Source organism: Epinephelus fuscoguttatus, linkage group LG22, assembly GCF_011397635.1.
Source record: "Epinephelus fuscoguttatus linkage group LG22, E.fuscoguttatus.final_Chr_v1".
In the NCBI taxonomy this organism is placed as follows: Eukaryota; Metazoa; Chordata; class Actinopteri; order Perciformes; family Serranidae; genus Epinephelus; species Epinephelus fuscoguttatus.
The window spans coordinates 3,100,957-3,173,045 of record NC_064773.1 but is presented as its reverse complement, the minus strand read 5'-3'; the positions used below and the strand labels follow the sequence as shown (position 1 = coordinate 3,173,045).

The following is a 72,089-nucleotide window of genomic DNA, read 5'->3' as shown; positions in this document are numbered from 1 at the left end:
GTAGAGTAGAGTGGTAGAGCCTCGGGGGTTTATACAATAGAGTAGAGGAGAGTAGAGTAGAGTAGATTAGAGAGTAGAGTAGAGTGGTAGAGCCTCGGGGGTTTATACAGTAGAGTAGAGAGTAGAGTAGAGTAGAGTAGAGTAGAGTAGAGTGGTAGAGCCTCAGGGGTTTGTACAGTAGAGTAGAGAGTAGAGTAGAGTAGAGTGGCAGAGCCTCGGGGGTTTATACAAGTAGAGTAGAGTAGAGTAGAGTGGTGGAGCCTCGGGGGTTTATACAGTAGAGTAGAGAGTAGAGTAGAGTAGAGTAGAGTGGCAGAGCCTTGGGGGTTTATACAATAGAGTAGAGTACAGTAGAGTAGAGTGGTAGAGCCTCGGGGGTTTATACAATAGAGTAGAGTAGAGTAGAGTAGAGTGGTGGAGGCCCAGGGGTCAGAGGCGAAAGGCTTCCCAGCATCCTCGCTGATTGGCGAAGAGATGACGGCCATCTTGGATTGTAGCGGGGAAGAAAGATTGATGCGGTAAGATCCTTCTTTTATTCGTATAATTTATTTTCTCAGCAAAGGCGCACCAAAACCCCATTAAATCAAAAACACCGCTCCTGTGGGAGTTATCACGGAATCAGGCCGTGGAGAGAGGCGGAAAACGCGGCTGTAAACCCGGCAGTCCGGTTTAGTTGCTTTTTGTTGTTGTTTTGGGGGAACTAACGGACGGAGACACAGTAGGCCCAAACCTGAACAAAAACACACTTGCCCACTAATGTCCCCTTTAACGGTGGCCTGTTTGCACAACCGTATGTAGACCGACGTTCCCGGTTTACCATAAAGTGGTGTAAGTGTTTACAACTGTGAAGGTACTGGCGTTTATAGCCGAGTAGCTCGCTTAGCCGTTAGCGTTAGCTCCCACGCTAGCGTCCCCATGTATTTCTATAGACTTAGCTGTTAGCTTACATGCACTGCTCGGCTAGCACGTAGCTCCTGACACACTTTACAGCTAACAAGGTAACGCCAGCTAATAGGTGTTATTTATTTGGAAACCACAAACATAACTAACACCAGAATAAGCCGGTTTATGTGTGCAGTGTATAAACTAGCGGCTTGTGTTAATGGTGGAATTAATGTTATTAACACAGACAGTATTAGCTCACACGGCTAACAGTAGCTAGCCTTTTGCGACACTGCTGCGCGTTTAACGTTGCTTTGAAACAAGAACAGTGAAGCTTGCAAACTACTCGGCTAGTAGCACAGGGTTCAGCTTGGTTTCTAACCTGAAACACATAATAACGCACACTTTACTGAATATTATAAGCGTGCAGGAGCTAAAGGAGCCGTTGTTCACTGGGTATCGATGCTACACCGTTGGCTACTGCTAACCTGCTGTAGTAAACAAAAGTAATCCTGAGAGATCAGTGTTAAAACACGGCTCTGGGTCTATGTGCTTACACCACCAGCAGGTAACTAAGTCCTTTATATTGTGATTTGAGGTGAGATCCCTCTGCAGGTGTTTATAATGTGCAAATTGACTCAGTCTTTCACACATTGCAGGGTGGAAATGAACACTCTTTACCTACAGATCATTTATGAATGACAAAGACTTGAGACGTCTTCATCAGTAACATATTTCCTGTTGGTTATTCATCATTAATTAGTCTGGAAATTGCTTTGTCGTTTAGCAGTTTGATCTAAAAATCCCCAGAAAATAGTGAAAGTCGTGTTTCCAGAGCCTAAGTTGAACTTCTTACATTAGATGTTTTATCCAAGTAACAGTCCAACCCCTCTGTAAGGCTTTTAATATGATAGAAGACTAAGAAAGACAGAAAACACGCACATGTAACTAGATAAATTGGGTCAATTTTGGCATCTGCAGGAGGTATGTGGTGCTACTTTCACACAAACGCAGGTTGTATCTGCCTCTTTGTTTATTTGCTCTCAAATGTCTCATGTTTCTGGTGAATTTGTTTTCAGTGTTGTTCAAATAAGACCTGAATCTGCAGCTCTAGCTCCACTTGAAACTTACAATTATATTCTCTCGTTGTGCAAACATAATTGTAAAGTTTTAGTGCAAAGGGGTTAGGAGTAATCACTGCTGACACGGGCTCCTGAAAGCCTTGGTGTGCACCCCTCCAAAATTAATAACACACTTTCTGCACTGAAAAAAGGTGAATTATCTGAGCACCAAAAGATATCCAACCACATTTGGGACGTGCATCCAACATGAAACTAAAGCGAGAATACATCTACAAAAAAAAAATCCTTGCTTAGCTTGACTGTGGGACGGCAACACTTAATTTCTGTGAGACAATCTGAGCATAATATCTGCCCTTTTTTGTAGACTCAGACATGCATGTTTCAGGTTTAAAAAATAAGTACAGCATGTGAAGATGTTAAAAGACTAAAGCATTTATTGGGTGATGTGCATGCAGAGTTCAGCAGTTGCTCCAATAACAGCTGAAGTTTTATTAACAGCATCTTAAAAGGATTTCATGTCATGAATCTGAGCTTTGGTGACACACTGCAGGTGTGACAGGAAGGAGATGCGTCATATCACTGCAGACTGTGGTCTGTCAGTCCATCTGACCATTTCCCGTGTCTGGTTTCTCAGGTGACACGAGGTATGTTTGGTGCTAACCGGAAGAAGTTTATGGAGGGAGGGGTAGAGAGCGACTACGCGGATGACTCCAGCCTCTACTACACCCAACAGTCCATGTTCCCTCCACACCGCCCTGACAAAGACGTAAGTTGTCTGTTGAATTCTTCTTCTTCTTCAAAGCTTCTTTAGGACTGCAACTATTCTGTTTTTTCATTTTAGTTTCACACTAAAGTACCAAGATATTTGTGCAGGGGAAAGTTGTTGCAAAGCGAGTCTGCGACTTTACTCTGTGATGTGATGCACAGCAATAATACAGGTTGAAATATAGGTGTCTGGTTGTTCTGCAGGGTGGGCATCCTCTGACAGTGATCAGAGCCTTAGAGAGTAAAAAATACTATTAAATCATTGGATCTTGTGTCAACCCTTGAGCAGCCATCTGTCTTTTTTTTTTAATTTCCACTTAGTTTCTATCATATTTCTCTTTATTCTTCCGACTCTTGTCACTTTGAACCCCATTGTTTCAAAGCTCTTTCACTTCTACTTGTTTATAGACACATTTAAGATGTTTGACTTCCTTTATTACATTGATAAAACAGTTTTTATGAAAATAAGTGTATGTTTCTCAAAGTAAGGGAGGGAAATAATGTTTTTCAATACTCAAGTATTGTATCAACACTAATATTGAATATTTTAAAACCATTTTCACCCCACTGTGCTGCCTCTTTTCATGCCAGCAAGGAACTTCTCCAGACTGTCATACATTCATGTAGATGGGCTCTTTAAGGTTTATTTATTCTGTTTATAGTTAATAATCAATGATGTTGTCAGGAGAGTTAAAGAATGTGTTTGTGTTTGCTCTGTCTTCAGATGCTGGCATCTTCCTCTGCTTCCTCAACGGGTCAACTGTCACAGCTAGGAGCCAGTTTATATGGCCCACAGAGTAAGAAGAACCCTAACACACACACACACACACACACACACCAGTTATTTCTTTTCCCATTGATAAGCATTGTAAAGCTCAATTTATAGTTGACATGAGGTTTTAAATCGAGCAAGATTTCTCTGCCCAAGCAGCGCTCACACATCACTCCAAGTTAGTCTGCACTCAGTTCAAAAGAAAGACTGAACGAGTAAGATATGTATACAAAAAGAAGTGACCACTAACATTTTCACTAGCGTCCATGTTGCTTTCTCGTGACTACTGACCTGTTTTCTGGCCCGTCCATGACGTTGCATGTAATGTGCTGGGAAAAAAAACAGAAAGGCATACTCGTTGTGTGTGTATATAGTTCAGGTCACTGACAATGGGAAAGCAATCTATAGCCTATTTATAGTGTGTTTGCTCGTGTTTAAAAAAAACAGTGTACACATTTTGGTGGTAAAAAGGGTTATTATTTACTTTGTGATTCAGAGCAATAGTGCAAAGTGTATTTCATTAATTCTTTCACTGCGATAAAAAGTTGCTGTGTGCAGAAAGTTTGCCGCTGAGATTTCTTTGCTAGATGTGTATTTTTGACATGTGGTAGTTAACTGAGTCCGTCAACTTGCTTCTTGTTGTCTTTACTCTCAGCAGTCACAGTTCTTTTTGTCTCCATGGGATGAGAGATATAGATATCATCAGGGTGTAATGGTACACAGTGGTCTCATTTCAGTTGACACAGTTAGGAGTCATGCTTCAAGAAAAAATAACTGCGTGATGATACGTTTTGTTTCCATTTATTTTGAACAGACAGTGGTGTTAGTGTCAAAGACAGACAGAATCAGAAAGTTTCTTATGAATAAACATGTTTTCTCTCTGGTTGCAGGTGCTTTGGGGTTTCCCATGCGTGGTATGAACAGCAGCGCAACGCCTCAGTTAAGTCGAAGTGGGTTGAACCAGTCTGCCAGCCAGCTCCCCAGTCATGCCAGTACACCAAACACTGGCACGATGCACACGCCACCCTCGCCGAGCAGGTACAACACACACACACACACACACACACACTCACACACACGAGTACACTCACTGGCTGAAAGTGAATCCTGGTATGTGTCTGTGGCTGTGTAAAACATAATGACTTGTTTATTTTAGACGTCTGAATTGATTTAATCCAAAAGCTGTAAAATGTGCGGACATTTTAGACAGAAGAAAACATCACAGTCTGATCTGCGTCTCGTCATCTTTAAGGTGCGGGCACACCAAACCGACATCAAAGAACTAGTGGTAACGAAAGCCAACTGTTGCATCGTCTACGTCGCCTCACGTCGCCCTGTGTCACTTGCATTTGAACACACTACACGAACTACATCCGACGGCCAAGTAGCACATACGTTCTGCGCCTGCGTGAGAGAGAGCGGAGTGAGAGAGTGGTACATCCTGTCAGCCGAGGGGTTTCCTATCTGTGCAGCCGAGCACCGCAGCACCTCCACGGACTATTACATCCAGACGGTCCCGGTGTTTCCTCCGCAGGCTCCACTTCACTCAGCTGCCCGATAAACCCGCTGCTTCTTCCCACTTTAACCTGAATAACAAACCAGGGCTCGGTGCTCCGGTTGGATCCAAACGGAGAGCCGGGGCTAGCTCAGGGACTAGCGGAGGCTAACTGGCTGTGCTTCCCTCTGGTCATGCTGCGGCTAATGCTCCGCTAGCCGCTCCCAGCTAGCTCCGGTTTGTTATTCAGGTTAAAGTGGGAAGAAGCAGCGGGTCTGTGGGGCAGCTGAGTGAAGTGGAGCCTGAGGAGGAAGCACTGGTTAGCCCCGGTTTCACTACAGGCAGATTCACTCGCTACAGGGGCGAGGAAATAAAACCTGAACAGCCAATCGGAGACAATGTGGGACACACCGCAAAAAGTAGGGCGACAGACGCTCACTGACGGCCCGACTTTGGTCGACGGCCAACCGTCGGCTTGGTGTGTCAGGGCCTTTACTTCTCCGACTGATTCTGAGAGTTCACATGTGAAGACACAAATTTAACTGAAACTAATTCACAGGTTATTTACAGTCTAAACAAAGTTTGATGTTAGGAAATAAACAATAAATGTCTTGACCTAATCTGTACTTTACACATCATGTGTCGAAGATTATTAATCATACCTAAATGGGTAAACTTAAAACTCACATTTTTAGCCTCCATTTTTCCTAATATCTGTTATTACTTTATCGATTATGGTTACTGCTGGTCGATCTTAGAGGATGACAGTTATTGAGATGAAGGTGAAAGCAGTTATGATAATGTCTTTTGTTGCTGCTCCTCTTTTTAAATGTATTTTAATATTTTATCAGTTGTTTACATTGTCTGCTTATTTCTTTTCGAATTGGTAAAGCACTTTGAGCTGCATTTTGTGTATGAAAAGTGTTATGTTAAGATTGTGTATCATTATTATTTTATTATTTAAAGTTTATATACATTTTTGACACTTCTGTGTCCACCATAATCTTTTGTATCCGAATGTTTTAGCTCTTCACTACATGAATTCTCACAGACTTCCATTAGAAGCTCATTTCATCTTTTTCCATAATCCCTGTGTTACTGGGAAATTACTTTGTAAGGAGAACAGTGTATTTTTTACAGTTCATATGACAATCAGCAGGACAGAGGATAAAGTGAATGTCACTATGAAAACTTTCCGGACTTATTTATGATAGCCATTGGCCCTGGTTATTAACTGGTTTAACAACAGAGTCAAACCGTGTCAGTGTGGGTTTGCTGGGAGCATTTAACGGCTGGGTGTTGGATATCAGCTACTGGTGCTGTGTTAGCTCAAGCTGACGAGGCAGAGGGTTAACTGACTTAGCTGACCGTTGTTGTGAGGAGAGCGGCGCTGCGTCCAACCTCCATTAACAGAAACACTGAATCTTATAACTATAAATCTCAAATCCTTAATTTGTTGGAGCTAGCATGCTGTTTTTGCACCTCTGTTTCACAGCTTTGTCAGGTGTTGTCTCGAATTCAGAGCCTGTTATTATTTATGTCCTGCGTTCTGTGGTGAATAACCGCCACCAACTGGAATGGAATGAGGAACAGGAAATATGTATGCGTAGAACGCCAGACAAGAACAGACCTTAAAGTTTAAGTTTATTTCCTTTATTAATCCCCCTGAGGGGAAATTCAATGTTTTCACTCTTGCTTGTCAATTACACACAGGTCTGAAAGACACACACATGCACAAACAGGACCTATACATGCACAAAGTGGAGAGATCTCAGAGTGAGCGGCGCCCCGAGCGGTTGGGGGGTTCGGTGCCTTGCTCGAGGGCACCTTGGCAGTGCCCAGGAGGTGAACTGGCACCTCTCCAGCCACCAGTCCACGCTCCATATTTTGGTCCGGATGGGGACTCGAACAGACGACCCTCCGGTTCCCAACCCAAGTCCCTATGGACTGAGCTACTGCCGCCCAAACTGTAGTATGAATGGAACAGAGTGCCCGTCCATGAAACCAGATCAAAACCGCAGCTGTCAGTAGATTCAAAACAATATGTCAGAGCTTTTAGTATTTTAAACCTCTGTGTTATAAACTGAGTTTGGGCGGCTGATAAACTGTCAGACCTATGGTTAAATATCTCAAACTGGACTTCCTGGATCATATTTCATTATCTCACCAGTAAACCGTCTTCTCAGTCCGAACGTTCAGTCAGACACGTACCACGTAACCTCCATGGCCCACTTTCAGTTCCAGCTGCTCATGTTCCTCTTTCTCTCTGCAAACTTGGAACCACAAAACCACCTCCGCCACCTTTAACCTTATGTTGTTTTTCCTGTGTTTGTGTGTCGTTCTCTCTGCAGGGGGATTCTGCCAATGAGCAGCCGAAGCGTGCTGAACCACAGCCAGCAGGTGGGGGGTCCGACGGGGCAGACGGGTGGGATGGGAGGGGTTGGAGTGGAGAGGGGAGGTGGTGGCGGTGTAGGAGGAGGGAGGAGCAGCAGTATGGGGAGTCCCAGCCGGTCGTCACCCAGCATCATCGGCATGCCCAAACAGCAGCAAGCACGGCAGCCTTTCACCATTAACAGGTAACTTTCTGCATGATGCACAGGTTCAGATGTAAATCTGAACAGTTTTACACCATTTTGTCATTCACCATTTAGATTTATATATTTAGTTTTTTGTAAAGGAGCAGAACAAGCTCTTACTCCCACTCACTGTAGGGCGGCAGCTAGCATTTATTTGTATTACTGATTAATCTGATGATGTTTTCATTCTTATTTAATTCGTCATTTAATCTACAAAATAGTGAAAAATTTGCATCATAGTTTACTAGAATCCAAACTGACATCTTTAAGTTTCTTGTTTGGTCAGACCAACAGTCCAAAACTTAAAGATATTCAGTTTCTTGACATAGAAGAGTGAAGAGGCCAATGTGTAGTCAAGTTTGAGAAGCTGACGGCACTAAATTTTTGGCACTTTTGCCTAAAAAAAGGGCGGTAAAAGCAAAAAAGATTCAAAGATCAGGGGCATTGTTCTCCTACCTGCAGTAGATTGTAATATTAGTTCTGATTTTTTTGTGTGTGGTTGCAGACTGTTGGGGGATGAGTTATAGTATACAGACAGGTGACAAATTGAAGGAACAAACAACATAAACTGTCTTAATAAAGTGTTAGGCCACCATGTGCTGCCAGAACGGCTTTGGTGCTCCTACAAGTCTGTGGAGCTCTACTGGAGAGATGAACTTCATTCTTCCAAAAGATATTCCCTCGTTTGGTGTTTAGATGATGGTGGTGGAGAGCGCTGTCGTAAGGTGGATTTATACTTGTGCATCAGCTCTGTGCAGTGCCTAGGCCGTTAATGAGCATACTTGTGCAGTGGTGTGTCTCTGTCACTCTGCAGTTACACCCCCAAAACACTAGTCAGCTGCAGAGGTTTCTGTGACGTGTTGCAAAGTTTAGTTGACTCAAAACACACATTAAACACACATTAAACACACATTAAACATGGCTTAATAGAGACAATTTCAAACACAATCAGCTTCACTATAACTCGCAGCATTCACAGACAAACACTTGTCTTTATCTGGACACATTTTCCCCACAAATACAACATGCTAACGTTATTAGCACAAGCCTATGGCATTTCACATCGTATAAATTAGCCTAGCGACTAGCAGACTCTTCCTCTTCTCATATGAAGCCAGGAACAACAGCAACATTTAACAAAGGTAACGTTACAAAATTCGGCTCCATTACAGCTCACAAGGTTCACTGACAAAACAACTGTCTTATACTAAACACGTTTTCCAAACAAATACAACATGCTAACATTATTAGCACAAGCCTATGGCATTTTACATTGAATAAATTAGCCTAGCAACTAGCAGAAATTTCCTCTGCTCATATGAAACCAGGATAAATCACACACAAGACTTAAAATGCTATTTTAGTGGAGGCTTTATTGTCTTCACAATTTATTGTTTCTTATCTGTGAAATTAAAGTAAATCAAAGTTTTGTTTCCACTGAGGGAAATGGTTTCAGCTCACAGAGACAGACAGGAGGTCTGCGTCACTGCAACGTGTAGTTACATTTCTGGGGAGGTGCATGTCAGGCGATGGCGTAGGCTCTACGTTGACGCAGAAGTATAAATCCTGCTTGATACGTTGGTCCAAAATCTCCCATTGTTGTTCAGTTGGGATGAGATCTGGTGCCAAATCATTTTATACATGTCACAGAGCATGAGTGGATGTTAACTGCTTAGTAGTACCATACAGTGAACCTGTGTGGAAGCATCTGCCTTCATTATGTTTATTATTTTTTGTGTAAATACACATTAACAAGCATCTTATGGAACATACTGAACTGTAATTACTAAACCACTTCCTGAGAGTGTCCTTGCTGGTTAGAGTCAGAATCAGACAAGGATTTTTTGACAAATAGATTTTCACTTACAAGGACTTAACTTTAGTTTTCGGTGCATACATGAAACATACAATAAACATATTAAGAGGAATGAAAATAACCACTCAAGAACCTAAATATAGAACAAAAATGTACATTTGAAAATGCAAAGATGCTTTTAAAAAGTACGATAACATATCATGAATAATATAGCTGTTTCAGAATAGGCTGTACAGTTTTGTGCAGGACGTGCAAAGTTCACAGTAACCATAGTTACCTGTGCCAAACTTAGCTCTACTGGCATCTGCAAGCATGGTAAACCTCTGGAGGGTTCTGGTTTTTCATCACGTCTGTGGGAGTAACGTCACTTCAGCTGGAAGTAGATGAAGAAGATAATGTTTAAATTGCTAAATGCTAACATCAGCATGTTAATAAGCAGATGTTTAGCAGATATAATGTTTTCATGTGTACCCACTTTCACTGCACGCCATCCGAATAGTTTCTGAGATATTTCAGTCTGGATCAAAGTGGTGGATTGACCGGCCGACATCTCTGGAGACATGCAGCTAGCATGGCTAACAAAAAGCCTTGACCATGTTGTACCATAACAAAGCTCAGTAATCATGTAATATGACTCAGGCCAATGTGTTTCTCTGTTTGTGTGTCAGTATGTCAGGGTTTGGTGTGAACAGGAATCCAGGCTACAACATGAACAACTCCCTATCCAACAACATATTCAATGGCACAGGTACTTAGTTTCTTTGTAGAGGTTTAAGACTTTTGTAAAAACAGTTGTTGATTTTTTAAACACTGTCAAGATGCTCAAATATATTTGTGAGTTAACTTTTATTTTTCTGTGTTTGTTTCCAGACGGCAGTGAGAATGTGACGGGGTTAGACCTGTCAGACTTCCCAGCGTTAGCAGACAGGAGTCGGAGGGACGGAGGCTCGAATCCAACCCCGCTGCTCAACCCGCTGGCCGGTCGGGCTCCTTACGGTGAGAGACACCTGTGTATGTATGTTTTTATAACATAACATAAAAGACAAGAAATGCTCTGCAATTCATTTACACACAGCGATTCCAGTCAGGTAAATGTTTAATTGTTTTAGTTTATTTACGAAGCCAGTGCTCAGTTTCTAAAACGAGTTTTTGGCTCTACAGTCATTGTGGCTGATAGATGTCAGAGTTACACACCAACCAGACTAGTCACAAGATGCGTACATATATTCTTGTTTTCTTATGACCGTACATACGCAGAGTACACAACCAGAGCTGAGGCAGTTTGTTAATCCATTAGTCGATTAACAGACAATTAGTATGCCACAATGGCTAACTACTCTCCCCTTCATATTTACAGTTGGCATGGTAACAAAGCCGTCCAGTGAGCAGTCGCAGGACTTCTCCATCCATAATGAAGATTTCCCAGCTCTCCCTGGGCCCAACTACCAAACAAAAGACCCCACCAGTACCAACGAAGACAGCAAAACGGTAAGATCCCTGTGTCTTATCCTTAACTTAATCATTCTGTCCATTTCCTTATTTTATCTTTTCTGCTATTGTTCACTTTTTTCTGTCCTGATTTCTTGTTGTTGTTGTTGATCTCTGCTGTCCAGTGTTCCTGTGTTTTAAATGCCGACTTCCTGTTTTCATCACGGTGTCCTTTCCTTACTTATGCAGTGCTCTCACGTCCTGACTCCTCCCTTTTTTTCGGACTGTTTTTCCCCTCCATTTTTGTCCAATCAGAATCTGAACTCATCAGGAAAGCCCACCACTAACTCAGATGGTCCAAAGTTCCCCGGCGACAAGAGCTCTGCACCTAGCAACAACAACCAGCAGAAGAAAGGGATCCAGGTGCTTCCTGACGGTGAGACACACGCAGTAGATCACGATGCATCCGCACAGAAATAATAACTCTGGCGAATATGAAGACCAGTTTCAGTCTAAATCACCCTCATGTGTCGTCTTTGTGTTCCAGGGCGTGTGACCAACATCCCAATCGGCATGGTAACGGACCAGTTTGGGATGATCGGCTTGCTGACGTTCATCCGGGCAGCAGAGACGGACCCCGGCATGGTCCATCTGGCACTGGGCTCTGACCTCACCACGCTCGGCCTCAACCTCAACTCACCTGAGTATGACAAACACATACGCACGCACGCACATGTACACAGTTTAGAGTCGTGAGGATAACAGGCCAACACAGACCTAGGATCAGCTGACCAACAGCATCTTCGAATTTAATTCAGACCTGCAAATACTAAGTGGCAGTCCTTGCAGAATTAAAGGAATATTGAGAACTAGTTACCCGTGTGCAGAGGCTTTTTTTTATTTTGTCGATGTTTTGGAAAGTTCTCATCGGTCATATAAAGTTGTGCATTTGTAATAAATAGACTTAAACATTCAGAAACATTAGACTGTGGCCCAGGCTGCAGCATAATTCAGTTTGATCAATATTGTCTCCTCTGGTTTAAACTTTGCTTCTCTGATTGTGTTACTCTTTTCTTCGTGTCTCAGGAATCTCTATCCTAAGTTTGCGTCTCCGTGGGCGTCGGCTCCGTGTCGACCGCAGGACATAGGTGAGTTTACGCTCCAGACACCAAATGTGTGATTTATTTTGGGTGTATTCTGAAAATTTATGGAGGGATTATTCAACTTAAATTTATCTGGTGGAAGCAAACACAACTCTAATGAGATTATCATGTTACTCTATATCTGCTGGATGTCAGAGGTTTAGCCAAAAGTGCTCTATAAGGCACTGATATGCAGCTTTATATACGGGCACTCAGAGGATCGTATTGAACTAGTCATTTCCTTGATAAATTGTGGTGTAGAAGAAGAGTATGTTCAGGTGTTAAAGTGCTTTCAGCTCATTTTGCCTCGCCTTCCTGCAGACTTCCACGTCCCCTCAGAGTATTTAACCAACATCCACATAAGGGATAAGGTATGAACTTTTGTTTAAGTGATGCTATATTTTAATGTCTGGGCATCTTAGTTAATAAATGTCCTTTATTTCTTCCATTAAATAGGCCTTAGATGTCTCAATTTAATTAAAATCGTTATAACATGTTGATCTGTTTCCTTCCTTTCTTTTCATGTCTCCAGTTAGCAGCTATCAAGTTGTCTCGGTATGGTGAAGATCTGCTGTTTTATCTCTACTATATGAATGGAGGAGACTTACTACAACTCCTGGCTGCAGTAGAACTGTAAGAACACTCACTCACACATTGTGGCAAACTGCTCGACAAATTAGATTAAATGGGTAAAATTAAAGAGGATTTCTGTTTCTTATAACTTCACTTTGCATCTATTATTTTAGGAACATATTTTTCCTTCCATTTTAATTAAAAGAAGACATTAAAAGAGGAACTACACTACAGTTTTGTGCACATAATCACAGATTCTTGTTAGTAGGTGATGTTAATGTACAGGTGAATTTTCCCAAGCAAACACATACTGTGTGTAAAACAGCTTTACCTTGTGAAAATTAGTTTGTATGTGTGTGCTTGGATTTAAATGTTTGGCTCAGTCATATTTTCTACCTGCGACAAAATGGACAAGACTCGGAGCTCTAATACGTATTTTTTAATTGAATTATGGTCAACAGGTCTCACATTTGCTTTTGGTGGTCATCTCATGACACATTTTGCATTTTAAGATAAGAGTCTTTCCCAAAGCTTGTCCTTTAAATTCTAGTCTGAGTCACTGGATGTGGACTGTGTGGCTGTAAACCTGTTATTGGCCATGATTTATTATTTTCATTTCCTCTGGTGGGCTTAAATTAATTACAGCAGTAGAGCAGTCAGAAGTAAGAGCCAACTGTTATGTAATGTGTGTGTGTGTGTGTGTGTGTGTGTGTGTGTGTGTCCAGGTTTAACAGGGACTGGAGGTACCATAAAGAGGAGCGAGTTTGGATCACTCGGGCTCCGGGTATGGAGCCCACGCTGAAGACCAACGCCTACGAGAGAGGGACCTACTACTTCTTTGACTGCCTCAACTGGAGAAAAGTGGCCAAGGTAAAAACCTGTTTGATACCTGTCCCTGAAATACAGCTTTACTAACATGATGATACCGAAATTCTTTTATATATAAGTAGAGATGCAGCTAACAATTATTTTAATAACTGATTAATTTTTTCCATTCTTTGTTTAATTTTTTGGCTTGAAAAAACTAAAAAAAAAAAAAAAAAAATTCTACCCACAGTCCAAAACTCAAAGATAGTCCATTTACTTTCATTTTACGACAATAAAAGCAGCAACTTCTCACATTTCTGAAGCTGGAACTATCAGATGTTTTCCATGTCTGCTTTAAAGAAGTGACATTAAACAATTAACTGATTATCAAAGCTGACTAATTAAGACTATGGCCAATTTGTGATGCTTTGTATTTATATATAAAGCTGTTTTATGATTAAGTTAACTATTTACAAGCTCATATGAAGGATTTTTTTTCTGTCCAGGCTTGAAATATTAACAGAAAAATAAATTAATTTGAACTTTTGATGCAATATAAATCATTCTCATCAAAACAGTCCTGGTCAATTAAACATACATTAAGGACTTTGATTAATCACATTGAATACTGGAGTTAGTGTTACACTCATGTTTGATATTTCATGGTCACAATTATGGTTATTTTCATGTATGTTAATAATCTATCTAAAGTTAAATCAAAACAAAAAGATTCCTAAACCTGAACACTTTATTAACAAAATCCCAGACTGTATATTTATCTTTATTTACAGTCTCTTAAAACATTATTCAAATGTCACATTTTGAGTTGATCAAAGAGAGCACAGAAATCAGCGACACAGTGATCATCTATAGACATTTGAATAAGCTCCTGTATAAATCTAAAAGTTAAACATTTTAAAAAAATATGCTCTTTGTCTTTCATTCTGAAAAAGGTTTTACGTTTCCTTTCACTCAGTGAGACTGAGAACAAAACAAAATCTCGTCTGCTGTTGCGCTGGTAAAAAAGAATATTTGGTATATTTGGATGGTAACGCACCATCAGGTTATCGCTGACATGAGTAGATACAGCATCTGCTGTCACAGAAGTGATGTAAGATGACAGAAACATTTGAAATAATATCCTACATATTCGTGAATCAGGTACATTCAATGAACCCAAGAATACAAGGTTATTTTCTGCTGGTGGCTCTAGAGGACCCCTGTGTTGCACCTCAGACACTTTCGCCTCAAAGCACGACTCTTCAGAGAGCTGGGGATCACAGCACGCAGTCTTACCCCCAAATTCCACCAGATAAGAGTGCATTGCGTCTGTGCTCCGGAACGGCAGCGGAGCCAATATGTTTCAATTCTAGTCAATGAGTGTGCTTCCACCAGCTGTGGCTGTGCTGCGTTCCAGCTCCGTCACAACCGCAGATACGCAGGACTTCTAGTTTTTGCCGGACGCCAGAGCACAACGCAGCAATTCAGCACAGAGCAGATCGTGCGGGGCAGGAAGTCGTGCACAGAAACAAAATAAAACATCCGGTTAATTTTCAAACTAAAATACAGTGTTCACGGCGGATCATATTTCCCTGCAGTACACCTTGAGAATGTCATAATGGGCAGAGACAGGCCTGAAGTCAACAGGTCAGAGGTTTTCAGACGTCATTTCACCCCGTTGACACCATGGACGAGGAGATGTTAATCATGGAGGTGCACCCAGATGTCTTCCTACTACTCTTCTGGTTTTGTGGTTCTGTTTATAGAAACTACATCTTGTTATATCATGCGATTATGCGTGAATTTGTGAGATCTCGTGGGTTCTCGTGACTCCCACTGTCCGGCAGAGTTGCACCGCTCCGCACCACAATCGCAGCCGGTGGGTGTTGACGGACGGCGGAGCACGCAGCTTCCTCCCACAGTCCAAAGACATGCAGGTTAATTGGTGACTCTAATTGTCCATAGGTGTGAATGTGAGTGTGAATGGTTGTCTGTCTCTGTGTGTCAGCCCTGTGATAGTCTGGCGACCTGTCCAGGGTGAACCCCGCCTCTCACCCAGTGTCAGCTGGGATAGGCTCCATGACCCTGTTCCAGGATAAGTGGTTACAGAAAATGAATGAATGAAGAAATATTTCCAAAGTAAATAAAGTCACGTGACACCTCTGTTTCTATGATTTCAACAAAGGGAATAAAGTGCGTCCACTGTAGGCACTGATAGTGAGTTTACTGCATCCTCTCTGATTTTAATGCGTCAGGGATGCAGAGGAGATTTAAAAGAGATCACTGACTCGGCCGACCTGATTTCCTCGAGCAGATTGTTCCAGAGCCTGACTTTGTGTCTCTTTGTTTTCAGGAGTTTCATCTGGAGTATGACAAACTAGAAGAGCGACCTCACGTTCCCTCCACATTCAACTACAATCCTGCCCAGCAGGCCTTCTGATTGGCTCTACCTCCTCCTGCCTGCCTGCCTGCCATTGGCCCTCCTGGCTCGTCAGTCACCACCCCTCTAGGTTTTTCCACCTCCACACACTCAAAGTGAATCTGGCCAATAAGGACTCGGGACGGGAGAGGACGTCCTGTCTCCTGCTGTCCCAAAAACACGTCTCTGAACAGACTTTATCATTTTAACTCTTCTGATTTCTGTTTGTTCTTTACCTCATTTTCTGTTTTTGTTTTTTTTATTTCCCACCCCTCCTCCATGAGTTTGGTTTGGTTGGTCTGTTATGTGGAGCACAGACGTAATGTCAACAGACAGCACAGTTACAACACACACCGACACACGCACTGTAAATAACTGTCCATCTGATCATGTGATCCATGTTTCTATTCAGTCTTAAGAATCGACTATTTTTGTCTAGAGAAGCTTTTAAGAAGAACCAGATTTTAAACACAATCACCCGTCAGGTGGATAATTATTTCACACTGTGTCACACCTCTCTGATCTTTGGCAGGAAAATATTTATCTTTATTTTTACCAGGATTCTCCAGCAGCATTACAAATCAACAACACACATACACAAACACATACACACACACATACATCAGCAGACAGCGGAGAGTCAGGAGAGGAAATGCAATGTACATTGTAGCACTATTTCATAATAAAAGAAGAAAAAATATCTTTTTTGGTTTGTTGATGTTATGTGGCGACACGTCAAGCAGCATACGCTTCCTTTTTTCTGTTTTTAATTTAATGAAGTGAAGTTTAGCAGCCAGGCACTCTGAAAGTCACTCTGAGTGGGATGTGTTTCAGATTTTATTTATTCACCTCCTAAAAAGAAATCTGACAATATTCTGTATTTCCTCTTAAAGTCAACAAATCCCATGTGCAGATCTGTCATTACTAAATCAACTCGCCACTGTACTTTTTAGCCAACGATTCTCGTTTATTTCTATGATTAAATCATACACGGCTACACCTTCTGCAGAATTTCCCAATTAATTAATTCATCATTTTGGCTAAAAAAAAAAAAAATAGAAAATAATTTAGAATTAATTAGTTTTCCCAAAGCCAAAGTTGACAGCATTAATATCTAATTATGTCCAGTAAAACCCAAAGAAATTCACTTTACTGTGATATAAAACAAAGAAAAGAGGCAAATCTTCACATTACAGAAGCATGAAATGAATTGTGGATATTTTTGCAATCAAAAAAAGTCGAAACAAGTCTGAATTTCCGTGTTTCCAAAAGAAATCTTCCCAGAAAAGAAATTTTAAAAAAGACAATTAGTGTCTGCGTTTTAAGACAAGAAACAATCTGACTGCTTCTCTAGAGTTTGAAACATGATTTTTGAAAATACTCAAAAAATATGACTGTACAGAACTGTAAATCACCACCAAGTCACGCTGTGATTGGATCACTGAAACCACTTGCTGACATGGGCTGGGTCACATTTGACCACACGTCTTTTGTAGCGTAGACGCTAGTGCATCCTGACGGCCCCTGAAAAGGACGATGTCATCAATACGAGACGTAATTGTTTTGATGCAAGTGCGCTAACTCTCTGTAACTTGCCCATTTTAGGACAAGTTGAATTGGTGGTTGTGCTGCTCCCTTAAAGCAGAAGATTTGAATCATCAGTTGTCGACACCTCAGTCAACTGAGAGTCTTCAAGTAGAGCACGAGGTTTACTTCTGGGAATGTTTTTTTTTCTCAGATTAACCTGCTGAGTGAGTGCGTCGTGCCTTCACGCTAGAGAGGCTAACGTCCTGCCTTCTGCTAGGAAGTGGTGAATTTGAAGCTCACAGCAGCTTCATACGATACAGTCTCTGGCTTTTGTTTCATATCTCGTGTCTGCAAGAAATGTCGTTGCACATTTGCGATCCATCATTAGTGTAGTTAGCGCACATTAGCTCAGAGCGCAAACGTGTCTTGTTTTAACGCCACTGTAATCCCGAACATCTCGCCAAACCCTGTTCAAACTCCAAAACTCGATATGGAAAAGAAGGAACAAATAGTCGAATATTCTTATTGAACAGTCAAATCTGATTCGACTGATTCTGAGTCAGACACAACCCTCAGGTTAGGTTAGAATTTCTGTCTGGTTCCAGCCAAAATCTTTGTAGAAATTAGTTTAAAAACAAAATAGAAAAAGTCTGGTTGCTGCTTGAGAAGTAGGAGTGAAACAGTATTTTGAAAATACTTTAAATTAATTCATTAATATCAGAAAGAAGTAGAAATATTCTTAACTGCACCAACACATTTCTTTTACTTGTCTTAAGAGAATACGACTGCATGGACTCAGTATTTATTTTAATTTTAATTTTAAAATTTGTCGCAGCAGGACGATATATGTGGGACTGAGTCAATATAAACTACAGTGTGTGTTCATGAAGGAACGTCCCCCAGTGTAACAGTGTGGCTCACTGATGTGTTTTTAATGGCACAGAGGAGGAAGATATATCAGGCTGTAGATACACAAAGAAGAATCAAAAATCTGACGCTCTGCACATGGGATTAAATGACAAGAAAAACAGAATAACACCAGACTTACTCTTCAAAATTAAACAACACAATGGCCACAAATTATCAGAGTAATAGAAAGAAATGTGGATTATTTTCCTGACGTTAGTCCACAGTTTGGTGGATTAAAGTACCAGACTAAAATTAAAAACGTTGGCACATCCCGTTCACACTGACGCAGCTCTCCTCCAGTTTTCACCATGTTCTGTTTCATGTTCGTTTTATTTTTTATCCCGGCATTACAGCTCCCTCCCTCTGCCAGTGAAGGACCCTTCTGTTCCTTCACATTTTAATATTTAAGTTGTACTTTTATTTCACTGCCCACTTTTATTGTTTATTTTCCGCCCGGCAACAGTTCAAACCAATCAGACGGCTGGAGTGACCTCTCTCTGGATCTTTAAGGGAAAAGTTTTGAGAAATGCATTTGTTTGCTTTCTTGTCCGGGGTTAATGTTCAGATTGGCTCAACTCTCATTTCTGTACGTTAAGAATATGAAGCTACAGCCAGGAGACGTTAGCTTAGCTTAGCTTAGCTTAGCTTAGTTTAAAGACAAGTCTTCATTTTTACAGTTCAATTTTTATAAAGATTTAACAAATGAGACAGACGGTAACATTCAGCTTTAGAGGTGCTGATAGGAGGATTTTGTTACCTTTGGACAGTCTTTATGCTAAGCTAACTTAGCCGTCTGCTAGCGTCAGCTTCATATTTATTGTACAGAGGAAGTTCAGCGGGCTTCAAAGCCAACTTGCGTAGCAGCCAAACGATGATGCTGCAATTTCCAGGGTCGGTCATGTGATGCACTGCGGACCAGAAAGACTTTTTACCATAGAAAGGCACGTCTGTAGATTAGTGGATCATTTTTGAGCATCAGAACCCCCATGAAATGATCCGTCTCACTATCAAGATTTGATCCATTTGGTCTGATAAGATTTGGAGAGCCTAGAAGAGCCACAAAACTAAGTCATTGTATCCCCATTCAAGCTAACAGAACGCTAAATCAGAAGTTAGCTGTTTGGCTGCCGGAAGTGAAACTCTTGGACGCTAGTGCGTTTGCTCTGTGGGCGGCACAGTGCAAAAGTAGCACCGTTTGTCCAGGTTATTTATACGCAGTAGCTGAACCATTTTGGCTTCATGTGCCACTGAGGAACTTTCATAGGAATAAACGAGGCCCCGTGTTCGACGCTGTATCCTGGGGTCTCATTTATAAACTCTGCATACTTACAAAATGAGGCCTGAAAGAGGCGCACATCACTTCCCTCGCAAAGGTTGTGATGTATAAAAACAGTATTGATAGGGGAAACTTTGACCCAGGCTTACGAACATTTTGGATACAGGAAATTAGCGATGCAGATGGTGAGGTGGAAGCCTGATTGTAGAAACTGTCAAGTATTTTTTGGTGCACGCCATTTTTGGCTTTTTTTTCATACATACATTTTCAGTATGGATCCTACGCACTGTTGTATAAATGAGACCCCGGGTCTCCTAATATGTCCATGCGTGAGAGTGTTATCAGTCTGAACATCTAATCTTGGCAAGAAAGCGAATGACATTTCCCCAAGAATTGCACTTTTCCTTTAAGGATCATTGCCACTCCACAAAAACACATTGTCTAGCAAAAAAGTCCCAGTATTTAGGCTAAATATCACAATTTTTTTTCTTTTTATTATTTTTAAAATTCCTCCAGGAGGCACCAATGTACATGTATGTTTGTATATTATATATTGGAATATAAATCTACAAACATACGAGGCAGTATTTTTAAGAAAAAGAGGAAAAACAAAAAATTTGCCTGAAATGAGGAGACCCTCCCTTTGCTGGCCGCCAGTAAATGATGCAATACTAGACTTCCCGTTACCACGGAAACCACCATGGAGACGGTTTTACAGGGGACCACGCTCGACAACCACCAACAACCACCTTTTAGCCACAACAACAACAAGGACGTGACCGTGACTACAGGGCCCAGTTCGTTCACACTGCAGCAGCAAAAAGCCAAGGACACGCCCACAGACCCATGTGACCTGTTTTGAGAAGATTTGATTGGAGGATTGAGGACTGAGGCACTTGGCCAGTTTGGCTGTTTTATTAAATATGGCAGCTAGTGTTTTAATAGGAAAAAGAATAAAATAAATATTCTGGTAATGAAACTGAAGGAGGACTCCGAGGTGTTTTTATTATGTTATTGTGCAAAATGAAAGTTTTGTTTTTCAGGAGTGACGTCACAGAAGATTCCTGTGTTCTTGTTTTCGTCTTCATCGCTTCTCAAGAAGACAATCACCTGGTAACTGCACGACAGCACAGGTACAACACACAACATGTTCTGACTGTGACCTCATCACATGTCCACGTTTGGTCATGGACTTTCCACGTCCACATAAGACGTCCAAGGTACCCTGGGTGTGTTGGTTGTTGACGTTCTGGGACGCCGTGTCAACTTCAGCCTGTTACATACAGTGTTTTTCAAAATAAAAGCATTTCGTCGGTACAACACCACAAATTGGAGTTTTTTTTTTTTTCCTTCAGCAAACACACATTGTTGGGTTTAAGCAAAAAAACACGTTGGGTTTAGGAAAATAGGGTTAGGGTTTGGCTTTAAAATTTTATGGGACACAAACACCACTTTCTCGGGTGAAAGTCGGTGCTTGTTGCACCCATCCATCACACTTCCTGCCCACCCTAATCGGACTTTCGCCAACTTTCATCATCGTCCCGCCGCGTTTCCCCGTGGCACTGCTGGGCACCATTAAACTATAACGGCAATCGTCTGTGTATACCGCCAGTGTTAAAGGCTTTTTTTGTTGGTTTCTGAAGCTGCAAGTCACCGCCAAACACCAGATTTCGACGACTTCAGAGTGAAACTAGGCGCAGAAAACACACTGAAGTCATTTTCTAATGTCTGTTCTGGCCATTTCTAAAATTCATGTGAGGAAACAATAAATATGAACTAAATCTATGATCAATGACCAAAAAACAAGGTATTTTGGTTAAAGAAGCGTGATTTATGTGTGTGTACGTAAGTTTCACGTCCACCCCGTCATGCCATTTTTTTCTGGACCAAAATACTGTACTGTTCCTTTAAGTGACATCGCGAAGAGAAAATTACATCATTTAAGAATTTGAAGAAGACAAATTCAAGGGTGAGTATTGATTTTTTTTATGAGATCATTTTTTGGTGTATTTTTCTGCAAATTTTTCTGTCAAGCGTGACACATCCACCCCGTCGCACAATAAAATACATGGAAAACAATTTTTGATGAAATTTAAAAAATGTTTTAGAGTTTTTCATTTGTCTGTCTGGATATAAGGGGTAAAAAAAGGTGCCCAAGCTTGCAAAATGTGTTTTGTTCCAGGTCTAACATATTCTTCATGCTATAAAATACAAAATTCCACATTTGTTTATGGTCAGAAATTCAAAACTCTGATCTTGAGAGTGTCGGTGGAGTGACCCGGCTGTTCAGGAGCTTTGAAGTGAATCAAAGTGCTCCAAGTTGTCGTTGTCTTTTCTTTTTGTTTCAATGCACTCTCAGGTTTCCTCGCTCATGTTGGCGTTTAGGTTCAGACTGAAAGTTAATTCAGGACATTTTGAAAGAGCAGTTGACAAACTGGTCACATCCTCATCACAACCTCCACCTGAGGGCAAGAGCTCCAGAGCAGCTGCTGAACGGACCTGGAGGTGAGTTTCATTTGTTCGTTGTGTTTCAGGTGTTTGTCCACATGAGGGCGCCACGTGCCAATTAACACCGACAGACAGGAAGTGCTACTGGACTGAATAAACTGAGACGTGTTGTCTTTAGATAAAGTTATTACAGGTGAATTTAACCATCAGTCACGTCATCTATTAGTTATCAATAAGAAGTTATCTCAGATTCTCTTTTCTTGCAGCCAAAGCTGTTTAAATAATTCATGTTAATGCAGCACCAAAAAAGAAAAGTGTCAATAAATAGATGCATACATAAATACAAGGATACTTAAGTACATAAATAAATACATGCAGAGGGTAGCACCTCTTACCCCATTCACAAACAGACAGAATTACGGAAATGTTAAAAAATCAAATGTATTTTTATATTAATTTCCATATTTATCTCAACATCTGTTCATTTATTCTTTATTTGTTTATGTATTTCTTTCAGTGTTGTTAATTATTATTTTATTTGTTTATTCCATTAATTTATTTAGTCCTGTATTTTTTTCATTTAAACATTTATTAATGGATTTTCTATTTTTATGTATTTGTTTTGATATTTATTTATTTATGTTGGTAATTATTTATGTATACATTTATTTATTTCCTTATTTATATGTTTATTTCTGTATTTATGTATACATTCATTAATTTATGTATATCTTTATTTTTGTATTTAGACATTTAATTATTTATTTATTCCCGAATTTATTTATTTAAACATTTATTTATTTATTGATATTTCAGTCATTTTTCATCCTCCGTTCATGTTAAATAATAAAAACCAGTCATTTCGGTATTTTTGCAGCAAACATTGCGTACATTTGTAAGTGTACTAAAACTTATTTTATTCTATTATTCTATCAACAAATTAAAGACTTGACTTTTCATCACAGCTACTGAGCGAGTGACGACAAAAGCAGAAATTAAAGAAAGTGAAATTTAATGGAGACAAGGACTGGTTTATAACCTGAAGGTAAACACACACGCACACGCACTAACAATATTATAAACACAGTGCACACAGAGAGACATAAGATGACACGCACACAGACACTCAGAGTCTTGATCTGAACGGTGAGAGCAGTAAAGACTTAATGTGGTGATAAAAGCAGCAGCAGAGCAGATTTTATTGCGGCGGTAGAGACACAGTGGAGACTAAAACCGTCTGTTAAATTTAGGAGAGGAAATGACTCGTCTTGATTTTCAATCGTAAACCAACCAAGAGGCTGAAGGGGATGAAAGAAAAGGAGGAAGAGGAGGAGTGTGAGGACAAAAGATACAACATCAAATGTAATCAGACACTTTAATTCACGTCGACGGTCAAACACAGGAAGAGACGAAAAGTGATGATTTGGACACATATATAACAGCATGAAACCAGATAATAGACGCTGAAAAGATGATAGTATGTTGAGCTGTTGATGGTAATCCATATCGTATGATCAGTACTTCACAAACAATCAATTTCACAAAATCTTGTAGCTTCTAGTCTCAGAGTCTGGCTGTGAAGAGAGCGTGCATACGTTTCATGCATGTGTTTGTGAAGTACTGATCATAAGACTGGATAAATGAGGCTTCGATGATTCTGTGCAACTTGTGTGAGAGCAGGTAAGCAAGTTTTTATATAGTTTTGCTGTCATTAAACATGGACACAGATCAGTCAATACATCAATATGTTCACCGTTTTCAAAGGAGGCATGCACACAAAGTTTTGTTCACAAACTGAAGGAAACATAGTCTGACTTATCAATTTATAAACTGTCATTTTGAAGTTTTCCTTTAACATCCCAACATTGAAAAGTTAATACATTTGACTTTTCAGAAACTAATTTTAGAAGAAATCAGGAGCTTCACCTTCGTCTAGACAACAGGAACTAATCCAGTCCCTTCAGTGGTGGAAGAAGCGCTCAGATTCTTTTAACTTCAATCAATCAATGTTTTATTTATAAAGCCCAATATCACAAATCACAGTTTGCCTCACAGGGCTTTATAGCATACGACATCCCTCTGTCCTTCGGACCCTCGCAGCAGCTAAGGAAAAACTCCCCAAAACAACCCTTTTATCGGGGAAACTTATACCACAAACTTAAAAGCACTAAAAGTAACATTTAAAAATCCTGCTAAAGCAGAAGTGCAGACAACAAAAACAACAAAATGACATGAAGTATCAAAGTTAAAGTACTTTAAGCTACTTTTTTGGGTCCCTTTACTTATAGTATACAGCAAATATGTAGTGTAGGATCAGCACTAAAGCTGTAACAATCTGCAACTATTTTTACAAGTGGCAATCTCCAAAAGTGAAGTGCCAAAAACTGCAGTTCCTCTAATGTCCACTAGGGGCTGGCTCTAAGAACGAGTCGATCCCCATGGACCTCCATGTTAAAACTTTACAGCAGAAATAAACATGTTTACACCCTGGTACAGAAAACATTTATTGGTCTCTATAGCTAAGTACATCATTCATGACAACTGTACAGGGCTTAATTTATATTTAGCTCACCTCTTAAAATTTTTATTAAGGCTTAAAGTTACGCATAATTAAGGACATGGCTGCTATAAGTGACAGTCTGTCTGCTGATAGTATCCTCGGGTTCTCACTCAGATCCACCCCTCGCTGCTCCAAAGCTCCACCCTCTCATCAAAATATGGTCTCTTCAGGCTCCAAAAGAAACAACATGGCGACGGCAGAAATGCTGAACTTGAGGCTTTAAAACGGGAGTCCACGAAACCAGTTACAGAAGCTACTTCCAATTATTTTTACAGTTTATGCTGTTTTGATCATTGATTAATTGTTTCGCTCATTTTTCAAGCAAAAAGTCAAAATCATTTTCAGCTTCCAGCCTCTCATACAAGAAGATTTGCTGATTCTGTTTGTTTTATATGACGGTAAAATGAATATCTTTTGATTTTAGACTGTTGGTTGAACAAAACAAAACACATGACGATATTACCCTGTATTGCAATAAACCTGGTCCCTTTTTTTTAGCTTCTTTTTGACATGTCATAGACGATGAAAATAGTCACCAGATAATGAAGATAATCGTTAGTTGCAGCTCTGTGTGGAAAGAAGCGCCTGTGCATGAGGCAGGACGTCCTCAGAGGCCGGGGAAGCTTCTGTAGATGTGCTGTAAATTCAAGAGCTGCAGGATTTGATTTAGTTAATATAGTTTCTGTTTTTAATGTTTAAACAGCAGTTATGTAACTGACTGAACTAATCTAACAGAACAAAAGTGGAACAAAGAGTGTGAGAGTGAGTGGGCGAAGGTGTGAAACTAAAATGAAACTTCACTTGATTTGTTAATTAACTCTTCGTGCTGTTTTACTGAAGCAGAAGAAGAAGGAGAGACACAGAAGTCAGACTCTTTGTCTTGTCAAATGTACTTTATATTTAAATGCAGTGGAAACATCAACATGTGAAAAGAAGTTTCTGTGATTATTCGGCCTGTAAGTAATAATAACAATGACATCATCATGAATGTCCCTATCTTGAGTCAGTGTTTGGTTTGTCCGTTCTGGGCTACTGTAGAAACATAACATTGCGATATATAATATAATATACAATATAATATAAAACATCGGTTGAGTGTCACATATTACATCTCTGGAGCGTGAGCACACTACAAACAACAATAATTAATGCAGTTGGCTTGTTCGTGTTGTAATTAAGATTTGGAAATTCACATAAAATGTGTTGTAATCAAATTAGCCAAAACCAATTGAACAGTGAACCTGAGGTGTTTGAGGATCATAATGAAAATTAAATAGTTCGTTGAACCTTATCGTGTTATCCTCGGGATTTGAGTTTAATATGTATTTTGTGTAATGACCTTTTATATTTTCTGAACACCTCATCATCGTTATTAGAGTCACTCTGTTCTCTGCTGCGTTTCATAAAGGTCCAGAGTGAAGGATTCAGAGGGATGTATCTGCAGAAATAATATGTTTTCTTTAGTGTATAATCACACTGAAATAAGAATAGTTTTATCGTTGTTACCTCAGAACAGGAGGTCCGAAGGTTTTTGAATGCTGCTGCTTGCATCATTTGGCTAAATAGAAAAATAGAGATCGCATACAAACGAGCTAGACGCAACAGTTTCATCTTTCAGTGGAAAAAGTATTCAACTTTGCTGTAGTCGTGTCTGCTTCCTAGTCGGGGTGTAACGATCCATCAGTCTGGATCAATGCATCAATCCATTGATCAACGATCCAATATCATTGATGCAAAGTGAAAACAGCGATACATGTCGTCATCTTTAAGATAAGCTTTTATTTTGAAATTCCAATGGCTCATCTGTGTCACTGCTTCTGTCTAAGCACAACATTCAGACGGTGCTGGCGCCTGGCAGACAATGATGAGCAGTCAAGAAAAAGATAATGAGAATATTTACTGATCGATCACAGGCCACTGAACTGAATCAAATCCAAATCGTATCATGGCAGACTTCTTGATATCAGCAAACATCAGCAGCACTACCTCTCATGTGAGTTTGCGTAATTGTGTGGTGGACCAAATGCGTGTTTTGAAAGACAAGCAACAGCCATTTAAAATCGGTAGGCTGCACTTTGGACACGCCTGCCCTAGAATGAGACGTTCATATCCACACAGGGACTATGTTGCACCACCATGTTTCTACAGTAGCTCAGAACGGACAAACTAAAGACTGGTTTTAGACAGGGACGATCATACTTTCATGTCAGCCACCATAGTTAGAGGCCGAAAAACGTAAAACTACTTAATTCAGTATGTTTCCTGGTTTAAATCAGCTGGTCTGTTTGTTTTAGAGAGACAGAGACCTCTGTGGATAATTCAGCTCCTGGTAAAAACCTCCTGAACGTCTGGATCTTTAGTTATCAGAGAAAAAAGGTGAGCACAGATTATCAGATGCTGAGCTAGCAGCCTGTCTCCGACATGCCGAACATCTTTGGAAAAACACTGATTTTAACATTTTATCGGTTTAAAGTGAAGTTAGCAGCCCTTCTGCTACACAAGCGTAGGAGAAACACGATGATATTTTAATGTAAAACTGCTTTATTCAGGGTTTTATACAGGGTTTTAGAGGGGAAGAGACCTCTGTGGATAATTCATCTCCCGGTAAAAACGTCCTGAACAATAAACAATGAAGGAATTTTAACAGGGAGAGATTTCAGCTGGTTGCAGTCTGCAGTCCTCACCACTAGATGTCGCTATATCTCCCTAAATCTGACACACTGCTCCTTTAAAAATTATAACAATAAAACGCTTTTAAAAACAGTTTTAAAACAGGAACACAATAAAAATAAAACAGAAACAGATATTACGACACAAAGAATATCGATATGAGAAGTAAGAACATAAAATCAATGCAGGAGTAAAATTTGGATTAAAATGATGAAAGGAAGGAAAATAAAATAAAACAGTGAAACAATATTTAATTAAAAGTTTGTGTCTGTATGTGGGGTTTTTGTTTTTGTTTTTGTTAACATTTTTTAATTCATTTTTGTACAGACTTTACACAACAGTGAAGCAAAGTTACAACTCTCCAAATATTGAAGGAGAAAAAGTAGTAAAAGGGACATAAATCATATAAACTGCAGCTTACAGTTGATTCAGAAGAGAAAAAAAATCAGCAGACGTATTTAAAGAAACAACCTGAGTAAAAGACGTCGTATTTACACTGAAACGCTGCAGAAATACGTCTTAATCTGTGCATGTGTCACATTTTACCAGCAGGACTTTCACAATAAGAGAGCAGCCTGTCGTTTTGTGTTTGGCTTTCACCACTGAAGCTGTTTGGAGAGTTAAAAATGATAAATCTACTCAGACACGGTGCAGAACGGAGCTGCCGTATCACTCCGGTGCTCTTCTCCATCACAGTGCTTTCAGCACCACCAGCTATCATCTCCATAATGAGGGATATTACCGGGCTGTAGTTCCCTGTTGATGCTGGGATCTTCAGCCAAATGTTGCCTCTGCAGCAGCTCTCTGTCGCTGCTGCCACTTCTGTTTTTTCAGGACAGTGGGAGCAAACACTGTGCAGCCTAATCGCATCATCTGAATGTTTGCTTGAGTCAGATGATGCCCTTTTCTATCTGTTTTATTTGTTTTATTCTCTGGAAAGCCCAAATCCCGTCCACAGAGGATACCAACTGTCGACACAGCCTGCCGCTCACAATTTTTGTCTGTGTAGTTCAGAAATACATCTCACAGTTCCTCTATGTTATGTGTCCTCGTATCCCGTCTAATTTCAGGAGTAAAATCAAACCACAGTGAGCAGACCTGTGATGTTTCCCTGCATTCACACTGCTGTTGTTTTTTCCCCTCATGCTGATGTGTGTTCTTGCGAGCGCTCTGCAGAGACACGTGGCCCCGTGTCCCTCCACGCTGATGTCCGTTATCATTTGTAATCTTTTGATCTGCAGAGATGATAATAATCCTGCCACATGCCTCCCTGATTACCAATGCATAATGCTGAGGCTTTATTCTGGAGCCTGACAGGGCTCCGTGTTTATGCAACAGGCCGAGACGAGCACAGAGATGTTGTTGCTCTGTGCTGTAACTGAGGTTAAAGGACAGCATGTAGATATTTTTACTATTCAGCTACAGAGAGCTGATGTCATTGCTGATATTTGGCGTCTTAGAATACCATTATCTGACCTTTTTTTGTTTTCAGAGTGAAAAAGCTTCTTGAACTACAGAAGAAACTAAATCTTGTGCACATTTTCTGTACTTTGGATTTTTTAAAGGTCAGTTAAATTGTATTTTATATATATTTGGTAAGGCTGCACAATTAATCTAAATACTATCGAAATTGTAATATCCAAATGGCAGGAGCTGCAGTTTTTCTGATAAAGGTAAAATGTGACTCAACACGATTATAACTGAAGCACTGTGGCGCTACGGAGACGTCCCGACCTATAAATAATATTCCAGACATAAGGGAACACACTTGTTTGGTAAATTAAGTTGGCCAATTAATGGACCACCTGATTCCCGAAGTCTCAGTTGACGTCTTTAGATTGAAAACAAACAGACCAGCTGATTTAAACCAGTAAAACACGTCACAAATCAGTTTTTCTCCATCATGGTTTGGACCCTCAACACCCTTCACTAAGTCCCGGCCCCAGACACAGGCTGGCCAATCATAGCGTAGCATCAGGTTGGCTCAGACCAGGGTCCGACAACAACACAGCTGTGCTCCATCATTCTCGGAACCCATCGGCTGTATTCGGCGTCTGACTTCCGGCAGACGGCGATACAGCCTCTGGAGGCAGACCCCCGATTTTTTGGCATTCCGGTTTGATTTGGGCAGAGAAGGTGAATTTCCGTTTCCGACTTCCGTTTATATATCAGTAAATATGCTGAACCATTGCGATGGATTCAGAGTTTGCAGTGACGCCAATTGGTCAATATCACGCGGACTACAAACAGCCTAAAACCGGAAACCAGGGCTCTTCTGCTCTTCTTCCGGAGGCAAGATCTCCGGGGTTTGCCTACAGACTCTACATTCACTGAATGTTGAGTCTGGATATAGAGACTAGTGCTCCATTGACTCTAATGCAGTCGTTTCAGATTTCCTTCATTTTCAGGCTGGTTTTGTGGATTAGGAGCTAAATGTTGTGCCTGGGGCTCGTCGTGTATTAATGATACTCGTTACCTGGAGAGGTTGGAAAAAGATATACGTTTCTTCCCTGTTCCAAAACCAAAATCAAACCCTGAAAAGTGTAGGGTTAGCTAGCTAGCTACTGAAGATGTAGTATAGTATAGTGTATACCGAATGTATACACATGCTGCTTTTGCTTTTCAATGACTATAACAGTGAAACAAAGGCTGACCCTGCTGTACAGGAACCAGTGAAGGGATGAAGCCAAACACAGTTCATGTGCACACACTGTGATGCCACACAGCTGGTTCAATATCAGCAAAGTTTACCTTTATATTCATTGTCTTGTGTGGCGATCAGCAGTGATGTGGTGGTTCACTTTTACACTGTGATCTGTAGCCTATAGTTCGGCTTTAGCTTCTAACTATCTTTGTCTTTTTAACCTGTTGTTGCTGCTGAGTCAGTTTGACATCCTGGATATATCCTTCAAACACAGACTGTAGACTGAGAGACTGCTTCTCTCTGGAGTCACTCTTTCATTCTTCCAAAAATATGATTATATTTCTTCAGGGAGTGCAGTTAGTTAATATTCCTGCTGCATTAATGTGTATATGTCATTTTCCTGCTGTAGATGTTTAAGGTTGAGCTCATTTTAACTCCCTCATACCCTGCTGGGTAGTTTAATCTACAGCAATGCATCATGGTCTATAAGATCATCATAGTGTCAGAAAAACAGCCTGTTCTCTGCTATGTGACGACGACTTTTCCAGCTGATCCCAGAGGGTTTTTAAAGAGTTTATTTAGCTTCAGAAAGACTGAGATTTTCTCAACACATAAAGCAACACTTTGTCCTTCAGTTTATCACAAACATTCAACATCAACACATCTGGAGATACGTGGTTTTCACCAGACAGGAAGAGTGTGAAAACTGCCATTTGAAAGCTAACTAAAGCTGTCAGACACATGTAGGGCAGGTAAAGATACAAGCTTACCCTCTGAGATGTGGCTGAGGAGAAGTATGGCATAGAATAACATGGAAATACTTTAAGTGCAAGTACTTTGAATTGGTACTTGAGTAAATGTAGTTTGTTACATCCACTCGTCAACAGGTATCTTTTTCACACTCACTGCAAGTTGAGGGAAATCAATACGTCTCAGTCAGCTCATTGATCATTTAGTCCTCGGAGGCCATTTTGAACAGCTGCATCTTTAAGAGCGATCAGACTGCCAGCACACACACACACACACACACACACTCACACACACACACGGGTGATGAAATGAAACTCTATCGATCCGTGAAGAGAAACTGTGTCACCACAGCAGCAAGTAATGAAGTACAGTAAAGAAAAAAGACCATGTGAGAGAGCGGCCATAATGAAACAACATCATATCAGATTTCTGAGACCATGAATAAAAAAGATAATGTGTTTAAAGTGACATAACCCTGAAAATAATAACACATGTATTATCCACTATCAGGGCTGGATGATTTGATGATGTATACTGTGAGGCAACAGAATTTAGCTTTACCATACACTGTATACTGCTATGACTTTTAACTCTTTAACACATGTTGGTGTTTGCGGTCACTGTGGACAATATTTGACTTTATTTTTGGAAAACATGCGCACATTAATCCATCCATCCATTTTCAACAGCTTATCCGAGGCCGGACAGTTTTCAACAAAATTTTCAAAAAATGTCATTAAATTCAGTTTGAAAGTTATTCAAGTCATTCAGGTTGTGCTTGACCTCATAAAGCAGTTGGCAAAATAATCTCAACCATTTAGTAGCTGCTCTGAGTCTTGTTAATACACAGTACATAATAGAATTTACATTCACGCTTATATTATGATTTACAACGAATTTGGACAAGAGACCCTAAAAATACCCATAAAATAACTATTTGAGCATCTGCAATTTCCACTTCAAACTCCATCTGCTGATGAAGATCATGTGACATGATCGAAAGCTCCGGTTTTCCAAATGGCGTCTGTTTCGTCAACTTGTTTCAATAAATAAATAAGTTAGTGAAGAGGAAGTTACTGTATGAATGGACTTAAACTGTCGTATTTCAAACCAGTCATCAGAATAAATGTTGCCGATGTAAGTTTCTACAATTCACGGATACATTAAACATACATTCACATGAAGCAAATATGTTGAACATAATATTTCGTTAACGTGTGGTTTTGTTTGCCATAAAAACCACTTGGTTATGGTTCAGAAAATATCACGTTTGGCTTAAAATGCCCGGTTTGATGGGGCGGTTGGGGTTATAGTCTCAGACTGTAGCTGTGCACAGTCTTTACCCTCCATACCGAGCTCCAGGTGACCTCTTAAGGTCCTGACACACCAAGCTGACGGTCAGCTGTCGACCAAAGTCGGGCCGTCAGTGAGCGTCTGTCGCCCTAGTTTTTGCGGTGTGTCCCGCAACGTCGGCAATTCGGCGTCGGCGGCTTTTTGGCCGATTGAGCATGTTGAATCGGCGGCAGAGCTTGTCGGTGAGAGAGATCACTCTGATTGGCTGTTCAGGTTTTATTTCCTCGCCCCTGTAGCGAGTGAATCTGCCTGTAGTGAAACCGGGGCTAACCGGTGCTTCCTCCTCAGGCTCCACTTCACTCAGCTGCCCCACAGACCCGCTGCTTCTTCCCACTTTAACCTGAATAACAAACCGGAGCTAGCTGGGAGCGGCTAGCGGAGCGTTAGCCGCAGCATGACCGGAGGGAAGCACAGCCAGTTAGCCTCCGCTAGTCTCTGAGCTAGCCCCGGCTCTCCGTTTGGATCCAACCGGAGCACCGAGCCCTGGTTTGTTATTCAGGTTAAAGTGGGAAGAAGCAGCGGGTTTATCGGGCAGCTGAGTGAAGTGGAGCCTGCGGAGGAAACACCGGGACCGTCTGGATGTAATAGTCCGTGGAGGTGCTGCGGTGCTCGGCTGCACAGATAGGAAACCCCTCGGCTGACAGGATGTACCACTCTCTCACTCCGCTCTCTCTCACGCAGGCGCTGAACGTACGTGCTACTTGGCCGTCGGATGTAGTCCGTGTAGTGTGTTCAAATGCAACTGACACAGGGCGACGTGAGGCGACGTAGACGACGCAACAGTTGGCTTTCGTCGCCGCTAGTTCTTTGATGTGGGTTTGGTGCGTCCGCACCTTCACACCAGTGACCCTGCTGACAACGCCAAATTTGTGGTGACAGTTTCTACTAGACAAAACACATCGAGTCAGAAACCTAGGCCTAAAAGTTTCCTTAAAGTGTTAAATGTTGAAAAGATTTTACATAATTACGTCATTTCTATTATATTGTGGCTTAGTGTTTCGATTACATTAATAATTTCCATTACAGGGGAGATATCCCAACTGGAAACACATCAATGACTCGATTAAAAACAAATGGTTTTGTTGCTTGTTGGTGTTGAACAGTGGTCTGCAGCTTGGCAGGCGTCTCTCCTATATGTGACAAAGCATCCACCATCTCCTCCACCTCCTGATGAAGTCAGCTCACACACTACGTCACTTTAGAAACAATATGATTCATATGAAACATACAAATGCAACATATTCGTGGTTTGCATAAACACTGACAGCATTTTCTTCTGGCGACTGAGCTGCACATTTTGACAAATTTAAATCCTTAAAATCAGAACATTCATGGCGTAGTTTTGATCTTCATCTTCATCTTCATCGTTGCCTCTGGTATTTTTCCTGTCGGTGAGACACGGCGGATGTTCCTGAGGGAGACTGATGTGCTCTCCCTCAGCTAAGAGGCTTATCTCATCCAGCGTGTAGCGTTCAGAGAACAACAAGCAGCCAGCGGCAAAATATAAAACACACATCTGGATTGAATCATCAGGCCACCGGGGCGACCGAGCATCCCTCAACCTGCAGAGAGAGACAGAGAGATGAAACCATAGAAACATCCCAGGGAGCTGCAGGCTGCACTGCACGGCCAAAAGTATGTGGACACCTGAACACTGGCTGTAGAGATTCACTCCTTCTCAGACACACACAAAAAAATCTACTCAAAGATCAACATGTATTTCTCCAATTATCCAGTTGGTTTTTAAATAATTTATTTACCTTAAGAAATAAAACTTTTTACGACAGACTCTTGAGACATAATCATGAACATTCATGTACTCTTTCAGTGCCTGTACTCCATATGCAGATCCACCTGATCCATACTGTTCACCTGATCTTCATATTCACCAAATTTAAAGATATATTGTTTTTATTCTGCAGTAAACAAGGATGCATTTCTTTCTGTTACATATAAAAGCATTTTCTAATCTGATACGTCTGAGGTTAAGGTCAGGTTTAAGGGAGAAATCATAGTTTGGGTTGAAACATCTGCTCTGGTAATATCATGGATTCTTTGTTACCACGGACTGTTGGTTAAATGAACCGTGGTCTCACGCATTTTGTTGACCCAGCCCTCCTCATGACCACCTCTGTAAGAGGTTTAATGTCGTGCGACTTCCTTTGTCGGCCACTCTGCCCAACAAGTACTTTTGCTTTGATACTTTAAGAGCAGTGTGGTTATGTCAGGCACAAAAAAGACTTGGCTATGGAGGAAAAGATCATGTCTTGCCTTAAAATACCACATGTTAGTAACACAATCCCTGCTGGAAACACAGTGATGACTCTGTTAAAAAACAACTAGTTTTGGTTGTTGGTCTTGAACAGCAGTCTGCAGCCCGGCAGGTGTCGCACCATCACCATCCCCTCCACCTCCTGATGAAGTCTGCTCATATACTACGTCACTTTAGAAACATTGATATGAAACATTTAAAATTTACAAACATAAGGTATTCAAGATTTCTTCTAGTAACTGGGCTGGATACTCAGATCTTTTACTTAAGTAAAAGTAGTGATATCAAAGTGTAAAAGTACTCAAAGTTTTATTTGAGTAAAAATACAGAGCTATTTGCATCAAAATATACTTGAAGTTTTAGTCTTGAGATATTTAGCACCTGAACTAGCTGCTGTAAATCGTAAAGCTAAGTTTGTCCCCCCTTGCTTCCCTTACAAATGTTTCCTTGTTGCTTGATGTAACATTTTGATTTGTTAGCTGACATGACAAGTTTACGTAAAGTTTTATCAGGAGTCAGTTAGTAAAGGTTGAACGATGGACAGCGTTAGCTTGCTGTTCGGTGCCCGAGCTAGACACCGCAGCCCAGCAGAGTTCCTTCACTGACGTAAATGTCTGTATGTTCAGTTCTCACGTGCCGAAGTTAAGAAAGTTCCTTGTAGTGTGAAGTGATTTCCACTCACGCACATCCAGACAGATTAGCCTAGTTTACGTTGGAAGCCGAAAGCACGACAGCTCGACAGTATCGTCTCGTTGTGTGATTAAACATTTTTTATGTAATGTGAGTTCTTCCTTGAATGTGGGTGTATTTCCTGGTGGCAGTCGGGCCCCAGTGCAACCGCACTGCCTGCACTGTCTATATTTACGCTCCTGCTTTAATGTGTTCGTCACTTCAGTGTTGCAGTTGGTAAAGGTGGAGTCCATTTTAATGACTTGTGTGTTTGTGTGCTCCCTAAATCCAATGTTATGTACAATCTCAATGGCTTTCTTTTGTGATATGTGTAATGTATATAAATTGCTTGTTACCTCAGACCTATACACAGTACTCGTAAAATGAGTGAGCAGTCGATGATATGTTTTGATTTGTGGTCCAATATGTGTCTCGATTTTTCCCATAATGCATTGCTTCCTGCGGCTTTGATTGAATGTGACTAATTTGAGGTTTCCAGCTGATCCAGTATCACTCCCAGAAATTCATTTTCACACACTTTTTATGTCTATATCAACACTATCTATCCTAATTTGCACCTGTGTATCAATTTTTAGATTTCCAAATTACATCATTTTGGTTTTTGTCAAATTCAGTTGTTGTTTTTTTCAAAGCATCTTTTCAGTTTATTCATTTCTGTTACGATCTCAGTCAGAAGCAGCTGTAAATCCTCTCCGGAGTTTGAAACAAAAAATGGTGTCATCCATAAATATCACAAGTTTTTGAAACTATTTTGGTCCCAACACTGACCCCTGGGGTACACCACAAGTAATGTTACCACATGATGATTTCTATTCACCTATCTGAACAAATTTTTTTTTTTTTTGTATTTTGTAGTGTAGTGAAGTGGAGTAGCGTTATAAAGTAGCATAAAATGGAAATACTCAGGTAAAGTAAAAGTACCTTAAAATTATACTACAGTACTTAGTTACTTTCCACCACTGTTTTTACTTAAATGAGATCTTAAATATTTCTTAACAGAATATTTTTACAGTGTTGCTGCTTTTTCAGAAGTATTTTTAGAGTACTTCTTTCAGCAGTGGTAATAGATTACTAAAACAGAGTGGGAGATGAACGGCACGAGCTGAGGAGGAGGGAGCTGTAGGGGGTGAACAGAGACAGTAGAGAATAAAACAGAGTGAGGAGCTGAAGGAGGGAGCTGTAGGGGAAAGAAGGAGGGAGGAGGATCCATGCAGCCGGAGGGAGGTGAAAAGCAGCCGGTGTTCAAACTCAACAGTTTCTCAGCAGCAGGCGAACAGAGTCGCCTCCTCCTCCTCTTCATCCTCCTCCTCCTCCTCCTCCTCCTCCTCCTCAGTCATCATCCATCCATCCTCCTCTTTCTCTCCGCCTCCTCCACCGGTCCTCCTCTCCATGCCGGCGGAGGTCTCCGCGGGGCTGCCATGGCGAAGATCCGGGTGTCGTACGAGTACTCCGAGGCCGAGGACAAGAGCATCAGGCTGGGCTTGTTCCTGATCGCCTGCGGGATCCTCAGCCTCTTCATCCTGGGCTTCTGCTGGCTCAGCCCGACCCTGCAGAGCCTGCAGAGCAAGCCGGCCAACTGCACGGTGAGCCCGGATACACGAGCTCCGAGCAGCCGCTGATCCGCTGCCTCCGGAGCCTCAGATCTGTGCTCCTCCGGTGGAGAAGTAAAAGCTTAGTAGTTGTAGTAGTTTGAGGAGTAGTGGAGGCAGTGTGAGTTAAAACAGGAGCTCAGTACTCTACTTTTACTGTTATTCTGTTCAGTGTCATTTTCATAGTAACTTCTTACAGTGGTGTATTTGCTCCCGTGGTACTAACAGAAGTATTTTTATTAGTATGGTCAAAATTACTGTGGTTTTTATAACCACAACAGTGTAATGTACTAGTATTAGTAATGGTGATAGTACTAGTCTGTGGAGGTCATTATCAGTATTAAGCTTTTATTAGTTGTACTGATTGTTGCAGCAGTATTGAATATTACACCTATTTTTGTATCATATTAAGATTAAATTTAATATGCATACTAGTATCAAAGTTTTAAGGAGTAGTGGTGTAGTAGTTGGGGAGTTGGTGGAGGCAGTATTAGTTAAAACTTGACTTTTATTGGTATCGTGTCATATTCAGAGTAGCTTCTTACAGTGGTGTATTTTTGTTTGTGGTATTTGTAGAAGTGCTTTAATTAATATTGTCATAATGTGACTTTTATTTTTAGCAGTGTTTTTGCAATTAATATTAGGTTTAGAGTACTACACCACTTTTTACAGTGCTGTAGTACTCATAGAAGTATTTTTCTTACTATTATTGTCAGTATTGTTGTCATTCAGAGTAGCAGTAGTAGTATTTGTATTAGTAATGTAGTCATTGTTAACAGGTGTCCAAATTAGTGGTGCTACTAATCGTTGTGTGTTTTGATATTGATGGTACTGTTGTCATTTATTGAGCTATATTTAGTTGGCTATGGTGTCGCAGCAATATTACATCTAAGTATTTTCGTATAAGACTAGTAACAAACTTCTGAGGGGAAGTCCTAGTTTGAAAAGGAGCTCAGTGCGTGTTTATTGTTATTTTTAGCAGTGTCATTACCATTAATAGTTCTAATGTAACTTCTTACAATGGTGTATTTTTTATCACTATTACTATCAGTATTGTCAAAATTACTATGGATTGTGGTATTAATAGAAGAGCAGTAGTAGCAGTATATGTATTCATTATATCAACAGGTGTCCAAATTAGTAGTGCCACTAATCATTGTGTAACTTCTTACAGTGGTGTATGTGTTCTTGTGGTATTGATAAAAGTATTTATTATTAGTCTTAGTATTAAGTAGTAGTAGAAGTTGAAGTATTGTCATTTTTGAATTGCCCATTTAAAAGTATTTTTGTTGGTATTGATGTTAAACCCAGTATCTAACTTTTAAATATAGTAGTGTTGGTCAGATTGCCGTAAAGAGGTACTAATACTTCCTGCGGATGGGTTTTCTGTTAGTTAATAGTATCAGTGTAGTATCAATAGCAGTGCTAGAAGTAGTAATTAATGCTAAAACAATGAGTTAATCAACAGATAATCACAGTTTTGTTGATTTATCAACTTTATTGACTGTTGGTCGAACAAAACAACACTTGAAGAAGTCGTCTATGTCACATTATGATGATATGATCTTTAATGTTAGTGACTTTGAGGATGAAGACGAACTTGTTGGTTCGGCAAATTTACATCTGGTTAACTGAGCTTTTCTCAGGAACCTTCGAGGTTATGTGACGACCCTGATTTTTCATCTAGCGCCACCTGCACATTAAAGTTTTCACTCATCTAGTGATGTATTCTGTTTCTCATTCATCAGCCCAAAACATGCTGACCATCTTCTTTTTTCAGAACATTACTACAAAGTTGTATTTACATCTGATTAGTGTAAAAGTGCAGCCTCACCTCTCAGGCTTGGTTCTATTTTGGGAGGTCATTAAATCTGAGAATCCCACCTGGGGTTTCTTTATTTGCAGATGAGCTCACTGAAGGTTTCTAAGAGTCTCTGAAGTGTTGCCAACATTTTTGTTTTTTAAAGCAATTCAAAAAGGTAAAACAAAGGATAACAGCAGCAGAAACATGTCAAATTAGTTGTTTTAAGTTCCTTAAGTTAACTTTGGTATAAAACAGAGTCACGACTCAAGAAATGCTGTAAATCTGTGTGATAGATTAAAATATATTGTTGTATTTTGAATTTAAATATTCTGTCCTGTTGGGTTGTAAAAATCATCTATTTCCTTTTGTAGCAGAATAGCAGAAGAGTTTTCCTAAAAAGTTAAATCCTCGGGCCTTTTTTTATTTGAATCTTTTTTATTGTCGATACAAAGTGGGTTTTTTCTCCTTCGGGTCATTTGGTTCTTTACGCTGCGTCACTTTCCACTGTGGATTATTGAAACTGTTTGCACAGCGTTTCAGAACTGTTGGGAGTTTTCATGACATAAATTACAGCTGGGGCCGGCAGTCCTGGCTTTTTACTGTGGATGATGAATTCATGCCAGCTTGATTTATTTGGCTGTTAGCTTATTGCATCGTCCTGAAATAATGTTCGTGCATTACAGAGAGTGGAAACCTTTTGTTTTTTTGTCTCTAAATCACAAAGCCATGATGAGGCAGAGAGAGTCCACTCTGTCATCCACTAATCCACAGCTTAATATAACATAAATCACAATACTTGGACTTTATTGCATTTCCCTGAGTGATGAAGAGAGGTCTGACTTTTATCAAATCTGCATTGATTGATTGTCTCTTTACCATGTATCGATATTTATTTTCCTGCCTGCAGCTGTTGTTTCAGTGCTTTAATGAGCAGGAAGAAGAAATACAGCCATCACTCTATTTTAATCTAAATCACTCACATATTCGAGTTTAATATCCGAGATCGGTGTCTGGACTCACATCTTAACAACAGTTACATGTACAAACAAACTCTTCCAGTACATTGACTGTTCACTAAGCTTAGTTTACAACAATAACATGGCAGATTTACCATCAAAATTCATAGTAGGCAAATATTTAAAACAGTGGCTCCTTAATTTCAGAGACAAGTAAAAATAGCTTCTCATTTTTAGCCAACTATACTACTATTGAAATGTCTGTTTTAATTAGCCAGCTAGCTAATTAGGCTAACGATAGCTCCATGAGTTGGTTGAAAATGCTATCTCTGACCAGCTAATGTCTTAAACACTTATTTTAAACTAGAACTCCCTAGAGAGCTGCAGTGATGACGTTTTTTTCTTGGCTGATCCAAAATTCAGCGTTGAGGTGGTTCCCTCGACAAAAAGCTAGTTTGACTTCTCCGTTACACTTTGGATTTTTGCCGAAAATAAACTTGTGGTTTTGTTTTTCATCAAGATCATCTTCACAAATGAACACAACTTTTATGATTTTTGAAGTGTAAATGCAATCGGCAGACGTAAACAGCCAATTGTAGGCTATAAATGCACAAAACCACAGTTGCATGACTTAACGTTGTCACCACAATGAGGCTGTAAAGCCATGTTTGACATGGGTCTGTGTCATTGGTTCGACAGCCCATTGGTTCGACATCCCATTAGTCCGACTGTCCGCGGTGCTGAACGGCTCGCGGCGGGCGTATGGTGCGCCGCAACCGGCTTGAGGCGGAGCAGGCTCACGACTTATGTGTTTGTCACTTTCTTTTTCATTTTAACCCACACCATGATCTTTTCCTGACCCTAACCAAGTGGTTTTTGTGCCTAAACCTAACCAGACCTTAACCACAGGGCATCATGATGATTTTGGAACGGACTTCGGAACAATGAGTTTAATATGGTCGGAACAATGGGATGTCAAACCAATGGGCAGTTCCCGTTTGACATGATGACATTTTGTGGTCTCATTTAGTCGCTTGTTCACAACCACCTTACTTACTTTCAAAATTCGAGTAACATTTACTTACTTTTTTATGCCATAGAACAAAACATGAAAATCTCACAAGTTTGTGTGAACCACTGACCCAATTTCAGACATCTAACAAGAAACCCACTGACTTTGAGACGAGGGAACTGTGAATGCTAAAATGCTAACTTATTTTGGGGGTTTTGGACTCATGCCTGCACTACTTTGTAACAACATAGCAGATTTACGATGAAATTTTAAAGTAGTTTATAAAACAACGGGTCCTTGATTTCAGACAAAAGTAGCTCTCATTTCTGTCATTTTTGCTAAAATGACACCTGTCTTAACTAGATAGCTAGCTAATTAGGCTAACGATATCTTAATGGATCAGTTGAAAAAGTTATCTGCTGCCAACATATGTTTTCTGCTTATCTGTTTTGAAAGTAGGCCACTATAAAAAGAATTTAATATGCACATGATCTACACTTCATAATTGCATACATTATGTTGTGCTAAAAAAAGACAGAGGCTAAAGCTAATGATCCAAGGTAAACTGATCCATGTAGGCTAGGAGACATGAATTCAGAGCATATTTATGTACCAGTGTAGAGTTAGTATTATATCATAAGAACAACTATGACATAGGATTGTTATGTTGTTTTAATATAACCCTGTTTGGCTGCTTAGCTTAGCTTAGCTTAGCTTGGTTTACACACTTTGTATTTTCAAACAGTATGTTTTTAGTTTTAAATGTATGTCAAAGTACTAAGAGGACTAATTGATATATTTGGGTACTACAAGAGGTAGTAAGCTAGTTAGCCAGACTTGCTAACATTAGCAGCTTGTATTCAAGCAGATAAACCATCGCATTCTCATTCCAACTCGCCAAATATCGCCGCTTTATGTTGGTGTTTGACAAAGGTTTAGCAGTCAATCAATTCCCAATAAAATAATAATAAATGTGCGAAACTGGTTTTAAGTTTTCCAAGAATAAGTTAGTTAAAAATGTCAATCTCTCTTGGTCCAGGTGGTGTCGGTGTTGCGTCCGGAGGAGATGTTCGAGTGTGTGTTTACGTGCGGTGCGGACTGTAAGGGGACGTCTCTTTATCCCTGCCTGCAGATCTTCGTCAACAACTCAGAGTCGAACTCGGTGGCTCTGCTGCACTTTGATGAGCAACAGCTGGTCCTCAACCCAAAGGTAACTGTTTCTTACACCACAGAGTGATGCAGGAAATTTAACACTTAGAGTTCACGTCACGTTTGTCTTGACGTCTATGGGTTTTTGATTAAATGCCTGAAAGAAGTTCGGTAGTTTACAAAGAGTAAGAGACTTTCACGTATTGTTCTACAACATAAAATATATGTCATTAAATACTTACCTCGTAAATTATGAAGTTTTTATGTGGGGTACTTGTACGTTTTTGCTTATACTTAGACTCCACTTCAACTCAGAGGGAAATATTGTCATTGAATAACTTAAGCTACTTTGCAAGTATACAAAACATAATAAACTATTTATTTAGTTGACTAGTTAACTTTTACCAGCTGCAACATTTAAGTGAAGAACACGTTATCAGTTATTATAATCCAATAATATAATTTATGTTTTTCTAAAATGGGCCAGTCTGCAAAATAAATAGTTTTACGTCTGGTACTCGAAGTATATTTTGATGTGGAAATTTGTAAGTAACATTTTGGAATATGTGACTTTTTCTTGTAATATATGACAAAGGTTTTGTCACCTTGATGTGGTTGTTATTAGTTGCACTGTATATTATATTTCGCCATTTTTGTCTTCATCGGATATTTAGAACAGCAGAGAGTTACACATTCGATCCATCAACTGTTTATCTCCACAACGGTGCATTCATTTGCATTTCCTTTGCTGTTTCAGTGATGTTAAAATGCTATTGATCACACGTTTAATTTATATGCTGATCACTAAAGAATTTTTATGTAGGACAGTAGTCAAACAAGTATTAATGGCTTTGTTGAAAACAGAGAACAAAATTAATGTGAGCTAATTAAATTAGTTAGAACACACATTAAGATAATAGATATCTGACAGAAGCTTATCAGTGTAGCTTTAATGGATTTCTTTAAATATAAAAATTGATTTATGAATTATACATTTTCAATATCCAGCAGTTGAACTTGGACACATTAATTCATACAGACATGGTGCTGAACTGGTTAAATCGTTGTATTTCCTGTGGATGAGGTTTAATTTGATGCATCAGATCAGGTCGAATCAGGAGTTAAATATCTGAATGCTGAAACATGCACAGATAAAAACGGCAGTGCAGCAGTGAACTGCTGAATTACATGTTGTTGTATTTTTGTCCGTATGAGCGTCAGAAGAGTTTCAGTCCGACTGGTTTTTGTTTCGCAGCTGCATGAAGTCGTGAGCTGAACAGAAATAGATTCAGTGAGACACAAACACGCCATTAAGACACTCAGTGTGTGAATGAAGGACTTAAAGCACCATTAACAAACAGCTGACAGTAAACACATCACAGCTGACATCCTGCGGGATATCATGTGTGTATGTGTGTGTGTGTGTGTGTGTAGTGTCAGTTTAAGCTCCTGCAAATCCTCTACCGTGGCCAAAAGTATATGAACACCGTCATATTTTTGGTCGGTTTGGTTTTGGCTCCAATGAATACTTTGTGTTTGTCGACTTCCTGTTTCAACCAGACACAAAGCAGCTCCATAAAGAAAGGCTTATCCCAGTTTTTTCGAGAAGAACTTGACCTCAAATCCATCCAACACCTTCAGGATGGAGGAGACATACGCCACTTCCCACAGAAAAATTGTGATCTATAAAAGCAGACTTGATGGGAGAAACTTTGACCCATGCTTTCAAGCATTATGGAGACAGGAAATTGGCGACGCAGATGGTGAGGGGAAAGCCTGGTTGTAGAAATTGTCTAATGCTATTTTGGTGCATGCCATTTTTGGCTTTTGACTATATGTACTTATTTAGTATGGCTCCTATGCATGGTTTTAGAAATGAGAACACCACCATCAGGGTCTGACCTCATGAGGGCTGAAGGCCCTAATTTTATAATTATTACTTGTAGGGATGTCCCGATCACATTTTTTTTTGCATCCGATCCGATACCGAGTCCTTCATTTTGAAACTGAGTCCGATCCGATACTTTGCAAAGCATTAAGAAAGAAAAAAAGAAGAATGCTTCAAAGCTGTCCCATAAGGTTTGTTTTTTATTTAAATAGTATCCAAAAAGCTTATCGGTGGCTCAGCAGCACAAAATGTAAACACATTCTGAATTGTAAACAAATTGTCCCTCCAGAGGTGCCGTAGGGCTGTGGTAGGCGAGGTTCCGCCGTTAGGTGTGGCTGTGTTGCTCGGAATAAAGAGAGAAGCGGTGGCCGCTGAACCTGTTGTCTCGACTCCTGTCCATTTATTGCTAATTAGCTGCACTCAGTTAGGCGAACCCAGGACGCTTGGTTACAATACATTGGAGAGCAGAGTCAACAGTGAACAACATAGATGAAAAACCTGGCCATTTTTGTTGTTTTGATTCCTCCGATCTTTTATTACCGATTCCAATTTTGTGCAAATAACGTGATCATTGTGGGACATCCCTAATTACTTGCCAGAAACACATCGATAAATCTGGCAACTGCTTTGTGTTTTCTGCCATCTAGCGGTGGCGCCTTTTTCAACAGCTGCCGTCACTACAAGCAACACGATCCATTCGGCTGAGTCACCAGTTAATACAGTCACTCATTAAACCAAAACATCGACAACTTGGACGTGTTTCGTTTGTGATGCCAACCGAATGATTACCATTATATTTCACGCTAACATTGATTGAGTGAATCTGTAGGACCAGTGCAGCCCTGTAGCCCTCTAATGTTAGCTACGTTAGCGAAGCAGTGTTAATTTTTTGCTAACGTTACTTGTTTCACCATCAAAGTTTAAGTGTGCCACAACTGTTGGAGCAGATGAGAACTGCATCATTCTTTACAAACTCCTATCAGTGTAAAAAGTAAGGTAAAACTGTCAAAGTAATAATCGTACTCATCTTCATTTCATTTCATTTTATTTATGCAGGAAAGGAATTAAAGGTAACATTGCGTGTTACAGTTAAAACTGGCCTGACTCAGTTAAAAACTGGTTTTCAGCAGGTTCCTGTTCTGCAACAAAAACACATTACAATACAGAATAAAGACAGAAACAATCAGGAGAGGCAAAACAACAAAAAATAGGCAGCTGCAGAGACAATGCAGAGCAGCGGACTGTAGTGGAGTGAGTAATTAAAATTGAAATCAGTGGTTGCAGGTACGTCTACATAGTTGAGGTTCGAAAGCAGTGTTCGTTCCAGATCTTAGTGCAGATCTTGGTATCTGAGGACAGCTTGTATTAAAACATGTGCAGTACTTCTCTTATTTCCTGGAATTGTGTACATGTAAGATAAGATAAGATAAGATAAGATAAGATAAGATAAGATAAGATAAGATACACCTTTATTAATCCCACAATTGAGAAATTCCAGTGTTACAGCAGTCAAGGGGGAAGAGTCAAATTAAAGATTTCATTATTTAAAAACTTAAAAAACTAGGCATGCAGAAAAAAAGTACAAAAGATACAAGAAACAGCAATAAATACTAACAATAATAATATTAATAATGAGCAGTGGATAAAAAAGTGAACAATGCATTAATGGATTAAAGTGAACATATGTAATTTGCTTGTTTGTTTGTAAATGTTAATCCATCATATTGATTAGTTTGAACAATGAAATTTAGTGGCTGAACAACAATAAAAGTCGTACAATATTTTAAGTAGGGAAATAAACACACCAGCCTGTTAGAATCACTTGATCCTCTGTTTTCCAGGATATCCTCTTATTCTAGTTGTGTAATGGAAGTGTATGGTGTCTTTTTATACAGTGTGTGAAGGACGGGGAAGAATATCGACCTTCATGCAGTCATTTTGTTGTGTTATTTCAGTGTTTTGAGGATTGGGAGCATCGTATGTAGACATTTAGTGGCATTTATTTAAGCTTCTTGTCTGCATTGTTCACAGATTCTGCACTTTTTTTCCCCCAGTCCATCTAGAAAATGATTTGACACACTCCTGAACTGTAAACTGCCATTTTAGCATCAAAAGTAACGCCCACAGGTGAATTTTATCTGGTTATATTTCTGTAGTAACAGCAGTTTAAGATGGTAGTACATTTACGACAGTAAATAATAAAGATAATAAATTTGTTTGGTCACAAAAATAAGAGTCACAAAGGAGGCCATAAAAACATGCAATCAATAAAAACAAAGGCAATCAAACAACCAAGCATAAAACAATAAAAACATAAGCCACAAGTTAACAGTAATAGGAAAGACCATAAAATATTTCCTGGCAAATGGGCCCAGATTTTAATGACAAATCCCAGAATATATACAGGGATCTTGTTCAGGCCGTCATTAGCAAATTGACTGTACAGCAAAATAGATTGAACCTGACTCAACTTTTGCCTCAATGCAACATCATCCTTTAAGGAGCTGCATTGACTAAATATGTGAAGGCACACATTCTTGGTAGATTATATCTTTAATGCTGCGTTTCTACTTTTTATCTCACAATCATTGCAACAGAAAATCAAATAATTGCAACTTCCAGAGTTGTTAATCCTGTCTCAGAGTATTACAAACTGTTGTGCAGCGTTGAAGCATCTGATAAGCACTCAAACATGACTTTACAGATTTTATTTCATCGTCTCTGAATGCTCACAAACACTCTTGTGTCTCAGTGGGAGTGAATCTCTGCAGCCAGGTTGCAAAATCTGGTGGAAGGTTTGAAGCCAGAGGACTGGAGGCTGTTAGAGCTGCATGTTAATGTAAATAATCTCAGAATCACATGTTCGACTGTCACATGAGGGTGTAATACTCAGGCGTCCACATACTTTTGGCCATGTAGCGTAGGCAAAGCAGAGGAGATGGGTGTTTCCTGAGCTGAAAAACAAAACAATAACACCAGGACAAACAACCACAGTGTCCGTCCGTCCGTCCGTCTTGTTGGTCCACAGGACGTCTCCCTCCTCTAATCTTCCTCTTCTTCAGTGCACGTCTGGGTCGTCGCTACAGCAACAGAGTAAATATAGAGGGGAGAGACGGCGCGTCATCGATGCCGCTCAGTCGCCACGGCAACCGCAACAGAGATGATGTGTAGAGAGGCGGAGAGAGAAAGAGAGAGAGAGAGAGAGAGAAGTCACGCTTCATTCAGAAATCCCTCAATGTCTGATAGAGAGGTTGGATATCAGGATGGAGGTCTGACTCTGTCATCTTTCATCTAAAACTAATGACCTTTAAAGCTCCGCCTCTTTTTTTAAGAATGAAAACAGCAATAACGTGTTGGCAAAAGGACAAAGCAAAGAGGATAAAGATGTGGATATATTGTTTATATTGAGGTCATTACTGAAATGTGTATGTCTGCAAACAAGCTGTAAATACAGTTATTACAATCTTATATTTGTCTCAAAACTCTGATATAAATCCACTTATACTGTACTCAAAGGAACAGTGTGCAGGATTTAGGGAGATTTAATGGCATCTTGCGGTGATGACTACAAAATGCAACCAGCTGAAACTTCTCCCAGTTAGAATTCATTCACTAATGGAAAAAACTATAATAACCTGCGACTCTTTTCTCTGTGATAATATATTCATGCTGTTCTCTTTGCCAGGTGTCTTTCTTAAAGGTCCAGTGTCTCAGATTTAGGAGGTTTTAGTGGCATCTAGTGGTGAGGATTGCAGATCACAACCAGCTGAAACTTCTCCTGGTTACAATTCCTTCAGTGTTCATCATTCAGGAGGTTTAAACCAGGAGCTGAATTATCCACAGAGGTCTCTGTCTCTCTAAAACAAACACACCAGCTGATTAAAACTGGTTCACGTCAGACATGTGATGTGAAATAAATAAGTGAAAGTACTACCTTTTCTTATTTTCAAGTGATTATACGCTAAAGAAAACATATATTATTTTCATCTCTGCCAATATATCCCTCTATATTCCACTGAACTTTAAGTAAAAGATCTGCGTACTTCTGTCACCATCGTTGAATCCATTATGAACGTAAGGTCATGATAGTTGTCAGAAATACTAACCACCATGAAAGACTCAGGAAATGGAAACGTAATTTTCCTTCTTCTTCATGAGCTCTGCAACCTTTTTCCTTCGACTCATAAGAGCAACAAACAGACAGACAGACAGACAGACGGGGAGAGTTAATTGCAGGACGTTGTGTCTGTACAACAGCTGATGGATGGAGAGAAATACAGACCTGGAGTTAATTGGTGTTGTGTCTATAGGGGGCGATTAGTTAATGGAGCCGCCTGTGGACCAGATGACTGACATGACATTCAGATCAACAGCAGCTCGGCTTTCACACACACTAACTGTCTCTATGTGTTTGTACTCCATGTTCTGATGTCAGTGCGGCTTTTACAGCTTGTGTCTTGATTTAGTGGAGTTGTCCATCATTTCTGTCACTATTTTTTTTTTTTTTTAACTGTAAAACCTGAGGTCTGCAACAGGTGTGATATTTAACTTAGAAGAGAAAACAATAAAAAGAGGATTTTTATTTTCATTTTTTCTATTATTAAATTAATAATAATAAACTGAAGAAAATAAAATAATGAGAAAACTAAAATAAACCTATAAAATAAAATAATTTTAAAAATAAATTTAAAAAAAATAGGAAAAACAGAAGAAAAGAAAAAAACAGTAAAATAAAATTGATTTAAGAAAAATAAGTAAAAGTAAAAAACAATACAACTAATTAAGACATTTTTATTTTAAATGTGATAATGAAAAGAGGATTATTAAGATGCTGTCCTCTGTTTTAGCAAGTTGCTCTGTCTCTGAATAACAATACTATATTCAGCCCAGTCACCAGAGGAAAATGTTCGCAATTTATGTTGCAAAAACCCCGGGTACATTTAATTTGTACATTTCACAGTATCATACAAGCGGTGACCTCAAGTGCCAAAAACTGCAGTTCCTCTAATGGCCACCTGAGGCTGGCTACAAGAGCGAGTCCAGTCTATGGGTCAGATCCGCCCCTCGCTTCTTCGCAGCTCAACCCTCCCGTCCAATATGATCAAAATTCCAATATGGCGAAGGCCGAAATGCCAGACTTAAAGGATAACAGGTTGAAAAATACCAAAGTTATCCTTTAAGGCTGCAAAACAGGAGTCCACAAACCAGTGGGTGGTGTCAAGCTTCAGACCACAGTTCAAGACCAGGAAACAAAAGCACTGGTGGTTTATTAGTGAGACATCGCTGCATTTCCAGTGACGATTGTGCCTACAGCTTTGATTTTCTGCCCAAACCCGACTGGGCCCGATCTGACCCACTAGGCTCAGGCCGGCCGTAACTTCATAACATTCCCCGAGGCTTGAATGGGGCCAGGTTCTCGCAAATATCCTGGTGTTAGAGCTTTCTACACCGTGCTGACCACTGCCCCGCCCTGTCGCCTCAAATGTCTATTACTGCATTGAAAAGACTTAAATTGGCTTTAGCTTGTAATCAATGTTTCAATGTCTAAAAGTAAAATTCAAAGAGGAAATGCTGACTTTTAACGGGTCTTGCGCAGAAACTCTCGGGGCGAGCTCAGATACAAACTGTGCAGGTTGTTTTTTGCAGCAATTCCTGCGGTGATTGTGGCACCAAAATTCAAATTTATTCAGGCGATTAGGTTACTCTTTGTTTTTTTAATTAAGGAAATGTCCTCCATTTTGCTCAAGAAAGATATTTGACATTTTGAGGCTAAAACAGTTGTAATGACTGACTTAAAACAAATCCCCCAATTTTTTTTTGCTGTTTTTACTATATTCACCCTGAATGATCTGAGTTATGTTTGATCTAATAGAGCTTCTTTTGACATGAAATATAACATCATCCCACAAAGTTTCTCTGCATGATGGAGTTGAGGATGTAGTTATATTTAATGCCAAAAGAAAGCTCTGTTAGATCGAACGTAAGTCACATTACAGTAAACATCAGCAGCTGGAGTGAATGTGGTAAAAACAGCCAGATGAGTTCTTCAGAGAACAGTTTCCAGTTCCTGCGTCACTCTGATGAGAAAATGAACTGAGGTGTAAAATAATTGTCTCCAAAGCTGTTTGTATGACGTTTGGGAGCTGTTTGGAAGCCATAATAAAAACACATAACTACCTGAGTGCAGCAGTATAAAGAGATGGTGGTGAGATTTTAATTAATCATGATTAAAAAACAAATTAAGTCTTTTAATAAAGAGCGAATCGCCAGAATGTCCCTTTATGGACGGGTGGATCTGAGCAGACGAGACACGTCAACACATCAGTGTGATAACCTCCCAGAGAGTTATTGTGGTGGACACACACACATGCATGGTAATACACACACAGTCATACACACACACAGTCATACACACACACAGTCATACACACATCTCCTGAACCGTCTTTTGTTATTGGGGTCAGGAGTTCGTTTCATTTTTGTCCAAACAAAAATGAACTGTGGAGACGAGAACAGAGAAAAATAGCTGGAAGAAAAAATAAATGGACCACCAGAGTTTTCACACACGACTGCTGCAGTGTGTGTGTGTGTGTGGTCTCTAAACAGGAACGGATAAGCCGGTGTTTCTGATCAGATAACTACGCAAATCTGCTGCTTTAATTAAAATGTGAGAAACAGATCAAACTTGTGTGTGTGTGTGTGTGTGTGTGTGTGTGTATGTGTATTCACGCACACACACAGTAAATGAAGCACCGTGTTCACGGATTCAGTAGGTGTGAAAACAAATGGTTTCTGTTTGTATTTTGTCTCGTTTGAATCTCTCAGGGTGACATTAAAACTCCAAACATGAATCACTGCAAAGTCATTTTAAAAACTGGGAAAGAGCGTTTCATGTTCGTCTTATTTTGGTAGTTATGGACATAATTTGCGTCAATGATTATGTTTACATGCACCTAATATTCTGGTTCTTGCCCTTATTTTGAAAAAGACAACATTCCTACAGAGCTGTTTATGTGACTGACGCTGCTTTCACACTGCGGTGCGATAACCTCCCTGACAACCACCTACCTGCAGGAGCATCCTCCAAAAAGAAAAGCATTTTAAAAGCAGCTGATGCTTTGGTGTAGCTTGTAGCTGCTTCTGCAGCAAGACAACAGAAACCTACGCAGTAGTAGCCTGACCTCCCCAGAAATGAAACGTCACAGTGCCGCAGACCTCCTGTTTATTTCTGTAAGCTGAAACCATTTCCCTCAGTGGAGACAAAGCTTTGATTTACTTTAATTTCACAGAACAGACCTGTGGATGAAGCTGGAAGTGGAAACTGACTGCAGACCTGCATTTTAAGCCTTGTGTGTGATTTGTCCTGGCTTCATATGAGCACAGGAAAAGTCTGCTAGTCGCTAGGCTAATTTATACAATGTAGAATGCCATAGGCTTGTGCTAATAACGTTAGCATATTATATTTGTTTGGAAAACGTGTTTAGTATAAGACAGTTGTTTTGTTAGTGAACCTTGTGAGCTGTAATGGAGCTGAATTTTGTAACGTTACCTTTGTTAAATGTTGCTGTTGCCCCTGGTTTCATATGAGTAGAGGAAAAGTCTGCTAGCTGCTAGGCTAATTCATACAATGTAAATAGGCTTTTGCTAAAAACATATTTGTGGAGAAAATGTGTTCAGATAAAGACAAGTGTTTGTCTGTGAATGCTGCGAGTTATAGTGAAGCCAATCTGAAATGTAAAATAATGAAATTTTTAAAATGCGATAAATCAGGATTAACTTTTGAAATTCAGCAATTAATCGTGATTTGAAAAATTAATCATTTGAGAGTCCTAATTAAAAGCATTCAGCTCGTCTTGCTTCTGCATTACATACTGGATATAGTCTGTTTTATTTTACAACACACAAAGGAAATGAAGATGCTGCTCATAGGGGTAAAAAAAATGAAAACAAAATGACAACATGCTGATCTAAAAGACAAATATATTCAGTTTACAGTCACAGAGAATAAAGGAAAGACACAAATATTCACCCCTGAGAAGATGAAGCTAATGAACTGTTAGATAATTATATAATAATAATTTTGTGTTAACCTAAAATGTGATGGTTAAATTATCATAATACTAATGAAAGAAGTTTAAAATGAACAAATGCTGTCTCATACTGAGACTTTAGTTTAAGATCAAACTCAACACATAAAAGAAGTGAGATTTAAGATCATTGATGTTCTGATCAATAACGTTATCAACCCCTGCACTTTTATTTCCTGAGCACTGCTGCACAGCAATTTCCCTCAGGATGAATAAAGTTGCGTCTTCTCTCATCAGCAGCAGAAACCTCACTTCTGTACATCAGATTCATTTGAGTCTCTTCCTTCCTGTCGTTTAAAGTCTGTTCTCAGCTGTGAACTGGTGAATAGGAACGAGAGAGCGACGTGAACACAGTGTGACAGAGAGGAAGGAAGAGAGGAGATGAAGGCAGGTGGGCGGCTTCACTCAGCCAATTACTCGCCAAGTAATTTCCTCGTTTATGACTTAATTATGTGATAAATGTAAATGACAGGAGCGACGGGTAACCAGAGGGCGCCGCTGACACTCTGCACCTCTGACTTTACCCACCGTTTTAATATTAACAATGAACTCTGACCCCAGACTCATTTAAGGGAGATGTCCTCAGTGTGGAGGACACTGTGTCCACATGTGGATCTCATTAGTATAAAAATACAAACACAACAAATCAGCTGAAAAGGTCAGCACCGAGAATTATTAATTTATGAAAGCATGTGTTTCTTCAGGGGAAAAATACTTAATGTAATCAGTGAGGAATGACTACACTAGTGTGTGTGTGTGTGTGTGTGTGTGTGTGTGTTAAACTAATTAACTGTAATGAGGCAGAGCTTCTGGAGCTCCAGGACATCAGGGGGGCCGTTGGTGTGTCCCTGCCCAGCCAGGAGCTTCTGTCTCCCTCTGCTTCACTCACCTCTCTGCATTAAAAATATTTTTAGATTTAATAAGGTCCAGTTTGCAGGATTCAAGGGGATATATTGGCAGATATGGAATATAATATAATAAGTATGTTTTCTTTAGTGTATAATCACCTGAAAGGCCCAATCCCAATACCCCCCCTTGCCCACTACCCCTTAGCCCTTGAAATGAAGCAACAAGGGGTACGGGTTGAAATCTTTCCCTAGGAATTGGGACACTACTCACTACGTCATCACGTCGGTTACGTTCACGCATACGTAACTATTTTCAACATGAAGTTGTGAGCCATCTACATTTCCAACCGGCATCTACAATGGAGTCTCCGGTTGAGTTCATCCTACCTATCACATTTGCCGCATTCATCATGCTTTGTTTGATGAACGACAGACGACAGGGGACTTCTGCTAGCTAGCTAACCCGCTAACATTATGAGGCAGCGTAGTTATACTAGCTGGCGTGTTATCGTAATGTGAAAAGTCCGACAATTTTGCAGAACAGGACGCGAATATGCTTTTCGTAGGTGGAATCTGGGAAAAAATTGCAAAAGTCCCGCCCTCAAGCGCTAGGATTGGACAGGCAGCCTGTCAGTCAAACTCGCACCCCAGCCAGAGCTACGTCATCATTCCTTCATTCATATCTTCTCTACAGCCAGTCTGCCGCTGTTACTTAGAAATGAACATGTATGTCAACTTCGCCTTCATGCACCAAACAGCTGTAACGAAATTGTGAGGCTAGAGAGAAATGTTGATTAGTTTGCCTTTGTAATCTTGGATATTTCTATATAAGAGAAATTCATTTGTTTGCTCTTTTGTTTGATCATTAGGCTGTGTTAATAGGCCTACATTGTAAATAGTTCATCTTCTTAATTATGCCATTACTATAATTCCATTATGTAGAAATTATTTATATATTGAATAATTACTTGCATTACTATAATTTAATTATGTAGAAATTATTTATATATTGAATAATTATTCTGATGTGCTGGGCTCAGACCTAGGCTATTTGAATTGTGGTAGGTGATCAGATCAGCCCGCACAGCATTGCAAAACTGGATAATATCATGTCAGATCAGACTCTGAAGTCAAACTAGTAGCCTACATCATGGATATATATAGAACACGGCTTACACAGTCCAACTTCTGCATCACAATCATGGGTAGAAGGGTAGAAAAAATTAGCACTCTCAAATTTTTTATTAATATTACATCAATGTGTTCCACCTAGGGACATATTGGCTTCCACACAGTGAGCCAAGCCGTGAGGAGCGGCTGGCTTCCTCCCTGTCCTCTTACAGGGGTGGTCACACACGCGAATCAGAGAAATTCGTTTGACTAACGCTAGTTTAATAATAAATATTCATTACAATCTCATTACAATCTCCTTACAATCGCAGTCTCCTTCCCTGCGATGAAGCGCGAGCCGGCAGGGAAGCGTGAGCGAGCGATGCAGTCACGTGACGGATTTTGGCCTTTTTGGATTGGATCAGGGACTTAACCAACGTGATAGGATAATCTCCGTCTATCCCCTCATTAATATTCATGATTTTCCCGGATTCCACCTACGAAAAGCATATTCGCGAACAGGACAGATGACAGACGCCAGATAGGACAAGGTAGTTAGCTAGCTAACAAGCAACCTGACAACGGTAACGTTAGCTATGAACTTTTTCCCCCGTCTCTTGCTCGGTGGTAGCCATGGCGACGTCTACCCCTCGCTGGCAAGTCATCATCTGAAATCCTTCGCTCCGAAGGGCTAGTTTCATACCCACTACCCCTCGTTATGCCCCCTACACGCAAAAAGGAATTGAGACACCACTACCCCTCGCGGGAACGCACAAATGTAGGGGTAGGGCTAAGGGGGGATATTGGGACGGGCCCTAAGACTGTTGTGATTTTGTAACCTTATAATGAGACGTTTATATCTACAAAGGGAGCAGGTCCTTGTCTATCACCATGTTGCACCACCGTGTTTCTACAGTAGCCCAGAATGGACAAACCAAACACTGGCTCTAGAAAGGGCCATTTGGCATTTGGTAAAATGTAGTTTAAGTATTAAAAGTATTAGACTGTGACTGTTATATCTGATCTCATTAGGTGATTCTGACTCACGCATTAATATAAAAGCAGGATTTTACTGCTGCAGTATGTTGAGGTGGAGCTCAGTTTAAACTATTGACTAATAATTATTTTCATTATGGATTAATCTGCTGATTATTTTCACCATTGCACCACCACTGATTATTTGGTTTGTAAAAAATAGTGACAATAGTAAGGACTGTTTATCACAGTGACCCAGAGCCCAGAGGGAAACCTTCGTTGTTTGTTTGTTTACATCTACATTATTACTATTACATAACAATAATACGTTTTATTTCGTAGTTTACAGGAAATGATCTTGTTAGGAAGCAGCTGAGCTCTGATGAGGTTGATTCTCTCAGGACAAACACACACACCTGCTTTAAATAAGCACACAGTGACCTGCAGATTCATCACTGTCCTGTTCACCCAGCCTCCAGAGGAGGACGGACAGACGGAGAGACAGACAGGTGGATGTGGCCTCATGTTAATCTGTTTAGCCGTGTGCAGAGTCAGAGTCAGACAGAAAGGCAACAGCAGGTCACTGAACACAAAACACACACACACTCACATCCTGATTATCTATTTAAATTCATAATAAGGTTGTGTGACAGCAACACCGCCTCACTCTGATAATGTCAGCAGACAGTCTGGATGTTAATGACTTTGTATTTTTACATTTTAGTGTCTGGAGTTATTCTTTATGTAGGAGGCAAATTGATACGAGAGAAAGATTTTAGGTCCTGGGTGTATCAATACGGACGTGTAATGTTTAGTTTGAGAGCTGTGTATGTTTACCATATCGGACAAGAAGGAAAAAGAAGTCTACTCCTGAAGATAACTCACTTTAACATACATAATGATTATACATGCAAATATATTGGTAAGGCCTCAAAGAGGTTAGGCTGAAATGGTTCGTTAAGTGACTGAACGGTCCTACCCCTTGAACGAGACTAACCAATCATACAGCTCCAACAAGGGTTCGACAGCAACACAGACTCTAATGCAGTCGTTTCAGATCTCCTTCATTTTCAGGCTGGTTTTGTGGATGTGGAGCTAAATGTTGTGCCTGGGGCACGTCGTGTATTAATGATACTTGTTACCTGGAGAGGTTGGAAAAAGATATACGTTTCTTCCCTGTTCCAAAACCAAAATCAAACCCTGAAAAGTGTAGGGTTAGCTAGCTAGCTACTGAAGATATAGCCTACTGAATGTATACACATGCTGCTTTTGCTTTGTAATGATTATAACAGTGAAACAAAGACCGACCCTGCTGCACAGGAACCAGTGAAGGGAAGCAGGGAAACTTTGCTCATATTCAACCAGCTGTGTGTCATCACAGTGTGCGCAGATGAACGGTGTTTGGCTTGCCACCAGTTGCAGCAGAGGTCCGGCTGCTGGCGGCACAGGGGGAAGATAAACACCGTCATCCGTACAGACTCAGGAACAGAAGGGGAGACGGCAGCAGCTGTCAGAGGGAGAGCTGGTTGTCCGCTTATAGGAAGATCAGCAGTTTGATTCCCAGCATGTCAAGGTATTCTTGAGCGAGATACTGAGGCCTAATTTGCCTCCGGTGGCTGTTCTGTCGGAGTGTGAGTGTGTTAAAAGCTGAGTAGCAGGTGGCACCTTGTTTGGTAGCCTCGTCCACCAGTGTGTGAATGTGACTGGAAAGGTGCTGCACAAGTCCAAGTGCAGAGAGTTACTGAATTGGTGAAATTGTGCTGATTGCTACCCAGTGTATAGATCTTTGGTGCTGCCGGGGAGACATTTTTATGCCTCCATATCTTCAAATTTGGCACAAACATCCACCTGATAAGACAAAGTTCCCATTTAAAGAGGTTTTGGGGGCATTTTTTCTTATCTGCCATAAGGGTCTGAAGGACAGAGGGATGTCGTATGTTTTAAAGCCCTCTGAGGCAAATTGTGGTTTGTCATACTGAGCTTTGTAAATACAAATGAATCAAATTGAATAACGTTATGCAAAGAAACTTTTTTGGCCATTTTTAACAGCATATCTCAGGAGCAGAAGGGGAGACATTTGGGCAGACTGACTCTAATCTTAGGTGCTGATTGTGTAGATCTGTGCTGTCCATAGAGTTTAATAATAACCAGATACCGGATGCCAACATGGCGCCTAGTCATTCCAATTGAGTTGTTTGCCTAGTGCATACGCTAAAAAGTTTTACAGCTTCAAGGTTAAGTTCCACAGTAAATAACATTGATCATCTTGTTACAGTACAATGCCACTTGACACGCACCCCCCACCTGAACACCACTGCGGACCAAGCAAACCCCCTCATGGCAACATCAGTTCCCAATGGCAGTGGCCTCCCAGCAGGACGATGTGTCATGCCACAATGCAAAAACTGCTCAGGAATGGCCCAAGGAATGTGACAAAGAGCTTAAGGCCTTGACCTGGCCTCCAAGTTCCCCAGATCCAAATCTGATCGAGCATCCTTGGGACATGCTCGTATGTCATCTCGCAATCCACAGGACTCGAAGGATCTGCTGTGAAGATCTGGTACCAGACACCACAGGGCATCCAGACTTCCTGTGTCCATACCTTGACATGCCAGAGCTATGTTCAATCCATAGAGGCCCCACCGTGGATGGGCAGTAAGTCTGGGGTATTGGCACGTCCCACAGATGCTCAGTTGTATGGGGAACTAGGAAATTTAGAGGCCGGGTTGACGCCTTGAGCTTTTTGTCAAGTTCCTTGGGCCATTCCTGAGCAGTTTTTGTGATGTGGCATGGTGCATTGTCCTGCTGCCTTGTTTGCAGTTTTGGGTGTCCCATCAACAGTTTTACAGACGTCTCTTTTACAATGATGGCCTATGGGGAAATGCTTTATGAGCCACAGGGGATTTTTTTTTTGCTGCAGTGACCACTGCGAAGAATTTGTTGCAAGGTGCTTTCCTGGGGGTCTGGTGCTGTCACGTTGAAGACCTGTGTGAAGCATCCATGTTTTAGAATATGTAGTGTCTTTGCAGCAACATCCATATTTAAAGCATGTCAACTGTCATGGCTGCATGTGAGTCTGGACCAGGGTTGGAAGTTAATTTTTTTTTTTTGAACACCTGCCAATGTGGCTGGTTTATTCCAAAATAAATAGCCACTCAATAGATTACTTTGTCTTTTTGGCTGATGAGTGAAGCATATATCACCAGCATTTGGCTGGTGCTAATGTTCAACCCTTCTCTGGACAGACATGGATGTAAACTGTGACTCCACCTTGACTGGTTCACAGAGGTATACAACTTTGAGGCGGTAATTCTAGTTGTACATCAACACCAGCTTCCTCTTTCTCACTCTGCTGCTTCTAAACTTCCAGCAGGTCAAAGTTCATGTCTTCATTACCGACCAATCAAAGAACTTCTCTCCTTGACTGATCCAATCAGGATCAGCTGTTTTTGTACCTGTCAGCCTGTCAGGAAGTGATTGATGCTCTCACGCTCACAGTTAACTTTGGTTGTCTTTGTTATGTGGGACAGCAGCGGCTCATTGCTCATCGTATGTCCTTTTTATACCGCGGTCTGGGTGAATACTTGATTCTGATTGGCTGCAGGGAGTCAATTAATCGCTGATAATGGACAACTTGTTGGGAATTATCCCTTATTTGTTGTTCTCAAAAGGTTTATAAGACACTAGATTAAAAAACAGATTAAAGAAAGACAGCAGATAGATAAATAACAAGTAGAAATCACATGAGACAAAGTCACAGTCACGTCTCAGTCTTACCGACTTTGTTTCATTATAACAACAGCAGGATTGTCAAACCAAATAAAAAACACACACTTTAAATGCATTAGTGTGTGTTTGCCTTGAATATCAAACACCTGCAGTAACAGCATCACCTGAGAGTAAATGAGACGTGCTGCGTGTTCGGACTGTGACAACATCCTGATTAGTGTGTTCGTCCTGTCGTCTCAGAGAAACCCTCCACATGTCAACACACACACTCTGGATTGATCTTATTTAGACCATTTATTAGACACCAAAACACACACACACACATACACATATAATTGTACCCTCAGCCTGTTGGCATAGCAACCGCAATCATCTGGCAGGGCGACCCACTTATGATGTCATCGGGCGAGGCATGTTTGATTGGCTGAGTGATGAATGGTGTTGAGGGATGAATGGCTGCTGAGCCGAGCTGAGCGGGGTAGTAAGCTGACAATTACCTAAACACACACACACACACACACACACAACGACGGTCTCTGTACCTTCACTAATGTGGACGAGATGCAATCAGACAGAAAAAACTAATCCAGTGAAGATCTGATCATAAAAACATCAGCTGCACTTTTACAGCTGAGAGGAGATAAAACATGTCCGTGGTCGACACATTCATCACTCTGAGCTCATGTGAGACGACAGTAATGTCCTGATATGTGAGAATATTGGACAGGTTTATTGAACAAATGTCTCTCTGAATGTTCTCCATAGTAACACCTGGGAGTCCATTATATCTTATACTTCACTTTCAAATCATGGCTGCATACCGAGGGAGAGAGGGAGAGGCAGTTTTGGAACAATTACCAGATCTCTTACCAGACAACAGGCTAACAATAGAGGAATGTCGCGCTACGACGTTCATTTACTCAAGTACCTCCTCAAGTATTTTTTAACCTGGACCCCATGTTCCCATGTTTTGTGTCTAAGTGATGAATGGGAACAATTTTCATACCTTCAGCGATAGCCGACACCAGAGGGATTATGTTTCTGGGTTGTCCATACTAATGGACGGACATACATCCCATTCTTGTGAATGCGATATCTCAAGGATGCCTTGAAAGAATGTTGCAAATTTGGCACAGCTGTCCACTTGGATTTAAGGACGAACTGATTCCATTTTGGTTGTCAAAGGTCAAGGTCACTGTGACCTCATCTGTCTCATTCTTGTTAATGCAAAATCCCCAAACACCTATAGGAAATTTTTTTAGCATTTGGTGCAATCACATTCTTGATTAGATTTTGGTGGTCAAAGGTCAAGGTCACTGTGACCTTGTCATTCTCACTCTGATTACCACAATATCTCAAGAAGGCCTTGATGGAATTTCCTCAAATTTGGCACAAACATCCACTTGGACTTAACAATAAACTGATTCAAATTTTGTGGTCAGAGGTATGGAATCTGTGTTGTGTGGTCAATAATGAGGAGGCTCGTCGTCATTTTTACACTGCCATTTATTCTCTGAACAGGAACAGGATATGTACTGCTCAGTCACACTGTAGGCTCATTACAGGCAGCTCACACATAGCACACTGGGGCACATTACTCACCAACTGGCAATGTTTTTATGCCAGCAGTGAAATTTTTGACACAGCAAATTATTAATACAATTATAAAAATACAAAAATATGTACCTGAACAGGAACAGGATATTTATGGTCAGTCATACATTTGGCTCATTACAGGCAGCTCACGCATAGCATGCTACAAAAGAACAGCGCGTTACGTTAGCATAAAGCCAGCTATTTCACAAAGTGCATTAAGTCGCTATCTGGACACTCTATCCCTCATAAAGTTCAGCAACCCACTCGTGACTCACTCACAGTGCTATGCTCGACAACTCACCTTGGGCACGTTTCTCATCAACAGGCAATGTTTTAGTGCTTGCAGTGGCATTTACTCACTACCTCTGAGAGAGGGCGCCCTTGAGCAAATAACCCAGGTATAACCACACAACTACTTAAGTGCGTGACTGTCACATTATAGCAATAATAGCAAGTGGAATTATATGCAATAAAAACGCTGTTACAGTCAAAAACTCAGGAATTCATATGCTGATTATGCACACAAATGTCTAACAGGATAAAATAATGACATTTTATATCCAAAAGGTCAAAGGTCAGCTTGACTGTGACATCATCATGTTGTGACACTAACCTTGAAACTGTGCTGATGGTATAGATCTCCCGTAAGAGTACGATCCGTTTGGTTTAAGGCCCAATGAATTAAGGGTTAATTTCAACCAAACCACAGCTGGTGATTGTGAAAACAGCGTAAAGACAAACTAAGGTGCTTTTGTGAGACTTTTAATAGAGTTTATTTTACAACAGTAAAATTACCGAGGCATGGCTGCACTTCCTGCTGGGATAGTGGGACGAAAAGCGGTTGTGTCTTTACCAAGACATTGCTGCTTTTCCAGCGGAGATTTTGCCTCCTAAACAGTATATTTTAAGCCCCTAATCATGATCAAGTTCTTTTTGTGCCCAAACAACAGTTTCAATGTGTGAGCTACATAATAAGGTACAAATATAATGTATCTTTGCAGAAATCTACAATGCCAACATCTTTTTTGGCGACTGTGTTAAACACACACTGCAGTTTATTTTGACTCAATCCCACACACACCGTCCTGCAGCCACAAATACTCACTAAAGCATCAAATGTGGATTAATCTGCCGCTGGAAATAGTCCCCAGTAAATGAGCTTTTTCCTGTCCAGCTGTTTTAGGAAATTACTGAGAATTATGTTTGTGTTTTTAAAGATTTAGCTCTTCTGTAGGACCGAGTGAGTGTGGAGCTGAGAGACACAGACAGGAAGTCAGAGAGTATACTTCAGAGATTTTGGGTCAGTTTTTTTCCGGCAGTAGTTATTGTCTCATCTTTCATTTCGATGGAGTTCAGGTTGCAATCACCACAACTCCCCCTCCACCCCCCCTTCTGTGTACCAATCACATCATTGCCATAGCAACCAGTTGATCCACAGCAACCAGTTAGGAACCAATCAACCTCCTGCTACGTGAATCTGCGTGTGTGTGTGTGTGTGTGTGTGTGTGTGTATTTGTGTGTGTGTGTGTGTGTGTGTGTGTGTGTGAAGTTATGTTTGGAAGCTGAAACTAAACCTTAACTAAAGAACAAGGGAGTGATGCCGACCCCCCTCTGAGCCAATCAGGATCAAACCTGTCACCTTGTTGTGACCTTATTACAGCACTTCCTGCTGGGTAATCACTGTCACTACAACAGAGTGATGTAACAATCCTCCAACATTTGTCCGTATCTGATCAGTCTGAGACAAAATAATGTAACGGCAGGAGATTTAACACCTTAACCGATTACTTTCATTGATCTATTAAAGACACAGGTGTTGATATTGATCTGTTTTGTGTCTCCCAGTGTTCATACGTCCCTCCCTGTGAGCGGGACAACCAGAAGAACAAAGACAGCGTTCTGTGGTGGGAGGATTACTTCACTAAAGAGGTCAGCAGCCAGTCCTTCACCTGCTTCTTCAACCAGCAGAGGAGGTGAGACATTTACACCACGCTCTATTTTAAGGTGTGATAAAGGTAAATTGGAAACAGGGGATGTGTGATGCTGTGAAGTTCGCCGCGGTGACAGATCATTGTTGCCATGGGAGATTGCAGATGGCTGCTGCACCTTGCAGCATTATGTGAGCATCTTTTGACAGAACCCTTAATTTGCTGCACGCGACCTTTGACCCCACAGGAGAAGGGTCCTTCGACTTCAATTTAACAGTCATTACAGCTCCGGTCCGTTATGAGCTGTTTTCTGATGGACGTTTTTCACAAGATGCTTCTGCAGAAGATTAAAAATTAACTTTATCGTGACAGTTCTCAAACACAAAGAAGCACAATCTTTTTTTTGAATCAGTACAGAGTTGCAGGAGTTTAGAAGTTATTTCGACAGGCCACTGTTCAGGAAATAAAAATCTCTCTTTTTTTTTGTGAAGACTGTTGAAGGGAGACCTTTGCAACAGTCCTACTAATTGTCATGTCCACAGGAAGGCGAGTTCCTCTGTCTCTGTGTATGAAAAGCCAAGCAGAATCAGAGCTCAGGGTATTTTGGGGGTCTCTCCACTTTGCACTCCTTACATTTTTTAATCTTTTCAGTTTTTCCTCTTAGATTTACTCTTAGAAGTCTTGATTAAATAAATGGAGTGAGACTTAACTGAAAAGGAAATTCTTTTTTGATTATTCATCGTCTGCTGACCAGCATTGGTCCTCCTCACCACCTTAAAGTAAGGCCTCCTCCCCATGGTGGTTGGAGGTGTATCCCAATTAGGTCTAGATGTGCAAGCCTAGACGCAAAGGACCTGTAGGCATCCCCTCTGGGTCTCAGGCCTGAGTATTCTAAAATAGGGTGAGTAACCAGGACCCCAAGCCCACCCCCTACAAAATGCAACCCCAGCAACAGTATTTGTCTCAGAGACAGAGAGGTGTTTCCTGATGTTTAGGTAAAGAGGGAAGTAAGTTTATTTCCAGCACTGCTTACACTCAGAAAGGATTGTTACCTTTTGAAATGGGCTGCTGCGTTGTCAAGACCCAACACTCCCGGCGTAGAAGGACGCACTTCAAAGACCTTGTTGTGAGCAGTTTCACATAGGAACAACTTTCTCTCTACCGAACTACACCCGCCTACCGTACCACCACACAGAAGGTACAAGGTCTGTTGATCATCTTGAGTAAACAGTCCATGATTTCTGGAAAGAGACATTGCTGTTTAGTTTTTCAAATATATATACTTTTATTCTGCGCTTTGAGCTCCACAAGCCATCTAGCTCTATTTTGTTAGAGAGAAGGCAGACGTCTCTACAACTGTTATCTTCAACACTTAGTAACTTGCACCAAAATGATAACTACTGTTGCACTCCAGGTAAGAGGAAAAATATGTATTTCTGATTTTGGGTGAACTGTCCTCTTAAGACTCATGAGAACAGAACCAGTGGTGATATGTTTCTGAGTCAGGCCCCCAGGAAGGCTTTGAAGCCAATTTTCGTAATGGCCACATAGGAATTACACCACCAGGTGATGCCTTGCTGCCCAAAAGACTTTTTCCTATTGACTTACATGGTGAAAGAGACGACAAATTTTCCTGGGAAAACCTTGTCTCTCCTCAGCTCTGCTACAGCACTAACAGTGTGCAACACTAGCTAACGTTAGCTAAGAAATGGAGTCTGCTAATGTCAACAAACAACCAGCACCCCAACCAGAGTCCACAGCATCCCTTGAGGTAGTGCACCAGGCTTTCAAGCCAATTTCTTTAGTAGCCAAACAGTGGAATTACAACTTTGGGAGTTCTTCATGTGATGCCATGTGGCCGTAAAAGACTTTTCCCCATAGACTTAATTGTTAAAAATAAATCTGTAAATCAATGGATACAGTTTTTTAGCACAACCTGCTCAAAACGACTCGTTTCACTAGCAGGATTACAGAATTCTCTGTAAAAGACTCAGGATTCATTTTCCAGAACAACCTTGCCTCCCCTCAGCTCCGCTACAGCGCTTACAGTGTGCAGCACTAGCTAACGTTAGCAACATTAACTTTTGGCTTCACTCAGCAACTTTCATAGGAATTAACAGGGCCCCGCCTCCAAAGCTGTATCCAGATCTCTTTATACATTCATGTACATTTACTCAAATTCAGTTTTCACATACTTGTACTTTACTCAACCATTTACATTTATGCTACTTTACACTTTAAGGCTACTTCACTACATTTATTTGACTATTACTTTTTACTTTTAAATAATATGATTTGTAGAAATGAAAAGACCCAGTACTACACTACTAATCTACCCAGTAGTATGTTAAGTATCTAAATTGGCTCCAGGTTGATGAACTACAACATTAAAATGCTCTTACATGGATTTATTAGTTATAAAAACCGAATAATAAAATATTCTATATTATATATATATTGTATTTTTACTGAAGTAACAGTTTAAGTTCAGGACTTCCACCACTTACACTTGGTCCTGCTCTGTTTAGAACAATCTGCCCAATCTACCTGGGGGGAAAAATGATTTACCGGTGAAGAGACTTGAAGTATAATTCAAAGTGATGACCGTAGCATAGAGTGGTCACGGTCAGATTATCCTGCAGACTCCTGTGTTTCTATTTTAAGAAATGTTCAGGGCATCATTAAAATAGCATTTTGAAATGGGAACAGCAGTAATTATGGTTTTATTAGTTTCAGTACCACCTGCTCCTCACACATCTAACTGTCTCAACATAGGACTACAATTTTATATGTGAAAAAATATCACACACAAATAACAGTCTCTACTGTAACCTGGAGGATGCAAGGCAAGGTACATATAAAAGAGCAGATTCATGTATAAAGAACCTTTTCTTTTGTATTCAGGTTATGTCGTCCTGTAAAGAAGCACAGCTCCCCTTTTTCACACTGTGACCGAATATTGTTGAGACACAGATCTCCTTTAGCGTGTCAGCTTAATCCTCCTATTTTTCACTGACGATGCTTACCTGTGACCTTGTCTCGTTTTATTTTTATCTCTGCACCAGAAGGATCAGAATGAAGAAACTCTGCTTCATAAATGAGGGCCCGGTGGGAGCCCATTGATGCTGCAGATAAGATATTATATGGTGTTTTACAGAAAAAGAACTGGAGCACTCAGAGGGTTTTTATAAAGATAAGGAAAACACAGTTAGTCACTTGATTTATGAGGTTATTTCAGAGGTGACAGGGAGGTTAGGCTGTATTCCAAAAGTCTTCTGTGAAACCTCCAACTTTTCATTTGTGTCTTTGAACTTTTTGGATGATAATATTAATTAAAAGAGGCAAAGCTTCTCTTGGGAAATAAGTAATCCATCTTTGGGAGGTGACAGTACAGATAATTTTTGATAATGAATAGAACAAGCTTGCTGCTAGCCCTGCTAACTGTTTGTCCTGTTTGCCAATATTGCAATGCCAGCGGCTGAACTCTGCTATCTTTACGCCTTGTTTAAAAAATGTTAAACTTCCAGTTGATTAGCTACACTAACATTATGTTTATATTAATATAACATTTACTTTGAGGCCAAGTAGCTGATTAGGATTACAGATAGCTGAGCCACACTAATGTCACGTCAGCTTAATGCTTTGATAGCTGATGTTGGAATACAAGTAACTTAGATGCTAATGTTACGTTAGCTTAATGTTTTGATAGCTGATGTTGGAATACAAGTAACTTAGATGCTAATGTTACGTTAGCTTAATGCTTTGATAGCTGATGTTGGATTACAAGTACCTTAGTTGCTGATGTTACGTTATCTTAATGTTTTGATAGCTCATGTTGGAATACAAGTAACTTAGATGCTAATGTTACGTTAGCTTAATGCTTTGATAGCTGATGTTGGAATACAAGTAACTTAGTTGCTGATGTTACGTTAGCTTAATGCTTTGATAGCTGATGTCAGTGCTATTAAAACTTTTTGTCGCATTAACTGATGTTGGATTGCTGTTAGGTTAGCCAGGCTAACGCAGCTTTGTACAATGTTAGCGGTTGTTGAATAGCTTGGTGAACAGTTACTAATTGGAAAATTGGTCGTTATGTAACTCCCACAACATGAACATGCTAATGCTATGCTAACTTTGTGCCTTATTTATTTATTACTTACTACTTATTCATTTGTTTAATTTGCTTTTGATGAAAACGTAACACTTCGTCCATGTTTATCCATTATTTTTATAAATTCAGTATGATGTCTGTTTCCACAGCACTTATTCAATTAATACAACAACACTGCTGCTCTTGGTTTCTCTACCCCAACTACTTTACTGCTCTCTTTAGAATTTTTTCCCAGTTGCTAAGGCTTTGTCAGTTTGAAGTGCATGATTAATAGTCTTTTAATGTGAAATATCTGTAGAAGTGTTGAGTTTAACTGGCAGTAAATTAAAAATATTAAAAAAAAAACTGCAAAGTACAAAAAACTGAATTTAATTAACTAAAATAAAGTTTAGAGTAATGAAAGACCAGCTGTCAATTCTCTTTTTTTTTTCCTTATTGTGATTTCAGGCCCGATGACGTGTTGTGGCGCCGTTCCCACGACACCAGCGTCCTGCTGCACTGTGTCCTCTGGCCGATGGTGTCACTCCTGCTGGGCACGCTCATTGTGCTCCTGACGGTGTGCGCACGCTCCCTGGCCGTTCGAGCCGAAGCTCTCCAGAAGAGGAAATGCTCTTACGAAGTGTGCCAAGACCTGTCAGCTGGTCCCTCAGACCGCCGCGGCAATAAGGCCGAAGACCCCCTTGCAACAAACTCTGACCCCGAGTCGTCATCACCAACAAGGACCCTGCCGCTGTTTGCGGTGCCAGTGCGACGACGCGATCGGGAACATTAAAAGGGAAACAGACAGCTGTTTTCACGTCGTGAAAATAAATCAGGATGCTAACCAGCCGGTGGGCGAAGTCGACTAACTGGCTGAGGACGCCACCAACAACCCACTGCTGTGTGGTGTGGTGTTTATGATCGGAAGTGTTAAAACCAGGATATGAGGAGAGGATGAGAGGAAACAACTTTGTTACCTGTAGATCTGAGCAAAGACACCTTTCCTCTGGTTTTAACTGGATCTCTTGGATGCTGCTGAGTTGAGTGCTCTGGTTATAATCAGCATTTCTTCAGTGATAGAGTCGTTACGAGGGTTCTTATAATGACAACAGTGCCGTGATAGATGGTACGGTGAATTATGTGTCAGGAAAAAAGAGTCAAACTTCACTCGAGGACTCGTTACTGCTCTTTACTGCGGTCTTAACTGTAGCTCTTCTATCGATGTAGTTTTCCCTCTGAGTCCCAGTAGCCATACGTGTTGATAAATAGAGCCAAAGTCCTGACGTCTCTTCAGGCTAGCCGCTGTTCCTCGACCTTCTGAGGCTCAGTGCAATCTTTCTTTGAGGGTTTCTTCCATTGGTATTTCTAAAAACATTAAGCTATTTATTACCTATTTTATTTAGGTGTGAGGGATCATGTACAATATTTAAGACTTTCCCTCCGCAGCATTGATCCCGTTAAGACAGCGACAGAGTCATGTTGTACTTACTGTAGCGCTCTATTGCTTTGAGTTTCTTTACTCTCGGAATTTGGTACCATTTTCATTCACTCATTTTTAGTCGAGGTGCTTCTACTTTGCTGTTTTTTTAAATCACCTTTTAAGTTTTTGTTTGTTTTTTGGGTAGCACTTTATAATACAGCCCGTGTTTTACGACGTAACTCCCCGTGTCTTACGGCGTAACTTCCCGTGTCTTACGACGTAACTCCCCGTGTCTTATGGCATAACTTCCCGTGTCTTATGGCATAACTTCCCGTGTCTTACGGCATAACTTCCCGTGTCTTACCATATACTTATTGGGACTTTCATGGTAACTCTCTGACATCTACATGGCATTTTAGAGGAACCTGTTGTGTAGTTTCGCTTGTCTTACAGTAGACCTGCCGGGGTCTTACAGTGGAACTGCTACTGTCTTATGCTGTCACTCCCAGTGTCTTATAATGGAACTTCATGCGTCTTACCTTGCACTTACTGGGACTTCCCGGGTGACTCTCTGACATCTACCATGACATTTTGGGGGAGCCTATATGGTTTAGTTTCACTTATGACTTACAGTGTAACTCGCTATGTCTTACAGTAAAACGTCTTACAGTCCAACTCCTTTTGTCTTACCATGTAGGCCTACTTATTAAAACTTATAACTATAAAATCAGATATGATTTACAGTTTTAAAATACACGAAAATCATACTGCAATATGTAACCTGTTTAATCACACAATGACAACTTCAGAGTTATAAAATATCTTTATTCTTTACCACGCAGACACCTGGTACTTACATGCTAAGTGCCCAAGACTTCCCCTGTAAGTACCAGGGACCGGGTTGTATTGTAAAGTGCACACTGTTCGCCCTTCCTTACCATGCAGGTACCTAGTACTTACACTCTAAGCACCCGAGACTGTTTATTTACCAGTATGCACTTTGCCTGGTACCAGGTACCTGCATGGTAAGGAAGGGTGAACAGTGTGCAATTTATAATACAGCCCGCTCCCTGATAAGTACAGCGTAGGTCTCTGGTAATTACAGGGAAAGTCCCTGGTAGGTACAGCAGAAGTCTCGGGTGCTTAGAGTGTAAGTACCAGGTACCTGCATGGTAAGGAAGGGCGAACAGTGTGCACTTTACAATACAGCCCGGTCCCTGATAAGTACAGTGTAGGTCTCTGGGACTTACAGGAAAGTCCTGGTAGGTACAGCAGAAGTCTCGGGTGCTTAGAGTGTAAGTACCAGGTACCTGCATGGTAAGGAAGGGTGAACAGTGTGCACTTTACAATACAACCCGGTCCCTGGTACTTACAGGGGAAGTCTTGGGCACTTAGCATGTAAGTACCAGGTGTCTGCGTGGTAAAGAATAAAGATATTTTATAACTCTGAAGTTGTCATTGTGTGATTAAACAGGTTACATATTGCAGTATGATTTTCGTGTATTTTAAAACTGTAAATCATATCTGATTTTATAGTTATAAGTTTTAATAAGTAGGCCTACATGGTAAGACAAAAGGAGTTGGACTGTAAGACGTTTTACTGTAAGACATAGCGAGTTACACTGTAAGTCATAAGTGAAACTAAACCATATAGGCTCCCCCAAAATGTCATGGTAGATGTCAGAGAGTCACCCGGGAAGTCCCAGTAAGTGCAAGGTAAGACGCATGAAGTTCCATTATAAGACACTGGGAGTGACAGCATAAGACAGTAGCAGTTCCACTGTAAGACCCCGGCAGGTCTTAGAGGAGTTACGCCGTAAGACACGGGAAGTTACGTCGTAAAACACGGGCTGTATTATAAAGTGCTACCGTTTTTTGTTTTGTATGCCAAAATTACAACTCACAAATTCGCCTCAAAGGACTTCAGACCCAGTTTTGAGTTGAAGAAACACAAAAATAACTAATGTTTTCTTGGGTTTACACACACACACACACACACACACATATATATATATATATATATATCTGAGGATAAACAAGCGTCTTCTACAGCACTTCGATACAAATCAAATCCTGCGTGAGTTTAACATGTCAAATTTATTTCTTCGCATCCACAAATAACTAAACTTAACAAAAAATTACAGTCTGAAAACAGATTTCATGTTTGTTTGTTTTTTTCAGTAATTAGTCATTGCTTTCTTCCTTATCTAGGACAGCATTTTAAGGGCATTTTAGGTTAAAAAGATTTTTTTTTAAATACAAAGCCTTGGGAGAGGGTAGTATTCCAATTAGAAATTTCTGAGATTTAAGTCGTGAATTTACAAGAAAAAAAATCACACCAAATAAAAAATCTGAGATTATTAAATCATAGATTTGAAAAACTCAAAATTTCTCAGAAATTAAAGTCACAAATTTACATTTTACATTTTTTTGGATGAACCTCGTCACACCACAGATGCTTATTATTATTTTTTTTATGCCTCCACGCCAGCGATAGCCACGGACAGAGGTATTATGTTGTCAGGTTGTCTGTCCATCAGCTTGTCCCATCGGAGTGAATGCGATTTGAGGGAATTGCTTCCAATTTGGCAAAGGTCAAGGTCACTGTGATTATCGCAGTAATGTTGTATATTTTTAATATTTTATGGGCGGGGGGGTTGCCTCTTTTCTTTCCACTGTACTTCAGTTGAATCAAACACTGTTAAATCTGATCACCCCATTTTCACGACTCTGACATTAAATTCAGTAACATTTAATGTAAATATGATGCTGCAGACTAACAGGCTGGCAGATAAATATAGTGGGTCAAACACTGTAATATTTTAAATTAGAATCTAGTGCAAGAAAGTAGAACATATCCCAAAATGGATCCTCAAACTGCTGGAGAACATGCACTCTGGTATTTCCTGCATGTAAATAATGAAGAAAACAGTGAATGTGAGGCAGTGAAAAGTAAATGGGAGGATAAATTTTAAATCAATTTTCATCGGAGGTCAATTTAAATAATTGAACTTAATGATTTATTAATGTATTGAAATACAGTGGTGACTCATCAGAGGCCCATTAGTGGCTCCTGTTGCTTCTGGGACTCCTGGTTAATGATGTGAGAGCTCTTTGAACCGTGAAGCTGTTTGCAGACAGCAGGAACAAACCACAGGCCCTAATGTCAGAGGTTAAACTGGGAGCTCCCAAGCGAAATGTTGGAGGTTATACTGGGAGGACACAGTGGACACAACCACAGCAAATGCTACAGGAAAAACTTCAGTTCAAGTCAAACTGGAACAAAGTCTATGGAGGACAAAAAATGACTCAAGTATTAACAAATACATGAATGAATGAATGAATGTATAAATAAATACAAGAATAAAAAATTAAATGAAAATTAAAAAATAAACACACCAATAAATAAATGTATAAATAAATACAGGAATTAATTACTGCTGAAATAAATACAAAAATAAAGAAATAAATTAATGAATACATGTTGAAATAAATATATAAATGCACGCATAAATAAATCAAACATGATGATTAAACAGGGCATAAATAAATATATATATATATATAAATAGAATATTTATTTATTTAATTTTTTTGCACAACTGCATTCATTTATGTATTTTAATAATGTGGGAGGAGTTTATTTTGCATTATTTATTTATTTCCATAATTATTTTAGCATTTATTTATTCTTTATATATTTGTTTTGGTATTTATTTATTTTATTAATTAATTTATTTATTTATACATTTATTTATCGTCTCATTTTTTGTCCTCCATGAAAGACAAGTCACATTTCTATTTATTCTGGTGTAGAGGAGTCAAAAATATCACAGCGTTTTGGTAAATATTACTTTACTGCAAACAGTGGTAGAAAAATAACAAATAAGATTTGTTCAAGTACCGTACTTAAGTACAACTTTGAAGTACTTGTGCTTGATTTAATTTTTTTTTTTTTTTCATGCTGCTCCATTATTAGACCCCACTGCGTTTCAGAGGAAAATATTGTTCTTTTAATTCCACAACATTTATTATAGACATAAGACTTTTATTATACACAATATATAAAATGCTTTTAGTTCTGATTCTCTTAACTGTCAGTTAAAATTGGGCTGTTTTTAAGTATTTTTGTTGAGTTGTTTTTAGATAAGCAATAAGGCCTCATAATTATGTCTTCTTTTTATTTTTACCTATCGAACAGCAGCTGAAAGTAGAGGAACCATTTTGTTTGGGGAGGAGCAGTTTCTCTTAAAGTGTAGCGCAGGTTCAACCTGTCAGTTTAGATACTCCGCCACCATCAGGTCACTAAAATGTCTCTAAATTTACAGTGTCTGCAGACGCTTGTTCTCCACAGGTGAAAGTAACAGGGGACACCATGTTTGGTTCAGCTGAAAGTTTCTGTACAGGTTGTCGTGCAGCTGAAACATTTCCTTCTCTGCTGTAAATCTGATTGGCTGTTTGGTTACAAAGCAGAAACGACACAAACACCTATTTAAATTGGGTGCAGCTGATCAACAGCAGCAGGTGTTGCAGATGTGGTGTTAAATTTTGATTAAATCTTTTCACAGCTTCTGTGTGTAGGCAAAGACACTACATTTGGATTTATCCATTACGAGGCACGTGAAATATGTTTGTTAGTCAGTATTGTTTACAACACAGTTGGTGCACATGATATTTTGTTTTTTGGAGTCCGTATAAACCCTTGTTAGTGTCATCTTGAATGACTGTGTCAGTTTGGGTTCACTTTGCCACCTTCCTGTCAGTTACTCGAGCCGGTACGGTCATAACAGTAGCATCGGAAACACATCACGGTCGACAGTGATGCACACCAGACACCAACTGATCATACTGCCTGCCATGAACAGCAGTGCTGGGAACCAATATACCGGCATGTCCAATATTTTGTTCAATGAAACACAGAGATTTCAGTGTCATTTTCTGAATTCCTGTACAATATTCTGTCTTCTTCTTAAACTCTGGGAAAAAGTGTAATTATTGTTGTAAAACTTTAAAAGGCTCAGACTAAATTAGTTTTCTGCCACGCAGCCGAGT

At 40.1% G+C, this 72,089-nt stretch overlaps 2 protein-coding genes across 3 annotated transcripts; both read left to right on the top strand.

The window, feature by feature from the left end:
- The first annotated feature begins 317 nt into the window (after positions 1-317).
- Positions 318-20,449, top strand: LOC125882591 (CCR4-NOT transcription complex subunit 2-like). Of its 2 annotated transcripts, none has more exons than XM_049566377.1 (15): positions 318-518; positions 2,599-2,730; positions 3,454-3,526; positions 4,392-4,539; positions 7,348-7,572; positions 10,057-10,136; positions 10,259-10,399; positions 10,746-10,876; positions 11,132-11,252; positions 11,364-11,520; positions 11,903-11,964; positions 12,280-12,329; positions 12,491-12,591; positions 13,257-13,401; positions 15,692-20,449. In XM_049566377.1, the coding sequence occupies exons 2-15, from the start codon at positions 2,611-2,613 to the stop codon at positions 15,776-15,778; spliced, it is 1,641 nt and encodes a 546-aa protein (XP_049422334.1). In that variant the 5' UTR covers positions 318-518; positions 2,599-2,610; the 3' UTR covers positions 15,779-20,449. The 2 variants fall into 2 exon arrangements, with proteins under 2 accessions (XP_049422334.1, XP_049422335.1); XM_049566378.1 differs by having other exon boundaries at positions 321-518; positions 10,259-10,384; positions 15,692-20,447.
- Positions 20,450-36,206: 15,757 nt separating this feature from the next.
- LOC125882595 (calcium-activated potassium channel subunit beta-4-like) lies at positions 36,207-67,540 on the top strand. Its single transcript, XM_049566384.1, has 4 exons — positions 36,207-36,439; positions 41,257-41,427; positions 61,445-61,572; positions 66,086-67,540. The coding sequence occupies exons 1-4, from the start codon at positions 36,275-36,277 to the stop codon at positions 66,408-66,410; spliced, it is 789 nt and encodes a 262-aa protein (XP_049422341.1). The 5' UTR covers positions 36,207-36,274; the 3' UTR covers positions 66,411-67,540.
- The last annotated feature ends 4,549 nt before the right edge of the window (positions 67,541-72,089 follow it).

What these genes read in the sequence shown, in the direction of transcription:
- LOC125882591 (XM_049566377.1), top strand. Translation starts at nt 2,611, where the DNA reads ATGTTTGGTGCTAACCGGAAGAAGTTTATGGAGGGAGGGGTAGAGAGC. An exon ending in GATCCAGGTGCTTCCTGACG is followed by an intron (nt 11,253 to 11,363) that starts GTGAGACACACG and finishes TTTGTGTTCCAG; the next exon opens with GGCGTGTGACCAACATCCCA. An exon ending in GTGTCGACCGCAGGACATAG is followed by an intron (nt 11,965 to 12,279) that starts GTGAGTTTACGC and finishes GCCTTCCTGCAG; the next exon opens with ACTTCCACGTCCCCTCAGAG.
- LOC125882595 (XM_049566384.1), top strand. Translation starts at nt 36,275, where the DNA reads ATGGCGAAGATCCGGGTGTCGTACGAGTACTCCGAGGCCGAGGACAAG. An exon ending in AGCTGGTCCTCAACCCAAAG is followed by an intron (nt 41,428 to 61,444) that starts GTAACTGTTTCT and finishes TGTGTCTCCCAG; the next exon opens with TGTTCATACGTCCCTCCCTG. An exon ending in TTCTTCAACCAGCAGAGGAG is followed by an intron (nt 61,573 to 66,085) that starts GTGAGACATTTA and finishes TTGTGATTTCAG; the next exon opens with GCCCGATGACGTGTTGTGGC.